The sequence below is a fragment of the Lynx canadensis genome, chromosome E3 (assembly GCF_007474595.2).
Source record: "Lynx canadensis isolate LIC74 chromosome E3, mLynCan4.pri.v2, whole genome shotgun sequence".
In the NCBI taxonomy this organism is placed as follows: Eukaryota; Metazoa; Chordata; class Mammalia; order Carnivora; family Felidae; genus Lynx; species Lynx canadensis.
Window position 1 is genome coordinate 24,459,961 of NC_044318.1, and position 68,314 is coordinate 24,528,274.

Sequence of the window (68,314 nt, forward strand, 5' to 3'; positions counted from 1 at the left end):
TGCTGGATACTTTATATAAATTATCTCATTTTCACAGTAAGTATTATATAAACCATTGTACATTATTTAAATTTCACTGAAGTTTAAATAAGTTAGCATACCCTATGTGTGACAGTGTCAGGGCAAAACTAAAGTAGTTTTGAGCAGTACATTAATTGATTACAAAACTGTTGACTAGGCTAGACTTATGAAGATGGCTCTGTTAATACTACCATATTGACTCACTGAAGGAGCTTCTGCTACAATCATGAAGTGAGGAATCAGGTGGCTGCATTTCAAGTATTAAGTTTAAAATCCACACAACAGTAACTAAGGTCACTTGTGTACAATTGTGCAGATTGTACCCTACCAAAAGATTTCTGGATGGAGGGTAAATGGAAATTGAAGTCAAGCCCATGTTCTACTCACCAGGCCATGTATCCTGATGTGGAACTGCCTCCTACTAGGGGGAAGGTGCTAGATTTTCTTTGCACAAATGCATTTTTGACTCCCTAAACAACATGCGCTCAGTGTGTGTCTTCCGAGGGAGGCACCTTTTTCTTCATATGGTGTTATATAAACTAGAGGAGACTTGGATTATAATCTAAGCTATAGCTATAGCTGCTATTGCAGCTATAGCTGAAAACCAGGGATTAAGAGGCTGCTTCGGGGTGCCTGGGTGGCTAAGTTGGTTAAGTGACTGACTTGATTTCAGCTCAGGTCTTGATCTCACAGTTGTGAGATCAAGCCCCCAGGACAGGCTTTGTGCTGACAGGGGGAACCTTCTTGGGATCCTCCCTCTCCCCTACTCCCTCCTTCTCCCCCACTCATAATCTCTATCTCTTTCTCAAAATAAACAAATAAACATTTTTTTAAAAAGGTTGCTTCATTACCTCCAACCTGCCTCTTAAAACCCAAAAGGCAGGAGATTGGATACTGCAATATTGCTACAGAAGACTCCCATGCTTACTCTCCTCTACCTTACTAGTCATCAGAAAATAGCCAATAGTAGTAAGAAAATGGCTCCTGTTTCATTTCCCCCTTCTAAATCTCATGCAAGGACATCTAGATGGAAGAACCTAATGTGCAAAGGGATGCAGGAAATGTAGTATTTAGTTTTCCAACATTTACAGTCCAAAGAGGGTCATTAGAAGGTAAGAATAGAATCTGGGTGTCAAATGTCACCCAAAGTAGTGGGAAAGACAAGATTTTTTTTTCCATTTTTTTTTTCATTTATATCCAAGTTAGTTAGCATATAGTGCAACAATGATTTCAGGGGTAGATTCCTTAAAGCCCCTTACCCATTTAGCCCACCCCCCCTATAATTCCTCCAGTAACACTCTTTGTTCTCTGAAGAGTCTCTTCTGTTTTGTCCCCCTCCCTGTTTTTATATTATTTTTACTTCCCTTCCCTTGTGTTCATCTTTTTTATGTCTTAAAGTCTTCATACAAGTGAAGCCATATGATATTTGTCTTTCTCTGACTAATTTTGCTTAGCATAATACCCTCTAGTTCCATCCATGTAGTTGCAAATGGCAAGATTTCATTCTTTTTAATTGCCGAGTAATACCAAATTGTATATACATATACCACATCTTCTTTATCCATTCATCCATTGATGGACATTTGGACTCTTTCCATACTTTGGCTATTGTTGATAGTGCTGCTATAAACATTGGAGTGCATGTGCCCCCTTCAAAACAGCATACCTATTCTGTGGAAAAATACCCAGAAGTGGAATTCCTGGGTCGTAGGGTAGTTCTATTTTTAATTTTTTGAGAAACCTCCTTACTGTTTTCCAGAGTGGCTGCACCAGTTTGCATTCCACCAGAAATACAAAAGAGATCCTCTTTCTCCACATCTTTGCCAACATCTCTTGTTGCCTGAGTTGTTAATGTTAGCCATTTTGACAGGTGTGAGGTGGTATCTCATTGTGGTTTTGGTTTGTATTTCCCTGATGATGAGTGATGTTGAGCATTTTTTCATCAGTTGGCCATCTGGATATCTTCTTTGGAAAAGTGTCTTCATGTCTTTTGCCCATTTCTTCACTGGATTATTTGTTTTTTGGGCGTTGAGTTTGACAAGTTCTTTATAGATTTTGGACAGTAACCCTTTATATGATATGTCATTTGCAAGTATCTTCCCCCATTCTGTCGGTTGCCTTTAGTTTTGCTGATTGTTTCCTTCGCTGTGCAGAAACCTTTTATTTTGATTATGTCCCAGTAGTTCATTTTTGCTTTTGTTTCCCTTGCCTCTGGAGACGTGTTGAGTGAGAAGTTGCTGTGGCCAGGGTCAAAGAGGTTTTGCCTGCTTTCTCCTCGAGGATTTTGATGGCTTCCTGTCTTACATTTAGGTCTTTCATCCATTTTAAGTTTATTTTTGTGTATGGTGTAAGAAAGTGGTCTGGATTCATTCTTCTGCATGTCGCTGTCCAGTTTTCCCAGCACCACTTGCTGAAGAGACTTTCTTTATTCCACTGAATATTCTTTTCTGCTTTGTCAAAGATTAGTTGGCCATACGTTTGTGGGTCCATTTCTGGGTTCTCCATTCTGTTCCATTGATTTGAGTGTCTATTCTTATGCCAGTACCATACTGTCTTGATGATTACAACTTTGTAATACAGCTTGAAGTTCAGGATTGTGATGCCTCCTGCTTTGGCTTTCTTTTTCAAGATTGCTTTGGCTATTCAGGGTCTTTTCTTATTCCATACAAATTTTAGGGTTGTTTGTTATAGCTCTGTGAAGAATGCTGGTGTTATTTTTATAAGGATTGCATTGAATATGTAGATTTCTTTGGGTACTATTGACATTTTAACAATATTTGTTCTTCCTATCCAGGAGCATGGAATCTTTTTCCATTTTTTTGTGTCTTCTTCAATTTCTTTAATAAGCTTTCTATAGTTTTCAGAGTATAGATTTTTCACCTCTTTGGTTAGATTTATTCCTAGGTATTTTATGGTTTTTTGTGCAACTGTAAATGGGATCGATTCCTTGATTTCTCTTTCTGTCGCTTCATTGTTGGTGTATAGGAATGCAACCGATTTCTGTGCATTGATTTTATATCCTGCAACCTTGCTGAATTCATGGATCAGTTCTAGCAGTTTTTTGGTGGAATTTTAGGGTTTTCCATATAGAATATCATGTCATCTGTGAAGAGTGAAAGTTTGACCTTCTCCTGGCTGATTTGGATGCCTTTTATTTCTTTGTGTTGTCTGATTGCTGAGGCTAAGACTTCCAATATTATGTTGGATCACAGTGGCGAGAGTGGACATCCCGGTCTTGTTCCTGACCTTAGGGGGAAAGCTCTCAGTTTTTCCCCATTGAGGATGATATTAGCTTTGGGTCATTCATATATGGCCTTTATGATCCCCAGGTATGATCCTTCTATCCCTACTTTCTTGAGGGTTATTATCAAGAAAGGATGCTGTATTTTGTTAAATGCTTTCTCTGCATCTATTCAGAGGATCATGTGGTTCTTGTCCTTTCTTTTATTGATGTAATGAATCACTTTAATTGTTTTGCGGATAATGAACCAGCCCTGAATCCCAGATATAAATCCCACTTGGTTGTGGTGAATAATTTTTTTAATGTATTGTTGAATCAGGTTGGCTAATACCTTGTTGAGGATTTTTGCATCCATGTTCATCAGGTAAAATGGTCTATAGTTCTCCTTTTTAGTGGAGTCTTTGGTTTTGGAATCAAGGTAATGCTGGCTTCATAAAAAGAGCTTGGAAGTGTTCCTTGTATTTCTATTTTTTGGAACAGCTTCAAGAGAATAGGTGTTAACTCTTCCTTAAATGTTTGGTATAATTCCCCTGGAAAACCATATGGCCCTGGACTCTTGTTTTCTGGGAGATTTTTGATTACTAATTCGATTTCTTTACTGGCTATGGGTCTGTTCAAATTTTCTATTTCTTCCTGTTTCAGTTTTGGTAGTGTATATGTTTCTAGGAATTTGTCCATTTCTTCCAGATTGCCCATTTTATTTGCATATAATTGCTCATAATATTCTCTTATTACTGTATTTCTGCTGTATTGGTTGTGATCTCTCCTCTTTCATTCTTGATTTTATTTATTTGGGTCCTTTCCTTTTTCTTTTTGATCAAACTGGCTAGTGGTTTATCAATTTTGTTAATTCTTTCAAAGAACCAGCTTCTGGTTTCACTGATCTGTTCTACTGTTTTTTGTTTGTTGGTTGGTTGATTGGTTGGTTTTGATAGCATTGATTTCTGTTCTAATCTTTATTACTTTCTGTATTCTGCTGGTTTGGGGTTATATTTGCTGTTCTTTTTCCAGCTCCTTAAGGCGTAAGGTTAGGTTGTGTATCTGAGATCTTTCTTCCGTCTTTAGGAAGGCCTAGATTGCTGTATACTTTCCTCTTATGACTGCCTATGCTGCGTCCTGGAGGTTTTGGGTTATGGTGTTATCATTTTCATTGGCCTTCATGTACTTTTTAATTTCCACTTTAACTTCTTGGTTAGCCCATTCGTTCTTTAATAGGATGTACTTTAGTCTCCAAGTATTTGTTACCTTTCCAAATTTTTTCTTGTGGTTGATTCCGAGTTTCATAGTGTTGTGGTCTGAAAATATGCACGGTATAATCTCGATCTTTTTGTACTTATTTAGGGCTGATTTGTGTCCCAGTATGTGGTCTATTCTGGAGAATGTTCCATGTGCACTGGAGAAGAATGTATATTCTGCTGCTTTAGGATGAAATGTTCTGAATATATCTGTTAAGTCCATCTGGTCCAGTGTGTCATTCAAAGCCATTGTTTCCTCATTGATTTTCAGATTAGATGATCTGTCCATTGCTGTGAGTGAGGTGTTGAAGTGCCCTACTATTATGGTATTATTATCAATGAGTTTCTTTATGTTTGTGATTCATTGATTTATATATTTGGGTACACCACATTTGGCGCATACATGTTTACAATTGTTAGGTCTTCTTGGTGGATAGAATCCTTAATTATGATATAATGCCCTTTTTCACCTCTTGTTACAGTCTTTATTTTAAAGTCTAGATTGTCTGATATAAGTATGGCTACTCCGGCTTTCTTTTGTTGACCATTAGCATGATAGATGGTTCTCTCTCCCCTTATTTTCAATCTGAGGATGTCTTTAGGTCTAAAGTGGGTGTCTTGTAAACAGCATATAGATGGATCTTGTTTTCTTATCCATTCTATTACCCTGTGTCTTTTGATTGGAGCATTGAGTCCATTGACATTTAGAGTGAGTACTGAAAGATATGAATTTATTGCCATTATGTTACTTGTAGAGTTGGAGTTTCTGGTGGTGTTCTCTGGTCCTTTATAGTCTTTGTTGCTTTTGGTATGTATGTATGTTTGTATGTATGTATTTATGTACATATTTTTTCATCTTTTCTTCCCTCAGAGAGTCCCCCTTAAAATTTCTTGCAGGGCTGGTTTAGTGGTCATGAACTCCTTTAATTTTTGTTTGTCTGGGAAACTTTTAATCTCTCCTTATATTTTGAATGACAGCCTTGCTGGATAAAGAATTCTTGGCTACATATTTTTCTGATTCAGCACATTGAGTATATCTTGCCATTCCTTTCTGGCCTGCCAAGTTTCGGTGGATAGGTCTGCTGCAAACCTGATCTGTCTTCCCTTGTAGGTTACAGACTTTTTTCCCTTGCTGCTTTTTGATTCTTTCCTTGCCTGAGTATTTTGTGAATTTGACTATCCTATGCCTTGTTGATGGTTGGTTTTTGTTGAATCTAATGGGAGTCCTCTGTGCTTCCTGGATTTTGATGTCTGTGTCTTCCCCCAGGTTATGAAACTTTTCCGCTATGATTTGCTCACATAAGTCTTCTACTTCTGTTTCTCTCTCTTCTTCTTCTGGGACCCTATGATTCTGATATTGTTCCTTTTTAATGAGTCACTGATGTCTCTAATTCTTAAATCGTGCTCTTTTGCCTTAGTTTCCCTCTTTTTTTTTTTTTTTGGCTTCATTATTCTCCATAAGTGTGTCCTCTATATCACTGATTGTCTGCTCTGCCTTATCCATCCTTGCTGCTGTGGCATCCATTCAAGATTGCAGCTCAGTTATAACATTTTTTATTTCATTCTGACCAGCTTTTACTTCTTTTATCTCCACAGAAGGGGATTCTAATCTATTTTCAACTCCAGCTAGTATTCTTATTATCGTGATTCTAAATTCTGTTCAGACATCTTGCTTGTATCTGTGTTAGTTACGTCCCTGGCTGTTGTTTCTTCCTTCTCTTTCTTTTGGGGTGAATTCCTTTGTTTCATCATTTCAAATGGAGAAAAGGAATTAATAAGATAAAAAAATTTTAATTAAAATTAAAAAAAATTAACATTAAAAAATTAAAAACAACAAACACACAAAAAATCAAATAAATGATGCTATATCCTAGGTGTGTTTTGGGCTGGGTGTTGAAATGGGCTTGATAGATTAGAGAAAAAATGGGAAAGAAAAGAAAGTAAATGATTTAAAAATTTGAAAAAATGAATACACTGAAATAGAATAAAATGAAATGATGGAAGTAAAATAGAATTTGAAAAAATTTACACAAAAGAAAAATATATAGTAGAAAAAAGTTAAAGAAAAATATTTTCAATAAAAATTGAAAATAAAAATAAAAATAAATTGTTTCTCTTTCTGTATTCAAGAAAAAGAAAAGAAATGAAAAAGAGGAAAAGAAGATAATTGAATAGATGGACCAGCAAACAGACTGAAATACGATTGAAATTACTTCATTTTCCCAAGATGTCAAACTATGAAGTGCTTTATAGTCTGTAAACCAAGCAGGCGGAGAGACTTGTGTTCCTGAAGAGCAAGTTTGGCCCATTTGGGCTGGGCTTAGCATAATGGCTTTGTTCTCCACTAGATGGTGTTGCTTAGCTTACTGTGGTGGATTGTTGTGGCACTTGTAGGTGTGTATGCTCATGCTGGGAGTGGTGAAAATGGCGTCACCCAGCTACCCATTCTCTAGTGTTGGAACTCTTCTCCCCGATCAGCAGTCACGCACCCATCCTTTGTCTTTGGCTTCCATCAGCTCCCTGCTTTTACACTGTCCGTGACCAAGCCCCAGGCAGCACCTCCCTCCTGAGTTTTACCTCAGATGCGGCTGTGTTTCCTGACCCTTTAGTTCTGAAGGACTTCAGCTTTGACCTGTTCTGACCCTCTGCAGGGGGGGGTCTCAGTGCACAATGGCTGGATGCCGGCCACACTCAGGAACATTCATGGGACTGTGCTGCTGCTGATGCCCAGAGACTGTGACTGGATTTCAGTCACAGAAAAAGTTAATGTGACTATGTGGCAGCAGTGTTTCAGGGATTATGGCAAATCACAACATGCATCTGGAACCAGGCTTCACTCCCAATGACCTTGTTCCAGGAGCAGCAAATGTGGTTGTTCTCCCAGGTCCACTGGGGCCTTTATCTTTGGGGGATCCACACAGCCTCTACCAGATGTCCTCCTAGCAGGGGAACCACCTCTCCCCATGTGGCCCAAAGACCCCCAGACTTCACTCTGCTTCACTCTTCCCACCAGAGCACTGCCGGGTATCAAGCTGTGGAGTTTCAGACTTTGTACTCCCCCTATTTATAGAGTCTTAATGGAATTTAAACCCTCTCTTTTCTCCTTTCTCTCTTTTTAGTTCAGTCCCTGTGGCTGTTTCCACTTTTCCACTTTATTTCCTGCTGCTTTTGGGGGTAGGTGCTTTTCTTATATTCTCCCCCCACCCCATCTCTGTCCTCTCTCCACAAGCAAAAACACCTCCCTGCCCTCTGCAGCTTCTCTCTCCCACAGTTCACCTTTCTGTGCCACATACCTGCTGAGTTCTGTGGTTCAGGTTGTGCAGATTGTTGTGTTAGTCCTCAAATCAGTTTTCTAGGTTTGCATGATGGGTTAGTGTTGATCTGGCTTTATTTCATGGATGTGAGACACAATGCTGCTCTGCCATCTTGGCTCCTCCTGGGAAAGCCAAGTTTAATGCAAAGAACACCTGCTTACAAGCATGCACCCTATATATAATAGAATCATTAACTCACTTCAGGATAGCTCTGGAAAGGGCCTTGAAGACCATTAAATCCTGTTGCTCATTTTGCAGATGAAGAAACTGAGGCCCAGATAGAGGAAGTGATGGGGGGTTGTTAAAAAAAAAGTGGCATAAAATGGTTGGCATGGATTGACTGAAAGAAGAATTTTCAGGAAACTTCTAGGTGTCCAAAGAGTTTCTGACTTTACAAAGATTGAATGTGTTGATTCTAATTCAGATCCAATGGGATGCTGGTCATTAATAGATGCAAGCATTTTGAACTGGGAGAAGATAAGAATAAAAAGGTCCATGTGATCCAATTCTAAGCTTTAGTATTTTTTGTTGTTGTTCTAATTTTAAGGGGGAAAATGTTGAAGCAATAGAAAAATTACATATAGGAGAATAAGTACAATGATATTTTTACTTCCAAAAAAGAAAAATGTGCACAGGGTGCTGACAAAGCTCAAAATCTCCAGGTTGCAAACACTTTCACATCTGCTTATATGTGAGAATATAGTGACTTGTGCCTAATTACTTAGAAAATGTGATCAACTGCTGAACAGAGCAGCAGTGTCATGCACAACGAAGGTGATGGAAGTAGTTCTCTGTACTTTGCCCTTGTGTCTCTATGACTTGTTCTACACCTCCATGTCCTCACCCTTGCCAAAGTCTTCCTTCCAAACCATTCGGGGTTTTTAGCGTAGAAAATTGCTACCATCAAAATTAGGGTGGGATCTAGGGAGAATGTTACATTTGACAGACAGAAACATTTTACAAGGCATGTGTGTGGTCAATGAACTCCTAGTTCAACTAGGAGTATGGAAAACGACCTTGAAGATAGGCCCAATTATTTCTACCTCCTAATACTCATGCCTTCCTATAATCCCCTCTCCTTGAATGTGGACTGGATTTAGTAGACTTCCTTTTAGCAAATAGAATGTGGCAGAAATGATGGGATGTCACTTCCAAGATTAGGTTACAAAGAGATTGGCTTCTGCTTGGGTGTCCTCTCTATCTTGGTTGCTTGGTCTCTGGAAGCCAGCTGCCATGTTGTAAGCTACCCTAAAGATTGACCCACATGTCAAAGAACTTATGTCTCTGGCTAATAGCTGTGAGAACCTGAGGCCTGTTGAGAACTTCAATAGTTATGAGAATGATCTTAGGAGTGGATACTCCTCCTGTCAAGGCTTGATATGACTGCAGTCCTGGCTGACACCTTGATGCCAAAGGCACCCAGTGAATCTGAGACAAAATTCTTGACCCACATAAATGGAGATGATAAAGATTTGTTGTTTTAACTCTCTTAGGGAAATGATACAGGAGTCATTTACTGACTACTGTTGACTGTTTTCTGATGGCCAGTAAGATAGAGACATGGGGATTTCCTATGGCAATGTTGTAGTGATAGATAATCAAAAAAGGAAGAAAATAATCTATTCATTTCTTATATGTAACTGAACCATGGTTTTCCTTCCATGTTAAGGCCGCACCAAGCTGAAGTTGGCAAGCTATCTGGAGTTGGACTAAACTGAGATTCTCAAAAGCATGTGGGCTCCTCTTGTGAAGCTAGCCTTTCCTATGCATCTCCTACCCTTTCCCTTTGATACCCAGTCCCAGTCCCTATTTCCCACCGCCATCTTTCTGACATCACCAAGACCCTTAACTCTAGCCCCTTGTTCTGCCCAATAAGCATCAATAAAAAACTATGTGCAGAAGAGTGGGTTCTGGGTTTCCAAACTCCAGCCCCCAGATTTCCACTGGGGGAATCCACTCTAGACTCTTGCAACTATGACACTGGCTCTGGGGCTCTCATTTCCAAGTATGCCCACATAGCTCAAGATGAAGTGAGTGGAAAGAGGGAATACAGAGTAATCCCACGTTAATATACTGCAACAAAAACTCAGGCGTGTTTTGGGAAACTGAATTGTTTGCAGAAAGGGTTTGCCCTTATCAGATCGAAATCTGTATGCAGTGTCATTATTTGAAATACTGATTTCCTTGTTTTCTTAAATGGAAAACAAAAAACAGAAAGAAAACAGAAAAAACAAAGCCCTAGGGCCTTTCTGGTGAAGCCCATCTCCTCTGGGAAGCCTACCTGTCTTCTGGAGCTACTCCATCCTCTGTGTTCTTAAGGCCTGAATCAAGAAGACTGTGAGTTCTTTGAGGGAAGAGATGATAACTTATTCCTCAGACTGAAAAAGCCTTGAGAACTGAGACCACATCTACTTTGTTCACTGATGTATTCTCAGAACACAGCACAGAATCTAGCACTTGGCAAGCATTCAGTAAAGGATTATGAATGAATGAATGAATGAAGTTACTTAGTATAGTGTAAAATTTTTGATGATTCTAGGCCACCATTAAGGACATCAGTTTTCTTTCAACCTTTAATACAGTGGCATTTTTTCTGGTGTAGGTCTAAGCACTCAAACTAAGTACTTCGATTATTTTCCTAAAATTCTTTTTGAAACAAAAAACTTACAAAAAAGTTGCAAATCTAGTACAAGGAACTTTTCCCCCTGAACCATTTGAGAATAAATTGATGCCTTGATGTATTATCATCTTTGAACACTTCAGCATGTATTTCTTATAAACAAGGCCATTCTCCTATATAACCACAATACAATAATCAAAATCAGGAAATTGCTATCAGGACCTCAGACACTGCTTGAGTTTTATCAGTTAACCCAAAATGTCCTTTACATCAAAAAGATCGATTTCAAAAGCATATATTGCATTTACTTGTCATGTCTCCTTAGTTTCCATTATTCTACAATAGCACTTCAGCCTTCTCTTGATGTTGATCATGTCAAAATTTTTTGTTATTGGAATGGCATTGTTCCAAGACCCTTCAGAACTAGGGAATATATTAACATATACGTGTGTATATACATGCATATACATTTATATCTATATTTATTTCTGTATCTATACGCTTGCTGAAAATCAAAGCCACTGATGCCTCCAGGTCCAACCTAGAACCAGAAGGTCTGCCTGAGTTTTCTCCCTTTCCCTATTTGTGTCTTCCTTTTCTGACACTAATATATGTAATTATTTGATCAATACCCAATTTAACCAGACTTCTGTCTCCCCTACCATTTCTTTCTCTTCCATGATGCCCTCCTAACCCTGTCAGGCTCTGACACCCCATGCTAGGCCACTGTCTCTTGTGGACACTCTCTTTACCCTGCCAGGGCTTACACACAGTACTGGCCCACTGTGTCTCACCCCACCCTCAGTAGGTGACTGTCTTTCTCTGCCCTTTAAAGGATTTAAGGCCCAATTTTTCAGGAAGGGCAGGGAAGGGAAGGGGGAGGCAGAAGGAGGAAGAGCAGATCTCTTTTGAAGAATTTTTCTTTTTCTTTTCTTTCCTCTTTTTCTTTTTGTGTGTCCTTTCATCTGCCTAATTCTAACATTCTTTTCTTTTTCTAATTTGCTATTTCTAGTAAGTCACTGGGTTAGAAACCAGATTCACTAATTCATTCACTCACTCTTTCTTTGTACAATTTTTTTATACTGCATAAACTGAGAGGCCCTAGGTTCTGAGTGTGGTCTTTCCTGGGGGTTGACTGCTTGAGCTTGGAGACATGGACTTGGAGACATTTGAACTTCCAGAGGCCCCCTTTGCTTCACTCCTGGACTTCAGCTGGATTCTGCATAGGGGAGGTTGGCAGACCTGGGAGAGGTCACACATGGATATGCTCTGTATCACTTAGGGAACACCTAGGATCTTAGAGTCTGTGGTTGGCTCAGATAGCTGACACTGGTGGAGAGAGGTAGAAGAGTTGTGTGAGTGGGACCCCTGAGGTCCAGAAGAGGAGAAATGTGGGATACTCTGGTGGCAGGTGTCCTGAGACACAGATGATAGAATTCAAATCCTGGCTTCTTCCAGTTGATCCTGGGGATAAACTGTGAGCCCTCTGGGTCCCTCTGGGTCAGAGCTTTGCTCAGAGATGGTAACAGGAGTAGGGGTTACTTCTCTTGCATAGCTCATGAAACTTCTCCATCCCCAAGTCCTTCACAGTCATGGCCCCAGATGGAGGCTCGGTCTCTCCCCTTCTCCCTTCCAACTCAGCACAACTGCAGCACAAGGGCTCAAGTAGATCTGAGTTCAGAGGAGGTGAGACACAGCATGTCCATGACCTGTAACAGTTTGTGGGGGAAGGTAGGCTCTAAGGGCATGCCCCAGGAATCAGATTCTTAAGCCATGAGCTCTTAGCCCTTAACCAGGAACTACTCAGACATTCCCAGAGATCTTCACACCACTGAGATAAAATCAGACAGGAGTAAGGTGGAGATGGGAGTGTCCTAGAGAGGGAGCTGTCATATTCCTGTACTTCTTTGTCCCTTCTCCCTCTCCCACCCTCCATGAATAACTGGGATCAGGGAATCCCTGAGCCTCTCCTTTTGCAGGTCTTGGATCTGGCTAGCTACTCCCTACAACTTTCTTCCAAATGATCCCCTAGTCTCTGCCCCTGCCCAAGGGTTCACCCACCCGCATGCCCTGAAGTTAACATCCCTAGCCACTTCAATCCTGCAGCTGGACTGGGGTATTTTCTGATCCTCCTTCCCCTCCACTCCTCTCCTCCAAACAGCAAATTGGAAATCTATATTGTGGTGTGAAATCTCCTGATTTCAATGTTGTTTCAATTGTGTAAACACACACACACACAGTGCTTATGCCAGAGATAGTAAACTTCACTGTGTGTTTTGAACTTCACTGTGTGTGTGTTCACACAACTGAGCTATGATAGTTTTATTCTTCTTGTTGTAAAAACCATTAAAAATAAAAACTAGAAAACTAAATTTTAAAAATTCCTGGGTAGAGATAAGTTGGTTGGGGTAGTAAGGGGACCCTGGGCCTGTCTCATGCTTCCAACACAGCTAGACCAACATCAAATCATTTCGAACACCTAGGAAATCAATGTGAGCATTAAAGTAACAATCTGCATATTTTGAGGGAGAGAATATAGCAGGTACAAGGTGTGGAGAGGTGAACTGGGGGAGAGGAGAGCCATGGTGCCACAGAGGGGAGGGAGCCCTTTTCATGGAGAGGACAAAGATAGAAGGGGAGAGATACCAGCACATCTGGTTCCTGCAAAAAAAGCACTCCCTCTGAAAGTAGCTAGAGACATAGAGAAAGAGTAAAAACAGGTGCAGGGACTGCACAAAAAAACTGGTCCCCTAAACAATTGATGGGCACAAAGGAGAGTTTCAACACTGCCAGGTTTTTTTTTTTTAAGTTTATTTATTTTGGAGAGAGAGAGAGAGAGAGAGAGCACACAAGTCGGGGAGAGGCAGAGAAAGAGAGGGAGAGAGAAAGGGAGAAAGAGAAAGAGAATCCCAAGCAGGCTCCATGCTGTCAGCATGGACCCCAACATAGGGCTCCAACTCACAAGCCAAGAGATCATAACCTAAGCCAAATTTGACTACTTATCCGACTGAGCCACCCAGGTGCCCCAACTGCCAGTTTTTTATAAGCAGTGAAGTTCTGAGTCTGAAGTTTATGAGCTCAGCACCTGGAGGTGCTCCAGTGAGGAAGCAGGACAAAACCCTTGGAGCTGGCAGCAGGGTCTGAGGATCCCCTGGGTTGCATGGGGAGAAGCAGTTTCCCTGCTTGGAGCAGGATAAGGCCTCTCCGCAGGCAAGAAAGAAAAACAAAAAACAAAAAACAAAATAACAAAAAACAAAAAACAAAAAACAAACAAAAACCACCATAGGTGTCACAAAACTACCCCTTTCACAGGTATAGGAACTCCTGCTGAGAGCAGCAAAACCTAGTGCCAGCTGTGTGTTGCTGTTTACCATAGACTCCAAGCCACTGCCACTATGCAGTCACTCGACCATTTTCTGGAACAAGCCAGTACTGGCCACAGCATGGCAAGACCCTCCCCCAAAGGATCAGCACAGGTCCCAGCCACGTGGTGTTCTGAGAAAAAACATAGGAGGGTAGTGCCGCCTGCAGACAGACAGCTCAGAAACAGACAGGGTGAAGGCGAGGAGCTTACAGAACCAGGGGCACAAAAGGGGTGATTGAACTTTCCATTCTGGAGATTAGAGAGCATGGTGAAGCCACTTTCACAGCCCACCAGCACTGATCAACCTCAGTGAGCTAAACAGTGCCACCAAGTGGAGAATGGAGCCATTATACCAAGCCCTGCCCTCTGTGCCTTCCAGGCACATCTCCACTAGGGCAATCACCCTGAGAATCAGAACAGCAGGATCCTCCCCCAGAAGACCAGCACAAATCCCTTCTATGCACTAAGTCTACTGATCATAGAGCTCTGCAAGGTTTCAGCTCCACAGGAAACTAGATCTAGCTTCATTTAGGTTGTTTGTTTGTTTGTTTGTTTGTTTGTGTTGCTTCTATTTTTTTTTCCCCTTGGATACAGAAAGCCAATTTTTATTTTATTTTTTGTTTTATTATTTTTTAATTTTTATGTTTTTTCTTCTCTTTTTTTCTTTTTCCTGTAAAGTTTCTCTTAACAAGCAGACAAAAAGACACCTAGAATCTAGCTTCATTTATTTGATTTAAAATTTTTAAATTTTATTATTATTATTTCCCCCCAAATGACAAGATGGAGGAATTCACCCCAAAAGAAAGACCAGGAAAACATGATGGCCAGGGATTTAATCAATGCAGATATAAGTAAGATGTCTGAATTAGAATTTAAAAAAAAACAATTATAAGTACTCTATCTAGCTGGGCTTGAAAAAGCATAGAAGACATTAGAGAATCCATATTGCTGAGATAAAAAATAAAAGCTAAAATCTAGTCAGGCCAAAATTAAAAATGCTATAACCAAGATGCAATCTCGAATGGATGCCATGAATGCAACGATGAATGAAGCAGAGCAGCAAATCAGAAATATAGAAGATAAAATTATGGAAAATAATGAAGCTGATAAGAAGAGGGATACAACACTTAGAGAACTCAGTGATTTATTAAAGAGGAATAACATCTGAGTCATAGGAGTTCCAGAAGATGAAGAGAGAGAAAAACAGACAGAAGGCTTATGTGAGCAAATTATAGCTGAAAACTTTCCTAATCTGGGGATGGGCACAGACATCAAAATCCAAAAAGCACAGAGAACTCCCATTAAATTAAACAAAATTAACCATCACCAAGGCATATCAGTCAAATTCACAAAATACACAGACAATGAAAGAATCCTGGAAGCAGCAAGGGGGAAAAAGTCCTTACACTACAGGGAACACTTTGAAAAATTAAATATTACCTAAAGGAGAGAAGAAGATATTTATGAGCAGCACATAACAATTTTAGAGAAGATGGAGGCCATGGATACTTGCCTTAATCTGAGAAATTAACCTGCAGTTCTCTGAAGGGATTTTGCAAATCAGTCTTGTCCCATGCCCAACTCTACCACATACCTAATATTCATATAAAGTTATAGATTTTATAGATTACAAAATGGCTCTGAGGAAGGTGAATCCCAACACAGGTAAGCAGTATAAACAGGACCCGATCATAACAACTATTTACTGAGTGCCAACCATGTGCACACTGGGTTCAGGCCTCCAATTCAGACCCTAGCTTGTGCTCTTTGAAGTGCCACTGATGGGAAACATGGCAAGAATCCTTCCCTTCATCACTAACCCCAGGCCAGGAGCATTTGTTGCTCCCAGTTTGAGAAGTGAAGTAGTATTAATCAGATGTCACCTCATTGAAGCCTCTCAGACTTGGTTCAGGTTAGGCTCTTTCTCCACCACCAGGATTTTGCACTCTGTGCTGTTACTGGTCCTGAGTCCATCTCCTTCATGACACCAAGCTACCCCAGGACAGAGGCTGTCTTGCTCATTTCTGTAACTTTAGGGAGGAGCTAGCACATCAGCTGGCATAATACTTATTGAATGACACCACCAGAGAAAGGGCTCTAGACTTTTAAGGAGATAGGAGAACTGAGGTTTAGAGTCAGTCCCTTGACCCAGGTGTTTCATGTAGGTGATCCCATGGAATCCTCAATAGTACTTAGTGAGGTAGCCATCATCATTTCTGTTTTACAGATAAAGAAACTGAAGATCAGAAGAGGTAGACCTGTCCAAGATCACATAGCTAGGAGGAGATAGGCCTGGACATGCTGCTAGAAACTGAGACAGTGATTTCTTCACATTCCTTCCTTTTACCCCTATTCTCTATGAGTACAACTCTATACATAGCAAGCCTGATAAAAGAAGGCAAAATTTGGGGACAGGGTGTTACATGCATGGGGCTAATGATGGAAAGATGGTCCCACAGATGTGGGCATTAAATCTCCTCTGACCTCAAAAAGACTAGCCTGTGTCTCTCCGAGGAACACAGACAGCTATGGGAAGGGCTTGGGCACAGATTATGTAGGGCTTTGGGAAGCCTCCTTCTAACTTCTGTAATAGAAGTGCATTTATTTGGGCAGCTCTGTCCATGCCTAGGCAAAAGGGCCATGTTCAGTCCTCAGTGTCCAGGCACAAGTGAATCTTTACCATTTTTTCCTCTGTTGATGGATTGGACAAAGGATTTGGGGAACCTGCAAGGGAAGGGGTGAAAGAAGGGCAAGGGGCCTATGACAAACCTTGGGCCTTTTGCTCCTGCCTAGAAATGTCACAAAGCACAAACTCAACAGATAGGGCTCCTGGTCCTTTGCTTTGGCCCTGGGCCCCACCAGCCCTAGCTTCACTCTGTAAAGACAATTATCTTTCACAGGGGTCATATATCCCAGAGCTCACATAATGGTCCCAAGTACAATTTTTCTGGTCTTTCTGTTAGAATACAGCCCTCCTTATGGTCCCCTTTGGAGGTTAAGTCCCCCCCACCAATTATGTTCCTCAAGGGGTGCCTGGAATCTTGTCCCATTCCTCTGGGATGAGGCAGTTGTTGCTCTTGAAATGATTAATCCCATCATTCCCTAGGCCCATGAAGGGATCAGCAGCTGCCAAGGATGTCCTACATCTAGAAGTAGCTGCGCCAGTACTGGATAGCTCCTACCAGCCAAAAACTCTCCCTCCAGCTGGCATTTTGTCTCTGAGGCCTCAAAAAACAGGGCTAAGCTTTCTTTTCTTGGAAGGCTCTTTGAAAACAGTAATCCCAGCTCTACTGGTTATAATTCTTCCAGCCTGGGGTTCTCTGATTGAGTCCATGAATCAACAGCCCTAGAGGAGCAGAAAGGAGGTTTGGTTAGAGATGCTGGTCCGCTCAGGCTCCTTGAGGACTGGAGCAAAGTTAGAACTGAAGTTTGGGCTGAAACTGAACCCAGGGATATTGGCAGGGGCTGCCACCCTGGTGCATCTGTTGGTGTTGGCCTAGGTTGGGGCTGTGGGCAAGTGCCTTGCCACACTACAGGCAGACATAGGGCTTTTCACCCTCTGGGCCACCTGATGGATGAGCAGGTAGGAGCTCTGGGTGAAGCTGTTGCCACACTCACTTGCAAGTGTAAGGCTTCTGACCTGAGTATGTTGGTGCTGCAGCAAACTTGAACTGTCTACAAAACTCTTGCTGCAACTGGAGTACTTATAGGGCTTCTTGCCTATATGGTAGCATTGGTGTTTAAGGAGCTTGGGGCTGTGGGAGAAGATTTTGTCACATTCTGAACAGGCAAAGGGTCATTCACCCAAGCGGATGTGCTGGTGTTCAGTGCATTGGATGCACTCACTAAAGCCACAGCCACACTCAGAGCACTTGAAGGATCATTCTTCATTATGTGTGTATGTTTGTGTCATAGGCAGTCCAAACTGTCTGTGAAGTTCTTGCCACACTCACAGCAATTATAAGGCTTCTCCCCAGTGTGTGAACATTGGGGCTTGAGCAGATAAGAGCTGTGCCCAAAGCTGTCACTGCACCAGGCAAAGCAGTAAGAGCTTCACACCCGTGTAAGCGCTGGTACTGTAACAGGTTGGAGCTAAAGCTGAAGCTCTTCCTGCAGTCCCCACAACAGTAGGGTTTCTTGCCTGTGTGGGCGCTCTGGCGCTGGATTAGATTGGAACTAACGCCGAGTCTTAGTACATTCAGCATTTACAGGACTTCTCACTGGTATGCTGCCGTTGGTGTTTAACCAAGTCAGATCTGCGGCCAAAAGCCTCCCCACACTCTGGGAATCTGTGGGGCCAGAACCCTGAGTGGGAAACTACGGTGTGGCAAGAGACTGGAGCTAGACTGAAGCAACAGCCACACGCATGGCAGAGGCATGGTTTCTCGCCAGTGTGTATCTGGTAGTGCTTAACTAAATCTAAGCCACGTTGGAAGCTTTTGACACACTCCGAACAACAGCACAGGGATTGCCACCCACATGGCTGCTTTGGTGGTGAAGAAGGTCAGGGAGGTACGCTGCGATCAGTCCACACGCCCGGCACCCGAAGGCTTTGGGGAGTGCAGGACAGTTTGTCCTGTCAGAAGCTTCTTCCCTGGGCCAGAGCTCGACCTACATAGGCATTCCAAGTCCAGCAGCATTTCCCAGGCGGCCGGCTATCGCAGCCACACCAGGGAGGGCAGCTCTGGTGGAACAACTCCGCCAAAGAGGGTGAATCTCGGGGTTTCCTTGGGATCCTGTTGTCCAGTTCCCTGCCGCTCCGCCCCGTCTTAGTTCTCCCTTGCCACTTCTGGCGACGTTGACTGCATCGCCGTGAATAAAGCCCCGTTTCCTAAAAACCACCCATTCAGTTCACAAGCACAGCGGCAAGACATTCGGGACCCAGGGAATCCAGCACCGGAAGCGGAAATGCCCAATAGCCCGTGCCGCTCTAGGAAGTGGCAGGGAACGGTCTCGGTAGGTTTAACCCTCTCATTCACTTGACTGAGCAAGAGCTCCCAATCTGCGGCCACTAACAGCAACTTGACCCTTTTGGCCTTGCTCGCGGTCCTGAGTCCGTCAGCACGGACTTCGGTGCCCTGGCCATCACTGTGGGCAGCGAAGCGAGCCGGAAGGAAAAGGGAGGGTCGCTGTGGTGGACACGCGGGGGACGGAATAGCCACGTCACTTGGGGCAGCACGGTACTGAGACTCCATGGTCGGATGTCTGGGTTCTCCAAAAGAACCAGCCCACTGCGAGCCGCCTGAGAGTTTCCTCTCGGTCCTATAACCTAAGCGTGCTAAGCAAGGCGCGGACTACATATCCCAACATGCACCGCACACGATTCTTGGGTTCGCACGATTAGATAACCATTACTCTACGTGCCTTCAGCGACTGTCCAGAGGGCCGGGATCGAGAACTACAACTTCCAACTTGCAAAATAACTGCGGCGGCGCTACTTAAAAAGCGTCAGAGAGGAGGTGCGTGGCCACGCCCCTCCTCCAGTTCCGCTCCCTTGGACGGACGGCGAGGCGGGGGGCGGAGCCTTAGGCCTGAGCCAAGATGGCGGCTGCGAAACCGACTCTCACGGACTCGCTCTCGTTCTGCCTCGCGCAGCTCACAGCGGCGGCCGGGGAGGGTCTAGGTGGGGGAAAGGACACAGCTACCAACGAGACACCCTTGGGCCGTGCGCTCTTAGCCCTCCGCACACGCCACGTCAAGGCAGCAGGGGGAATCGAGCGCTTCCGGGCGCGCGGCGGGCTCCGCCCCCTTCTCGCGCTGCTGCGGCGAGCGGCGGCAGCGGGTCCCGCCCCGTCCCAGGCTGGCTCAGGCTCCGCCCCCTCGTCGGTCGAGTCAGCGATTTATGATGGCCCCGCCCCCTCGTCGGGCCCTGCCCCCTCCTCTGCGTCGTCGTCGTCGCCCTCGCCGCCAGCGCGCCTGCGCAAGACCCTGGACTTGGCTCTCAGCATCCTAGCCAACTGCTGTACGGAAGGGGCGTGCCGGGCTGAAGTGCGCAGGCTCGGAGGCATTCTCTCTTTGGGTAAGTGCTCCGCCCTCATTTCCTAGAAGGATTCCACTCACAAATCCTTCCTTCTCTGGGCTTGGGCGGAGTCTTGAGTTCTTTGTGTTGTATCCTGGAAGAACACGCCTTTAGACCGTGTAACCTCCCCCCCCCCCCACCTCAAACCTTCAAGCCTTCCTTATAGATGATACCCAATCCTGACCAGATCAGATAATTACAGCCATTACCTGCGTGTTGGTTGTTGGGCACATCCCTCGAATCCGAGCTACTGGAGACCAAAGGATTATTTGGTGACGTTTGGGTAATTCTTACCCTCCATTTATGAGGTTTATAGCAGACACTACATGCCTACTGAGTGGCCCTGTGCAGAGCTCCCATTTGGTGAACTTTAGGTCAGAAGTTGTGGTTTTCTGCAGTGAGCTAGACCGAGAGAACCGAGGCTAGAATTCCTTGTTGTAAAATTGAATAATAATAGCTACCTTACAAAATTGAAGTAGTGAGAAGCCGAGTACAAACATTGAACGCAGATATTCTAAGACCGGGTACTTTCAGGTATTAAAAACCAGCACAATAAGAACAAATACTAACAAAAGATCGCAAGCGTTTGTTTACCAGCTAAGTTGGCGCCACCTTGTGGCAATGTGAACACAGTTTACAGAGTGCCTACCGGTTATGAAATTATGCCAGCTTTTTTTTTTAATGTTTATTTATTTTTGACAGAGAGAGAGAGAGAGAGACAGAGCATGAGTGGGGGAGGAGCAGAGAGAGGGAGACACAGAATCCAAAGCAAGTTCCAGGCTCTGAGCTGTCAGCACAGAACCTGACACAGGGCTTGAACCCATGGACCGTGAGATCATGACCTGAGCTGAAGTCAGACACCCAACCGACTGAGCCACCCAGGCGCCCCTGAAATTATGCCAGTTTTGATGAAATCTTAATTTTTTTTGTACAAAACGAAAATTTAACATATTTTTAAATTGTATAAAATGCATCTGGACCATAACGTGTTTGACAAGAGGCCTGCCACATTAATAAGTCCTCAATAAATTATAGATCTTGTTATTAGCATATAACTCTCATCATTCAATCACTATTCTGTATTAAAAATTTTTTTTTAACATTTATCTATTTTTGAGACACAGAGTATGAGTGGGGAGAGAGCAGAGAGAGAGGGAGACACAGAATCTGAAGCAGGCTCCAGGCTCTGAGCTGTCAGCACAGAGCCCGACGCAGGGCTCGAACCCATGAACTGTGAGATCATGACCTGAGCCAAGGTCAGACGCTTAACCGACTGAGCCACCCAGGCGCCCCTTTTCTGCATTTTAAATAACTCCTATGTCCGTCCACATTTATTCCTTCTTCTTTCATGTGCCCAGAGACTGGTGCCCATGTGCTGGGCTGTGGTAGTAGCTGACTTGCTTTAAGCCACTGCCTTTCTCACCTTAACAAGAGTCTCCTTGCCTCTCTCCCTGTCTTACTCTTTTTCCCTATAATCCATTTTCCCCATGGCTACCAGATTGTATCACTTCACTTCTATTCTTAAAACCCTTTGTGGTTCCCAGTGCCCTCATATTCAAGTCCTGCCTGATCCCTTGGGCTGGCATTTGAGGCCCTTCATGAGGGCATAGCACAGACATTGGATCTCACTTCTGGGCCTTTGCAAAGGCTGCTTCCAAACTTGAAATGCCCTGTAGCACCCCCATCCACTATCTTTCTAACAAATACCTACCTGTTTAACCTTTCAGATCCAGTAAGTGTCAGCCTCTTCTGGAGGCCTTCCCTGACCCTCTCAGGCCACATTCTTAAAGTCATTAATGAGAGAGACAAGAAGGGGCAGGACCCTCAAGAGACCAAATTATCTTGCAGTGACTATTCTTCAGTGTGTGAAGACAGACAGCATCCAGAACAGAACAGCCCGTGCTCTGGGGAATTTAGCCATGGAACCTGAGAGCTGTGGGGACATCCATTCTGCTGGTGAGAAAGCTATTAGTGTGGAGTTAGCTAGGGCTTGGCGTGGGAGAAGGAGCGTAGGTATCTCCTTGCTCACTCTTTGTACTCCTTTTCCCTCTCCAGGTGCTGTTCCCTTGCTGGTTGAGAGCCTGACAGCCTGCCAGGACTCCCAGTGCCTGCAGAGTGTGGTGCGTGCCCTCCGCAACCTGGCCGACTCACCCCAGCACCGCCTGGCCCTGGCACAGCAGGGAGCAGTACGCCCTCTGGCTGAGCTTCTGGCCGCTGCCCCAGACCCTGCACTGACCTTGGCCCTAGTCCGTGCCCTCTTAGAGCTGAGTCGAGGCTGCTCCCGGGCCTGTGCTGAGCAGCTAAGTCTGGGTGGAGGATTAGGCCCACTGGTCAGTTTGGCCTCCCACCCCAAAAAGGCAGTACGGGAGGCAACTATCTTGATCCTTGCCAACCTGTGTGCCCAGGGCCTTGTGCGGCCTGCATTGGGCAATGCTGGTGGTGTGGAAGTACTACTGGGTGAACTCCGGCGGCGCAGGGGACCTAATGGGGCTGGCCCAGCCTCTCAGCAGCCCCTGGTACGAGCCGTGTGCCTGCTGTGCCGGGAGGCCATCAACCGGGCCCGGCTGCGGGATGCTGGTGGTTTGGAGCTGTTGATGGGCCTGCTACGGGACCCTCGTGCCAGTGCCTGGCACCTTCGTGTCGTGGCTGCCCTCGTGGGCTTCCTGTATGATACTGGAGCCCTGGGCCGGCTACAGGCTCTGGGACTTGTACCTCTCTTGGCTGGGCAGCTGTGTGGTGATGCTGGTGATGAGGAAGAAGAGGGAAGAGAAGCTGCTTCCTGGGACTTTCCTGAGGAGCGGACCCCTGAGCGGGCAGAAGCTGGAAGCTTCCGAAGCCTAAGGTGAATCCCCACCTGATTGCTGTGGGTTGAGGACTCTGGCTGTCTTCACTACCCCATTCTATCTCAGTCAACTCTTGTTGACTCTGATTCCTGATTCCTCATTCTCCCCAGACATGACCACTTTCTAGTCATCATTAAACATTCTTTTTCCTGGGGCGCCTGGGTGGCGCAGTCGGTTAAGCGTCCGACTTCAGCCAGGTCACGATCTCGCGGTCAGTGAGTTCGAGCCCCGCGTCGGGCTCTGGGCTGACAGCTCGGAGCCTGGAGCCTATTTCCGATTCTGTGTCTCCCTCTCTCTCTGACCCTCCCCCGTTCATGCTCTGTCTCTCTCTGTCCCAAAAATAAATAAACGTTGAAAAAAAAAAAAACATTCTTTTTCCTGAGTCCATCTTTGGCCTTGGCTCTACGCCAGCACCTCTGAACTTTGGGACCCAGACAGGTTCACTGGACCATTTTTACTTTGTTGTCTGTTCACCCCTTAATAGAATATAAACTCTGGTAGGATGGGGACTTTAGTTTTCTTACTGTTCATGCCCGGTACCTAATACTGGACTTCGTACATAATAGGTATCAGTAATTGCTGACTGAGTTGGGGTATTTTTCCCCATTTCCCTTTCTCTCCTATCCCCCCTGGCCTCATTTCCTCTCCCTGGCTTCAGTCACTTAGTTTTACATGACAGCTCTTTGGCTCTGCTCCTTTGTTGTGGTTCTGGGTTCAGTCTCCCCATTTTCCCCTCTACAGGTCATGGCTGATCTCTGAAGGCTACGCCGCAGGCCCGGGAGACATCTCTCCTGACTGGTCCCCTGAGCGATGTCCCCCACCTCCACCGCCGCCAGAGCCAGCTGAGCCAACCAGCCCCACCCTGGGCCCAACTTCACTGCGGACGCCTCGCACACTGCGCACACCTGGCCGCAGCCCTGCCGCCACCTCTGAGGAGCCTTGGGGCCGTGAGGGGCCAGCGCTGCTGCTGCTGTCGCGCTTCTCCCAGGCTCCCGACCCAAGTGGGGCATTGGTGACCAGCCCAGCCCTATGTGGCCTGCTGGCCTATGTGACGGGCTCACCGGGTCCACCGAGCCCACGTGCACTGCGCATCCTGGCACGCCTTACCTGCAACCCTGCCTGTCTCGAGGCCTTTGTGCGCAGCTATGGTGCTGCACTGCTGCGTGCCTGGCTTGTGTTAGGTGTTGCCCCGGAAGATTGGCCCACACTGCGTGCCCGCCCAGTTCGACGCCAGCACCGGGAGCTGGGTGTGTCCCCCATAAGAGGCCCCATCCCCCTCTGGTTCTGGACTGAGAACCTCACTCTGCTGTTCATACCTTTCTCACTGCCCTGCCCAGCCCACCATTCCAACCTCAGTCACCAGGTGGGAAGAGGGAGGGACTCCCAGCATGCAAAGTTCCGCTCCATCCTCTGCCCAAGTCTTGGGGCCTGTGTACCCCAACACCAGGCTTGGTCCTAACAACTTAGAATCATGTTTGTCTGTATTTCATTACCCAATATGCTCTTGGTTCTGCACTATCCTGATTGCCTTCCCACTGGGCACACTGAGTTAGAAAACTCTGGCTCAGGCACCATATCCTCCTAGGCCCCCCACCAATCCCAACACTGCCAGGGACTTCCCTGTCTTCTGTGTCCTGACTGCAGGTTCTGAGTCCTTTAGAACCCAGATGTATGCCCTGACTATCACACTTTGTTCTTGCCCTTGATCTTCAGTTCCTAGCATCTGGACCCTTTCCCTCTAGGGCCTGCAGTCCTACCCCCTTCCATGCCGTGAGATTTTAGCCTCATTCCTTTGAAGGACCCAGAGTTGGGACATCAACTCCCAACCTGACTTGCTCTGCCCATCTCTGCAGGTGAGATGCTGCTGCAGAACCTGACTGTGCAGGCTGAATCACCCTTTGGAGTGGGCGCCCTCACTCATCTGCTGCTCTCTGGAAGCCCTGAGGACCGCGTGGCCTGTGCACTGACCCTGCCCTTCATCTGTCGGTGAGGGGGATGTGGGTACCTCACAGGGATCAGGGGAGCAAGGTTGCTATTCCCTAATGCCACCGTTTTTCACCTTCTGAAAGATTCCCTTTCTTCCCAAAGGAAGCCCTCTCTGTGGCGCCGGCTACTTCTGGACCAGGGCGGCCTCCGGCTCCTCCTCTCAGCACTAACTCGGCCAGCTCCACATCCACTCTTCCTCTTCTTTGCTGCGGACTCCCTTTCCTGCCTCCAAGGCCTGGTGTCTCCCACTGTGAGCCCAGCCCTCCCACCTACAATCCCTTTGGATCTAGATGCCCCCTCCCCTTGCCTTTATGAACGTCTGCTGGGCCCAGCCCCCATCCCAGCCCCTGACCTGCATTTCCTACTGGACTCAGGCCTACGGCTCCCTGCCCAGCGAGCTGCCTCAGCTACTGCCTCCCCTTTCTTCCGGGCCCTGCTAGCTGGCAGCTTTGCCGAAGCCCAGATGGACCTGGTGCCACTTCGAGGCCTGTCACCCAGTGCAGCCTGGCCTATCCTGCATCACTTGCATGGCTGCCGGGGCTGTGGCGCTGCACTGGGGCCTGTTCCCCCACCAGGCCAGCCCCTGCTGGGCTCAGAGGCTGAGGAGGCACTGGAGGCTGCTGGCCGTTTTTTGCTCCCTGGGCTGGAAGAGGAGCTGGAAGAGGCTGTGAGCCACATCCACCTGGGACCCCATGGTGGCCCAGAGTCAGTGGGTGAAGTATTCCGCCTGGGCCGGCCCCGACTGGTTGCGCATTGTGCCCGCTGGGCTCTGGGGCCAGGGCAGTGCCCTCGGAAACGGGCCTTGGCCTTAGTGGGGCTTGTGGAGGCAGCAGGCGAGGAGACAGGGCCCCTGACTGAGGCTTTACTGGCTGTGGTAATGGGGGTTGAATTCGGGGGCAAGGGTTCCAGCTTAGACTGTTGATGTCCCCTGGGAGGGGATCCAAGGATGAGTTGGCTATGAAGGAGGACTCCCTCAGAGCAGCATAAGAGGAAGCTGAGCAGAAGTCACCATTGAGGACCGATGAGAGAATGGAACTGTACCCCAGGATGATGGTCTGAAGACGCCAGGGTCCGAGTGTGGGACCCACAGATGAAGAACAGCCCAGGGCTCCAGGCACCTGGCCTGGGCCAGCCTTCCAGAGTTGAGATTAAAAACTTTGGAATTGGATACCCCTATTGTGTGGTGTCTCTGCTTACTTTCCAGTGGGAGTCCCCCCACTCCCTTCACCCATCAAACAGGGTCTTGTCCAAGTTGATGTGTCTCAACACAGGCCACCCTTGGCATGTAGGAGTTTAATAAGTAATTATGCAGTGGTTCCTGGAGTCCTGGGATAGAGTAGAGTACTGGGAGAAGCCTGCTTTCTGCTTATGCAACTTCATTGCTCAGGTATCCAGCTAGACACACAGACTTTGGTTAGTGTCTTTTGAAGGGGCTGGGCTGAGGAAATGTGAGTGTGGGGATGTATTGTCCAAGGCCTTGGCATTACCGTTTCCCGAGTGACCTTTGCTCATCTTGGGTCTTCAGTCTCTGCGTCTGTCTTCATCTCTTGGACGAAGTGTCCTTCTGCTATTAGCCTGAAGGAAGACCTCTATGTTCCTAGAGTCCCCAAAGCCCTGTCTTAGTTTTGCTCAGAGAGGGCCAGAACTCCAGGTTGTATTCAGCTTATGTTGCGCTGTGTATGATCTCTCAAGGCAGGATCTATATCACCAGGATCCCAGATCACTAAACCACTCAGGTGGCAGCCTGACTTCAAGGAGGGTGCCTGGACTGGCTGCCAGTTAGCTTCTGGGGAGCTAAGGTTGACACTTGCTATCTCTGTGTTTCTGTGAGTGTCCAGGTCTCTGTTCTTGGGCTGTGCATTAGAACTACCCAGAGAGCTTTTTAAAAATACTGATGCCTAGGCTCTTTCTCATTGAATTGGACTGAGGGGAGGATGCTCTGGGCATCAGTATTTTTAAAAAGCTTCCCAGGTTGTTTTAATTTGCTGCTGGGTTGAGACTCACAGTCCAGGGACTGCAACACTGTCGTGTCTGTCCAAACTCCGCTCTAAGTGTTCACTTCCACCTTGATTACCGGGGGTCTCAGTCCAGGGAAGGCCCCTTGTTCCTTTGTGGATGGGGTCTGTGTCTTCTCTGTGTTCACCAGTATCTTGGGAAAGGGCTCTTTCCCAAGGGTCGCCTCAGTGTTGGGGAAAGGCTTTGTCTTGAAGGCTGGCTATGGTCTGGTTGCCTGAAAGTGTTTTCCCTGAGTCTGCATGGGGCTTGGGCCTGGGTTCAGTTTACCTGTGTCTATATGTTTGGTTCCAATTTTTGGAGAGAAGGTCCTGGCTTAGAGGATGGGAGAGTTCGTTGTGTCTATCCGTCTCCATTTCTGAGAGATTTGTGTCTAGTATATGTGCCATTTGGGATCTGTTCATGTCATTGCTATCAGGGTCTCTAAGGGAATGTCCCTGAACCTGCTGTCTAACTGATCCTTAGAACGATCACTTCTGCCCCCAACCCAACAATTCTGTCTGGGGCAAGTCTCTCTGGAATGGCCTGAGTGGACAGGGGCTCTATCAAGGACTCAGGGTGCTAGCCTTGGTGGGGGATGTCTGCTTGGGGGCCTCAGTCTGGTCTAAGAGTCTCATTGAGCAGAGGATCTCCAGCTTGGTCTGGGAGAGCCTCTTCTCTGACTTTGGCTCAGGCAGCCTGGGGCTCCCTGTAGCTGAGGCCAAGGCTGGGGTGTGGCTGCCTCCGCGGCAGACAGGCGGGCTGGGCCTGGGTGGGCCTCGGCCCTCCTTCCTTTACACGCCCCCATCCTGGGTTCTCCCGTTCTTTGCACCCTCGCTACCCAACCCCCCCCCCCGCCCCCCCCCCCCGCCCCCCACCAGCTCCATCCCAGCGGGTCCCGGCTTCCTTACATGGTCACGGCCGGGCCTCCAACTCCCGGACGTCCCCCACCCCCCGCCCCCACCGGACACAGCCCCCGCCCTGCTCGCCCCGCGCGGTGCGCCCGTGCCCCGCCATGGAGGACCTGGGTGAGTGGGGCTTGGGTCCCCTTATCCCCAGCTCCTCACCACCATCTAGACCCGCTTCCTCATCCTGGAGCCCCCTTGCACTCCCCAAATCGCCCCATCCCTGCCTTCTGTCTTCTTGATTCTGGTCTTTGCCCGCGCCTCCTTTCCGACACCACGTCCCCCTTCCTGCCTCTCCCTTCCTGCCTTTCCCGGACTGGCCGCTCCCTCCCTTCTTCCCTCGCTCAGCTCCCTCCCTTCTTCCCTCGCTCAGCTCCCTCCATCACAGGCTGCTGACGGATGGGCAGGGAGGTGCAGCGCCTGCCAGTGGGCGCCTGGGCTCAGGGGCTCTGGGAAGGGAAGGGTTAAAGGGGTCTTGGGGTCCAGGCCTGGGAAAGTAGATGGGAAGGGAGAATATGAAATCGAATTCTCGAGAAGAAAATGGGCCTGCCTCAGAGTTTAGGAGAAGAAAAGAGTTAAGGGACCCTAAGTATGGTAGGGGTCGGGTCTTTCCGCCTAGAAAGAGAACAGATGAGTGCCAAGATGCCAGGAAGAGGTTAAGGGTTCCACTGTGGTACTCAGAGATGAATAAAGGAGTAGGGACTTCTAGGTTCTGGAAAGGAAAGGATTCAAAGGATCTAGATCTGAGGATGGGTGGGGGTGGGGGGTTGTCTTGGAGGAAGAAGGAGGACCGGCATCTCCTCCTCCTGGTCTGTTGGAAAGGCTGTACTCTCCATGGGAGAGAAGGGGTTCAGGCACCCTTCAGTAGGGGGTGCTGCTCAGTAGGGGCAACCGGCTTGTATGGAAAATAAGCCAATCAGGAAGCAGGTCCCAGGAGACCTGCCAATGAGGAGCATAGGGTGGGACCCAGTACTTGGAGTTGTGCCACAGCTGGGCGAGTCTGTTTAGGTGGGGGAGGGGAGCAGGAATTACTGGGCAGAAAGAGCATCCAACCAGAAAACTGGGTGCCAGGCATACAGCCAACTGAGCAATTTGGGGTGAAGCCAAATTTGGCTTGCGTAAATCGTCAATTTTGACTGCATCAGGGAAGATGCAGAAAATAAAAGAATCAGGTGGTTTTTGTGCATGACTCCCAAGATGAGCCATTTGGGATGTTTTTGGTCATAAATATTCCCTGCTGCACTTCTACTTCTCTGCCTTGGTCTGGTCTGTGTTTCCATCTGATTCTTAACTTCTGCTCTTAATACTGGCTTCTGTCCTCAACTACTGCCTACTTGGAACTCTTATCTTCTAAACTCTTAAGTCCCTGTCTCTGCTCTAACCTTAACCTCTCAACTTCTCATCCTGACGGACTCTCCCCTGCAGATGCCCTGCTGTCTGACCTGGAGACCACCACCTCACACATGCCAAGGTCAGGGGCTCCAAAAGAGAGGTCTCCGGAGCCTTTCACATCTCCCCTGCCCTATGGCCACCAGTCACAGGTGAGATCAAATGTTGGGGACTGGGGTGACACTAGGGCCAAGTTTGCCCAGGGCTAGGAGAATCTGAGCTTGAGTGGGGCAAAGTATAGATCTATCATCCCACACATGCATCTTTCTCTCTGTAGACAGGATCTGGGGAGTCTTCAGGAGCTTCTGGGGACAAGGACCATCTGTACAGGTGAGGGTTCTGGGAACTGCGGGAGGTGGAAGCCAATTAAGACTCAGGTGAAGAGGCTTGGATTCCCCACCCCTGAACCCAGGCTTCCACCCTGTTTTCCAGTACGGTGTGCAAGCCTCGGTCCCCAAAACCTGCAGCTCCTGCGGCCCCTCCATTCTCCTCTTCCAGCGGTGTCTTGGGCACAGGCCTCTGTGAACTAGACCGATTGCTTCAGGAACTTAATGCTACCCAGTTCAACATCACAGGTACCAGGTCACAGAGATAGGCCTTGATGGGATGGGGACACGGTGGAGAAGGGAAAAGACTGAGGGGTATACTCTTTCAGAGTAGCAGCTAACGGGACACAAGTCTTAACTGGAAGGGGATAGAGTATGACCCCATATCCAGTGCCCTTCTCTCCTCTCTGCAGATGAAATAATGTCTCAGTTCCCATCTAGCAAGGAGACTGCAGGGGAACAGAAGGAGGACCAATCTGAGGACAAGAAAAGGCCCAGCCTGTGAGTTTGACATGGCTGGTAGAGCTGGGAGAGAGGTGATAGATGCCTAAATTACTGGAGGATAGCATTCATTATTCTGGGGGGCTCTGAGCTAACACAAGTTGTGTTCTTCACAGCCCTCCCAGCCCATCCCCTGTTCTCCCAAAGCCTTCAGCAACCTCGGCCACCCTGGAATTGGATAGGCTGATGGCTTCACTGTCTGACTTCCGTGTCCAGAACCACGTGAGTCAGGTAGGAGGTGGGCCAGTGTGGATTTGTGGCTCCCCAACCCCTTTTAGAACCATCCACTTCTTCTGCCTTGTTGACTCAACTCTGATGTCCTTCTTGCTGCAGCTTCCAACCTCTGGGTCAACTCAGCCACCAGTGCCAAGCTCTGTGAATGAGGGCTCCCCATCCTCACCAGGGCCAACTAGCAAGGGCAGCCTAGACACCATGTTGGGACTGCTGCAGTCTGATCTCAGCCGCCGTGGTGTTCCCACCCAGACCAAGGGTCTCTGTGGCTCCTGCAATAAACCTATTGCTGGGCAGGTAAGTGGAGAACTGTGAGTAGGGAGATAGAGCCCCATGGACCCATCCTGAGAGCCAGATTTTGTGTTGTTTTCTTTTAGTAAATGACTCTGGGAAGTGGGTATTACCGTTGTTCATATTTTACAGATGAGGAAACTAAAGCTCCGAGTCACATTGCACGTAAGTGGTAGGATGAGAATGAGAATTCCAACTCAGTTACCATTTATTGTGGTTCTACTTTGTGCAGGCACTATTCTAGCTCTCTTACAAACCTCCATCTCTTAGTCTTCACAAAAGTCTTATTGGAGCCACCTACCATTTCTCAGTCATCCACAAAAGATGTTTCTGTTCCACCAGCATCCGGTGTGTGAACTCTGGTTCTTGGCTAATTGACTGAGTAAATGTTGTTGACAACAGCTGTGCCCAGTGGTTGACCTAGATCCTCTTGCTAGATTTAGTGCCCTGCTTCCATCCCAGAATTTTCAATCTTAGCAAAGCAGGGTGGCATTGTGACTTTTTTGGGCCCTAGTCACTTTCACCTTCATGGGTCCCTCCCTCCATTAAATTAAAAATTAAAATTGTGTTTTATGACTGCGTTGGTATGAAGAAGAATTTCTTAATATTATATATTAAATCATTTTCTTCCAGCTCATTTTTTTCTTCTGATTTTTAAAGTAATTACAACATTTTCATGAGCTTCACAGTCCTAAGTACTGTGCTGGAAGACCTGGGTTGAATCTCTGTCACTTACAGACTGACTTGAACATTAGGTTCTTCATCCTAATCTCTTAGGGTGAGTGGAGAGAAATGAGTGAAGGGAGTCAAATGGTAAAAAGAAAAAAAAAAAAGAAAAGAAAACTTGAAATGTGCCATGTAAATCTTAGCTCATTGGGTGCATGGCAGCTCAAGGACCACTCTGATCCAGGCCTCACCCTCAACTCACAGGTGGTGACTGCGCTGGGCCGTACTTGGCACCCTGAGCACTTCATTTGCGGTGGCTGTTCCATGTCCCTGGGAGGCAGCAGCTTCTTCGAGAAGGATGGAGCCCCCTTCTGCCCTGAGTGCTACTTTGAGCGCTTCTCCCCACGTTGTGGCCTCTGCAATCAACCCATCCGACATGTGAGCTGCACCTGTCCCACAAACCCCACCTCACCCAGGGTCCCTGTGGGGTGGGCCCCATTCAAATCACAGCCCCCCGCCCACCCATGCTAAGCCCCTTGGCCGTGTCCAAGGCCCTTTGGACTCCACCCACTCTCTTTGACTTCCAAGTTCCTTGTTAGGTCTCTTGTGCCTCAAACTGCTACTTAAACCCAATTGCATAGGTTCAGGGTGGGAGAGGAAGGGAAGAAGGGATGTAAGGCCATACTGAGTGTCCTTGTTCATGCCCCACAGAAGATGGTCACTGCCTTGGGCACCCATTGGCACCCAGAGCATTTCTGCTGCGTCAGTTGTGGGGAGCCCTTCGGAGATGAGGGTGAGAGCTTGGCTCCAGTCTTGAAAGCCACCGGTCTGCTCAACATCCCGCCTAACCCACTTTGGTCCAGCCTGCTAAGACCTTCCAAGTCTTCTGGCCCCACCCTCTCCCACTTGCGAGTCCCCATCCTATCTCCTCCCACTAGGCCCCCACTCTAGACCCCATCCCTCCCTCTCTGCTGCTCAATCTGACCACCCCTCATCTGGCCTTCCAGTCTCAGATCTTGCAAGTCTTGGGTGCAGCCTGCACCCTTTTCTTTCCGCCCTGCTCCTGCCTCTAGGTTTTCATGAGCGTGAGGGCCGCCCCTACTGTCGCCGGGACTTCCTGCAGCTGTTCGCCCCGCGCTGCCAGGGCTGTCAAGGCCCCATTCTGGATAACTACATATCCGCGCTCAGCGCCCTCTGGCACCCGGACTGTTTCGTCTGCAGGGTGGGCTCCTAGGGGGGGAGGTGTTGGGGGGGGTGGTGGGGAGTGGTGGATGGGGAGCTGGGCCAAAAGGGGAGCCCAACTAGGAGCCTAGGCCCAAGACAGGGTGTGTCACATCTGGGGTGGGGCTGTGGAGGGTGGGGTTGTCACAGTGGGTTATTAAGCTCCTAAAGTGAGTTATCTGGTCAGGGGATTGTTGGCTGACCCATCCTTTCACGGCCACCCTCCCCCAGGAATGCTTCGCGCCCTTCTCGGGAGGCAGCTTTTTCGAGCACGAGGGACGCCCTCTGTGTGAGAACCACTTCCACGCGCGGCGTGGTTCATTGTGCGCTACGTGTGGCCTCCCGGTGACCGGCCGCTGTGTGTCAGCCCTGGGCCGCCGCTTCCACCCAGACCACTTCACCTGCACCTTCTGCCTGCGCCCTCTCACCAAGGGCTCCTTTCAAGAGCGTGCAGGCAAGCCCTACTGCCAGCCCTGCTTCATCAAGCTCTTCGGCTAATGGCTTGTGGGGCTCTCCACCCACCCCTGATGCCCCCACCCAGGAGACCAAGGCCCCAGAGACCCCCACTCTTCCCCAAAAGACGTGCTCTCCTGACCCAAAGGCCTTGCTCTTTGAGCTTGAGGCTCTCCCCACCCCATCCTGTGAGGCCCCACCCGCTAGAGAGACCCTCCCACCCCCAAGGTGCTGTACTCTTAAGTTCTCTGTGGTCAATTCAGAAAAGATCTGGCCAGTTTCAAAGCCACACTGCCCCAAAGTGGGTCTCACAAGTAGAGCCACCCTGCGTGAACTCTTCACTTTATCCCCAACCTTGAGGGAGCCCCCTTATGGGGCAATTCCTAATAATCAGAGGACAGGACAAGACATCCCTGCTCCCTGCTCCCTCACTATTCTGAGCACTTTTTTTTCTACCTGCATAAAAACATGTTCCACATCACACTGGTGCTGTGTCTCTGACTGCCCTGGGGTGGGGGCGCGAAGTGGGGAAGCCTTGCATGGTGAAGCCCTGCCTCTGGTGTCTCTGGCTGCAGCAGGTTCTAGGTCATCACCCTGTGGCCGCAGTGGACCTACAGCCTCAGCCGTTGCATGTTGTCCTTCACATATCAAATGAGCCTGCGCAGGATTGTACAGATAGTGGCAAGCCAGGACAGGAGCTCAAGCTGGGCCCCGTGGAACCTTCCCACCCTCATTCCCCACTTCTTTAGCTCCATGTATTCTTGAAATAAGCAATTAATCTGTCTCCACCCTCACCACCTTGTCTAATTTCCAGATTTTTAAGACCCTCAGAGAGGGGTTCCATCCAGAAGTGACAGTTTATGCCCACCCTTTGGATCTGGGCACTAAGGCACAGCTTCCCTCTTATTTATATTGACTCATTACATCTCCCCTAGGCAGAGAATGACATGTGGGATGGTCAGGACAGTGACTGAAGGAAGCACTAGGGGCTGTAGGAGCCAGAAGAAGGCTTTTAACTCAGATCAGGGGTCAAGGAGCTAAGCCACAGCAGAAAGGGGTGGGGCCAGGGATTTTTAGGTGTGGAGTTTAGGCTCTGATTCCCCAAATCCCTTTCTGAGCCCCTGAACCTTCACTTTGAACTCTGCAATTCCCTAGTGAGGGGGCCTGGATTCCTGGATCTAAACTATAAATCTAGATCTAAACAATAGCCTTTGAGGCTGAAAATGATGGATTGATTCTCAGAGGTCCTTCCTACTTAAGGAAGACCTGGTAGCCAAGGAGAGCATGTGTGGGTAAGAGACAAAGGTGAGATGTTCTCTGTCCTTGCTTCGAGCTCACCACCCCCATATCCTTTCCTAGGTCTTCCCAGGCCTCCTGCTCTTCTCTTTCCATATATTCTCCCTGGGGAATGCTGTCTATTTCCTGGATGCTAACTACCTCTCTGTCTTGAGAATGCTCAAATTGGCCAGCTCTTGTCTCAATTCATTCATTCATCAAGTGTTCTTTGAGTACGTACTGTGGCAGGTTCTATACCAAGTGCAAGGAGACCATAGGGAACCAAGCAAACATGCTTCTTGACCTCTTGGAGCTGAAGTCTAGTAGAGGAGACAGATAACAAACAAGTACACAAGTAACATGTGTAATGAACTAATGGAGACTTTCCTGATGGTTTAAGTAAAGTTCACTCTTCCCCCTTGTTTCCATCCGCAGCACCTCCCTAGTCCCTCATAGTGCTTATCTAATGCAAATAGGTGTTTATTTGTTGCTTGTTTATGTCTGTTTCTGAAACTTGAATACAAGCTCCTGAGAGCTATCTGTCAGATTACACATTTGTTTTGCTTACCATTGTCTCTCCAGTTTCTAGAATGCTATCTAGCATGTGGTAGGTGCTTAATAAATGTTTGTTAATGAAGGAAAGAATGAGGAAGAAAGGAAAGGAGGGAAGGTGAAAAGGGGGAAAAAACAGAACTAAGTTGGGGAAGGGATTACTTTAACCAGATAGTCCCTGTGAATATGTAATGTGTAAGTTGAGACTTGGAAGGTTGACAAAAGAAAACGGTCAGGCAAAGAGCTTAAGGAGAGCATTTAGGGCAGAGGAAACAGTAAGACCAGGAGATAGGAAAGAGTTTGGCATATTGAAAGAAAGGAAAGAAGGCCATATGGCTGGATTAGAGAGAGGAAGGGGGAGAGTAGTAGAAGGTGAGATCAAATAGGAAATAGGAACCATATCATGAAGGGTCTTGTGGGCCACAGGACAGCAGATAGATTTTAAGTGCCTATAATCCCAATATGCCCAACACTTGCACCTGGATTTCTCTCAGGCACTTCAAATTCATCACCCCTTGAGGCAGACACTGTGGATGCCCTGCCCATATCCACTTGGACCACTATGTACACAGTTCCCAGACACCTAGTCTCCCCAGCTGCTCCCTGAGTTTCTCTCTGAGGGTGCTCTCTGGGATAACAAGTGGCTCCTGCACCCAGCAGGCCTGAAGTAGGAGGGGGAGGTTCTGTAAACTTAGAGACAGGAATTGATAAATACTCTAGCTCCCTGGCTCTGAGGAGTCAGTTCTGAGGTGTGTTCTCCACAGTATCTCAAAGAGTCCTCATTGGGATTGTTCACAGTGGTAGCCTTTTAGTCATCATTCCCTTTATTGGTTTTTCTTTTTCTTTGTCTCACTTCCCTACTCCTTCATAGTCCTTCCTGGGGTCACCTCCTCAGGAAAACCCTTGCCCTAAATTCTCATCTTAGGGTCTGCTTTTGAAGGCACCTAAACTAAAGCATTCCTTAAATATAACTCATATCCCCCTAAAATATTGTTTTCTGTTCTCTATCTCAGGCATGAACCCAACTGTCATAATCAGACATCCAAATCTGGTCAATTCTTCTAGAAAGGTAGAGATACTGATATTTATCAACATCCTCCCTTCTTATAGTCAGCCCTGTGCTGAGCAATGGGACTCTAGGGATGAATCTGATCATTTCCTGCTTGTGAGTAGTCTCTAGTCTGCTGGGAAGACAGACCTGGACCCATATGAGGACAACACAATGTGCTCAGAACTGTATCAGAAAAGTTAGAGAATTCTTTCCTGAAGAGTTGACATGGGCTGGGTACTGAAGGCTACCACTTGAGAGTTAGGAGTGAGCCATTTGGGAGGCAAGAAGGCACTCTAAGCAAAAGCACAGCTTAGGCAAAAGTTTGGGTGTGTGAAAATACATGGGCTGGGCAGGGCAAGAGAGGTGGAGGGAAATATGATTTCACTCTATGTTTGGTATAGAGGACCAAGGGGAGGGGTGGGCAGGAGTCAGGGTGTGGCAGGCCTTGAACATCAGGCTAAAGAGTTCCTACTTCCTTCCTAGTATGATGGGGAACTGGGAAGGGTTTCTAAGGAGGGGAGTGACACTGTCAGATTTGGGTTTGAAAGTGATCCCTCTGGATTAGTCAGAATCAGGAGATTGGCTCAGCCCTACTCCCTAGATCAAGGCTGAAGGGTGAGCAATTTTAGGGGATGAAAGGAGAGATTTTGAGTCTGGGGCACTGGGGCAGGGATAGGAGCTAAGGCCCAGGAAAGAGTGCCCCTGAACTTGAAAGTGACCAACTCCACTAGATGAGCTTTCGGCCTTGATGTGACCTGACTCAGCTAAATGAAGCTGGGGAGGGGAGAAAAGACCTGGGGGAGTTGTCGGCTCACTGCTCCTGAGGTAACCATTAATCCCTCTCCTGGGGAAATCCAGGGGCTGGTCCCTAGAGGGACAGATCCTAGGCAGAATGGAGGAACACATGGAGGCAGGCTCCGCACCAGGACTGGGAAACCAGAGGGTCCTAATTAACAACCTTGCTGACATCCTGGTCATTGCTGCTTATTTCCTGCTGGTCATTGGTGTCGGCTTGTGGGTGAGAAATTAGGGTGCTTCTGGGGGTCAGGATTCTGGGCCTGGGGGAAAAGTCTCAGGCAGACCCTATGTTCAGCAGGGGCAGGATGCCTGGATCTTTGAGGGAGACACCTGGGGCTGAGGGGCAAGCAAGTCTTTTGATAGCCTCAGGAAGGCGCAGCCAACACTCATTCCTTGTCTTCCCACCTTTGGATTGGGCTATTTGAAGGGGTCAGTGGATTTCCATCAGGGACAGCATTCTAAATGAGGTCTCTGTTCCCCTGTCTACATATCTGACCAGAAGCCTATTCATGACTCAAGGTCTCAGGAAAAGTCAGGTCAAATCCAGCCACACTTAAATGTGGGTGTTTGGGCACTAGGTTGGGGCCTGGGTTACTCTGGGTGCCTTGGAGGAGGTTGGGGCAGGGGGTTGGGTGGGAACCATCAAAAGAGCCCAGGACTGGTTAATCTTCAGCCTGAAACAAGGCTGAGGAATGTGTTGAGAAGGCTAATGAGGTCCAAAGATGTGCCCTGAACCCAAGTCTCCTCCCACTCCTGTCCCTCAGTCCATGTGCAGAACCAACAGAGGCACCGTTGGCGGCTACTTCCTCGCGGGACGAAGCATGGTGTGGTGGCCGGTGAGAGAGGCTGTGCCATGGAGTGGGAGGAGGCCTAGAGAAGCAGCCTAGTTCACCCCCACCTCTGGCCATCTAGGTCGGGGCCTCTCTCTTTGCCAGCAACATCGGCAGTGGCCACTTTGTGGGCCTCGCAGGGACCGGTGCTGCAAGCGGCTTGGCTGTGGCTGGATTTGAGTGGAATGTGAGACCCCCCCCTTTTTTTTGCCAATAACCCCCACCCCAGTGGGAGCCCCTGGAACTGTCACATCTGCTCCAAGCAGGGGGCATATAAGACTGGATGTGGGACTTCCCAGTAGTGGGGTGTGGTTGGGCTTTGAGTGAGGGTCGCACATCTTGCTTGGAGGCAGGGGAATGTTGGAGATGACCACTTTCAGGGCAGGGGTAGGTCTTGCTCCTGACTTGCTGTCTAAGCCTCGACCAGCTACTACCCTCTGTGGCCTTGAGTTACTCCTCTCTGAAGTGGGGTGAAGAGCCTTAAAGATAGTGAAGTCCTTACTCTGATGCTCTCTTGAATCTGTGGCCTGTGAGGATCTCTGGACCAAATTAAAGCCCCCTGCAGAAGTGGGAAGGAGACAAAGCTCTGGGACTGAGGCTTGTCTTTGAGGGTTGGGGAGACCAGGGCTTCCTGGAGGAGGAGGCCTCTAAGCAGAGTCTTGAGGGACAGAAAGTTTGGGTGGGTGAAGAGAAGAGGGGAAGTCGCCCTTCCTGGCAGAGGCTGAGATCAGGCTGAGGAGTCTATGGTTGGATTCATGTGCTGGGGGGTGGGGGGATAGGACCCATCTTAGGAAGAACCGGCCTGGGAGGATTGGCAGGGCTCTAGTTAAAGGCCCAAGAAGGTGTCAAGACCCTGTCCCTTAATGTCCAGGGCCCAGGGCCCAGGGACATCCTCTGCAGTTGTATCCTCTGAGCCCCCATTTGGACCTTTCCTTGGTGTAGCACATTCAGGAAGAGGTCTCTTAGACTCTAAGGGGAGGGCTAACTCAAGGAAGGATCTCAGTCATTCTCAGCTGTCATGCTGTGCCCGCAGGCGCTGTTCGTGGTGCTATTGCTCGGCTGGCTCTTCGCGCCCGTGTACCTGACTGCGGGTGTTATTACCATGCCACAGTACCTGCGCAAGCGCTTCGGAGGCCATCGTATTCGCCTCTACCTGTCAGTGCTCTCGCTTTTTCTGTACATCTTCACCAAGATTTCGGTGCGCACTCATGGAGGGGCCCTGGAAGGGCGGGATTCACGGAGTGGAGGTCTCTAGAAAGCCCTGGAAGGGGTGGGACCAAGGAAAAATCGCTGTAAGAACCATGATGGAGGTAGGGTCTGGAAGGAGTAGGCTTTGGGGCTGGGGCCACAATAGGTGGAACCTGGGAGGCCAGACCTTCGAAAAATGAGAGAACCTCTGAAGCGTGGCCACATAGGGTCATGGTCTAGAAAGGAGATAGACCTGGGTCCCTTGCCCTGGTTCCCGGGTCCTGACCTGTGCAATCACTCCTTCCCCCAAGGTGGACATGTTCTCCGGGGCAGTATTCATTCAACAGGCTCTGGGCTGGAACATCTATGCCTCCGTCATTGCCCTTCTGGGCATCACCATGATCTACACTGTGACAGGTTGCTGTGGCAGGGGCTTAGGGAAGGAATGGGCTGGGGAGATGTGCTGGGAGTGTCACTGAAGCACATTCGGCTCACTAAGCCCTGCCTCCTGATGCCCGGGTACATGAGCCTGAAGAATGGCTATTTCTTTGAAATTTGCTCTCCAGGAAGGGGCACAGTTTTCAAATTTGCACAAAGACACCATATGTACACGGGGTAGCCTATTTGGGCTGTCTCCACTAACCCAGACCCTTTGCAGGAGGGCTGGCAGCGCTGATGTACACGGATACTCTGCAGACTTTCGTCATTCTTGGCGGGGCCTTCGTCCTCATGGGTTACGGTACGGAGCTCAACCAGTTGGGGAGGGGCACGGAGGTTGCAAGTTGCAGAGTTCTCCACCTGGGAGCAGAGGCAGCCCATGTCTCCAGCATGTGGGTCCTAGGGAGGGCCTTGGCGTGGGCCCCAGATCCCCTGACAGCCTTGCCCTCACAGCCTTCCACGAGGTGGGCGGGTATTCGGGGCTTTTCGACAAATACTTGGGGGCAATGACGTCGCTGACGGTTTCTGAGGATCCGGCTGTGGGCAACATCTCAAGTTCCTGCTATCGACCCCGGCCCGACTCCTACCACCTGCTCCGGGACGCTGTGACAGGGGACTTGCCGTGGCCTGCACTGCTCCTGGGTCTTACCATCGTCTCAGGCTGGTACTGGTGCAGCGACCAGGTGCGGGGTCAGGGCTTTAGCCGGGAGCTAGGCCGGGGCAGAACCAGAACCGCTATGAGCAGGGCTGAGATGGGTGGAGCCAGAACACATCTGTGGGAGCCCCACTGCATGGTCTGAGGGGTCGGGAACTTGGCCAGGATGGAGTTAAACCAGTGCCACTGGGATCCAAAGAATTTGGGTCTGTAAGTGAAAGCGAATTGCCAGCAAGTGAATTGCTGAGCCAGAGGCAGGCCTGAATTAGGGCAACCAGTTAAGGCAAAGCCTGAGGGGCAGGGAATCCAGGACTGGTCACAGATTGTTGAACGGACCTTGCCCCAGGTCATTGTGCAGCGCTGTCTGGCCGGGAAGAACCTGACTCACATCAAGGCGGGCTGCATACTGTGCGGCTACTTGAAGCTGATGCCCATGTTCCTCATGGTCATGCCAGGCATGATCAGCCGCATTCTTTATCCGGGTAACGTCTGCAACCCCACCCCCATCAAGTGTCCTGTGCCCCATCCAGCCCCTTTCTTGTTGCATGCATTCAAGTGCCTGTTTTCCATTTCTGTTACTGTCCTTTGATTTGGGAATCCAGTCACCCAGTCCCACCTCCCACGAGGGGTCCCATCTCTCTTCCACTAGGATCTCCCATCCCCACTTCAGGGATCCGAGTTCCCAGACAAGGTCCCGTTCTAGCCATGTCACGCTCTCTTGCCTGCAGATGAGGTGGCGTGCGTGGTGCCCGAGGTGTGTAAGCGTGTGTGCGGTACTGAGGTGGGCTGCTCCAACATTGCCTACCCGCGGCTGGTCGTGAAACTCATGCCCAATGGTGAGGGCAGGCGCACTGCGGAGATTGCCACTGGGAGGAGTGACCCCTTGCCAAGCCTGCACCCTCCTGGGGACACGTTGGTGGCCCTGGACTCACAGTTACAATCGGCCTGCAGGTTTGCGTGGACTCATGCTGGCGGTCATGCTGGCTGCGCTCATGTCCTCACTGGCCTCCATCTTTAACAGCAGCAGCACGCTTTTCACCATGGATATCTACATGCGCCTGCGGCCCCAGGCAGGGGACCGTGAGCTGCTGCTAGTAGGACGGTGCGGCCTGGGTTTCCCCCAGGTCCTGCCCCACAAATCAGCCTTGGGGTGGGGGCAGAGAACACTCGGAGGATTGGGGGAGATGGGGGTCCTGGGTGTAATCTGCTGATGGCCACCCACTGCAGGCTCTGGGTGGTGTTTATTGTGGCTGTGTCAGTGGCCTGGCTACCCGTGGTGCAGGCAGCGCAGGGAGGGCAGCTCTTTGATTACATCCAGGCAGTGTCCAGCTACCTGGCGCCACCTGTGTCTGCTGTCTTTGTGCTGGCGCTCTTTGTGCCCCGTGTCAATGAGAAGGTAAGCCTATGTGTAGGTTGTTAGCTTGGGTCAGAACTGGGGACACCTGGAAGAGGCTGACATTCTCTCCCCTGGCAGGGTGCCTTCTGGGGACTGATTGGGGGCCTGTTTATGGGTCTGGCACGCCTTATTCCCGAGTTCTCCTTTGGCTCGGGCAGCTGTGTACGACCCTCCACATGCCCAGCACTCTTCTGCCGTGTGCACTACCTCTACTTTGCCATTGTGCTCTTCGTCTGCTCTGGCCTCCTCATCCTTGTAGTATCACTGTGCACAGCACCTATCCCACGCAAGCATGTAAGTGCCAGCTTCTGGATGGGTACCAAACACGCACCGTGTGTGAGTGTAGCCCTCTCTACCCCTAGTCTGCCAGTCCACTTCCAGGAATGCCCCGTGGGGAAGACCTGAATTTCTATGCTGAGGGTTCATTAAGGGTAGGCTGGGAGTCCAGTTGGAAGTTGCATTTGTAAAGCAAGAACAATGTTTTATTTAAATGACATTTATTTGAGGTGGTCTGGGGGGAGGTGGCTTGAAGACTGTCCCACAAAGTCCCTGGCATGGCCTGTGGAACTCAAAACACAGGATCTGACTGGTGGCTGAGAGGGGCAGAGTACCATTTTGAAGGCCCACAAAGAGTTTGGTCTTATGCTGTTGCAGGGCAGATGCCCCAGGGTAGGGTTGATTGGGGGCCAGGACAAAAGAGCTGGGCAGAAGGATAGGCCGGTAGAGAAGGGGGAAAGGCAGCAGGAGGAAACTATGTGGACAAATATCCACAGGAAGGTACACTGTTAGCAGGACTAGAAGACCAGGGTCTAAAGTACTACAATTTGAATGTAGAGAGGGACCTGGGTTGATGAAGCAGGGGGTGAGCAGGGCCAAGAACTTTAAACACACAGTTGAAAGGCCTAGGTTTAGTATGAGGGCAAAGGGCAGCCATGGAAAGTTGGGTTTGAGTGAACGGAGTCTGGATTAAGTATACAGGCTAGACCGAGGGTGCTAAGGGGGTACCAGGTGGACAAGAGACTTCAGGGTCTGGGGTGGGGGAACAGCACTTTCACTTGGTCCCCACTCCCTTCCCCAGCTCCACCGCCTGGTTTTCAGTCTACGGCACAGCAAGGAGCAGCGGGAGGACCTGGATGCCGATGAGCTAGAAGGTTCAACTTCACCCCCTGTACAGAATGGGTGTCCTGAACATGCAGTGGAGATGGAGGGTAAGGCACTGCTTCAGGAGGCGGGGCTAAGGACTAGGGGAGCCAGGTTTCCTCAAACTAACTGTAGGGTGTCAATTTTCCCTAGAGCCCCAGTCCCCAACACCGGGCATGTTCCGCCGGTGCCTGCTCTGGTTCTGTGGAATGAGCAGGAGTGGGGCAGGTAGTCCCCCAGCCCCTACCCAGGAGGAAGTGGCTGCAGCAGCCAGGCGGCTGGAGGACATCAGTGAGGACTCGAGTTGGGCCCGTGTGGTCAACTTCAATGCCCTGCTAATGATGGCTGTGGCCACGTTCCTCTGGGGCTTTTATGCCTGAGGCCAACCGTGTTGGACACCATGAGCCACTGCCAGGGCAGGGCTCAGCTTCACAATGAATGGGAGTGGGGAGCCTGCAGTGGTGAGAAGGGAGTAGGGCAGGGAGAGGGAGGGGGAAGGCCCTGGTTCCCTTTCTCTCCACTGCCAGGGGCCCAGTCTACCTGACTGGCAGTCATAGCCCATGAGGCCTTGGCCAAACTGCCACAGCAGTTCCCCTAAGCAAAAATAAAGCTGCTGTTCCCACATTGTGCTGTGGCCAAAGTGTGCTTGCTTCAGGCTCCTGTCCTGAGACCTGGGTGGGCCTCCACCTCACAAGACCTTCTTTTCTGGAGACAGAAGCCATGTGGCTCTCCACTCATCCACCTCTAGCTGGTGCTTCTCAGTCTTCCAGCCTGCATCCTGCAGTCCTGGGGAGAGGTCATAAGGGTGCTGCTGGGACTGCTGGAGAGAAGACTCCAGGCTGACCCGGGGGTAAGGAGTGGCACAAGCCAGGTACATGCTCTGTGCACTGCCCAGGCTCTACCAGCCTCTGCAGGGTAGTTTCTCGCACAAAACGGGGCTAAAACCTCATCTGGCTGCAGCATGAAGTCACTGAGTTAGTATATGGAAAAATGCTGGAATGGAGTAGGTGCTAAATGAAAGATCATCATCATTTGTGAGCCTCCCCCCAGTTCTTCAATGCCAATTGGGATTACACAAATTGCTAACATGACACAGCCTCTGGGACCATTCTACCTCCCTATCCTATTGACAGGGAAATGAGGTCCAGACTTAAGATCACAGAGAGAATCCAGGTCCTCCACCTCAAAGCTAGAGGTGTGGGGATAGCGTTAGGCAGAGCCTCTGGGGAGGAGGCCTCAGAAGCCAAGGAGTCATGGGGCTTAAAAATGTTACCTTTCAAGAACTTTGGGAATAGCTTGTCCAACACTTGGTGTGTGTCCCTGACGATGACCCAGTTGTCTTTCTCAGGACCTGGAGGGGGGTGCAGACCCAGAAGTTCTCAGGTCTCCAAGTGGAAGAGTCCTTCCTCTCTCTATGCCTCTTTGAGCCATCAACAGTCTACACTGTGAGGTGCTTACCTGCCCATACTTGGTTCCTCAGTTCCTCCAGCCCTCTTGGGAGGGGCCCATCTCCCTGCAGGGCTTCAAGCACCAGCCCGTGTGTAGCAGCCCTTAGGATGGTTTCAGGGCCTGCCATCTGGCTCAAAACGACTTGCACCTGGTCTGGAGAAACCCAAGACAGACTGGTGCTAGGGGAGGGCCACCTCCCAAAACATTCTCAAACTAACCACCTTGCTTCATCCTTGTCTGCCCTGAGGCCTTGGCCTGCATGGATGGAGGCTATCTTTCACCCTTTTCTCTTCCAACTTCTCTCCTGTTGTTCCCAATGTCTGGCCAAACTGAAATGCCCAATTTCCAAATACAACTTTATAGCAGCTCACGAGATGGGTTTATTTTGCATGTCCAACAAGAAGAAGCATCTTTTAGCACACAACCAGCTGACCAGTAAACTCCAATACTTGTTTCCTCAACAGGTGACTCCGGATGGGAGAGAATAGTTCTCCAGGGGTAACCAAAGGTCATAATCTTATTTGAGTATGTTGCAATCTACAAAGTGCTTTACTTACTTGCCTTTCTCATAAAAACACACAGGCAAGTAAGGCAAGTACACAGGGACAAAGTGCATTTCATTGAGGCTTGCAGCTATAGTTTGAATTCACTAAGTTTTAGTCTAGAGCTCCCTCCAGGATACCAGGCAGCCTCTAAACTGTTCAGGGCTTGAGGCTCTGGAGCTGGTGGAATGAGAAGTTGACCTCAGAAGGGTGAATCTAATTCAGGAAGAGCACGGCACACTTACTTTGTGACAGGTCCCAGCGAAGGAGGTAGGGCTCTTGGTGTCCCTCAACCAGCTGTTGCAGGTCAAAAACACTGAGGGAAAGAAGAGAGTGAAGGGTGGGAGGAGGAGAAAGAAAAGCAGGAGTAACCATCCAGTCAACTGAACTGTCCTTACCTCATCCGTCCTTCACCTACTTCCCATCTCTCAGCCGTTACCCACGTACCCCATATCTATCTTTTTCTTCCTGCATCTAACAAATATATCCCTTGTATTTGCTGTTACAACCCTGCTCCCCTCAAGCATCCATGCTGACCCCAAGTCTGCTCAGTAGAAATAAAGAAACTAGAATAGAGAGGTGAGGCCCAATCAGGGGACGCCAGAGTGTAACTGTAATAAAGAGCATGTGCGGGGAGGGTGGGAGGGAAGTACTGATGGGTGGGAGACACTGAGCCACTTACCTGGAGGTCAAGCGGTGTAGGGGGACCCCCAGGGATAGAGACTGAGATGGCCAAAAACCTGTGGGAAGCTGGATGTCAGGAGTCAGGATGCCCAGACGGGGAGAGACTGGGAGACAGTACTTGAGACTAAGGGGGTGGATCACCTGTCCACAGTGGCTCCATCTGATTAGCTGAAGTGGGGCCAAGTACCTCTCCCCTCTGAAGGAAGTGCTTCAGGACCAGCCGGAGTCGGCCTTCATTCAAGGTCTCTATGACAAGGGCTCGGACTGCCCGGTAATTGGCGTAGATGTGAAGGGCAGTGAGGAAGAAGAAACAACCAAGGCTGAAGCTGGGGTGAGAGAGTGAGGTGGTCAACAGGGGCAGAGACCCAGCTGGGCACCTCTTCCCTGCCCTTGATCCCGGCTTACCCAGGGCAATCTGACACGAGGGGAAGCATCAAGAGACTGACCAGGAGCCCTGCCAGGTTTACCAGTGTCTCCTAGAAAAAGGCAGAGGGGTTGGAAATTAGAGGTCTTCCTTCCAGGCCAGGCTGCATATCCTTGAGTGCCTTTCATCACATTCCTCCCTGCTCCAGAACATCCCAGGGCTCCCTACACTGATGAGGGTGCCTTAGTAAGTTTTTAATGTTTTTGTTGAGTGGGTTGTCATTTAAGATACGAGATGCTTCTCTGTCCAGGTACATACAATATCCTTGGAACATGTCTTCTTTGTTTTGCAAGAGTCACCAGAGTAGTCCTACGCTTAGGCAACTGAATGTCCACAGAATAGGGAAGTACTTTTATTTGGTGGCTTAAAAAGATTGATCCCCCTCAGACCCTTGGTATGCAAAAACTGGGAGGCACATCTGCAAAAGGGTCAAGGAACCATCCAGGAAGGCTCAAGATCCAAACCTCTTCTCTTGAGAATCAATATTACTAGAACCCTCTGCTGGCTTGAGATAGTCTGACTGAGCTCACCCAAGGGTGACAAACATCTGCCCTTAAGTCATCATGAGGGAGGAAGAGTCTGGTTTGGTGGCCCTGACTAGTGGGGTCCAAGGGAGAGTTGGTCTTGAAGCTGAGAGAGCTCTTCTTACCCAGGTCTCCTGGCAAGGGGGCAGGCTGTGGAAATAAGGCAGTGGTTGTCATGGTAAATAAGAGATGAGACCTTGGTTGCACAGGAGCAGGAAGACCTCTTCTCCATCAGGTGGGAACAGTCATTTCCAGTGGCCACATCAAGTGGCAATAAAGCAACATCAGCAGAAAGCAGGGGCCTGCTACAGGGCTGAGCACATGTCCTGAGTTGCCCCTGAGATGTGTTCCTGCCTCTGCAGACTGAGGAAGCCCTGGGACTTGGAAAATACAGCTTGGGGACATGGGGAGAGCTGGGGGTTAGAAAGAGAGCAGGTAAGAGACAGCAGACATGAAGCTGGGAGATCCTAAAGTGCAGGACACGGGTTATACTTATTTCTCTCTTCCTAACAACCTATGGAAGAGACAGCAGGGAAGAATTGGTTCAACCATTTCCTGAGAGAAGGGATGTGCCCAAAGGTACCCAGGGTCACTGAACCTCTGACTTATTTCCTCTTTAGAAGCCAATGAGTACCTCCTGTATGAGGCCACCGTAAGTATTTAATGAGTTCATATAAATGACATACTTGGCACATGGTTAGTGCTTAATAAATATTAGCTTGTGTTAATATTTTTAGTTGTGTTAATATTATTGAAAGGAGTTAGTTTTAAATTTAAAAATTTTCTATTTAGAAACTGAGCAAAACAATTTAAGAGAAGGACAGAAAGTAGTACTGGACAGAGATTTCTAAATTGCTTCACTGTCAAAGAAAACTGTGTCACACTTCTAACCTGGGCCTCACTTTCCTCTTCTGTAAAACAGAGATAATAATAGTATCTGCCTCATGGGGTTGTGTGAGAATTAAACAGTGCAATGCACATAAGCACTTAGCACAGGGGTTTGGGGGGATCCAATACCTGTTGAATTCAGCCTTAGGGGTGTCCCCACCTCTACTTGAGGGTGCTCTGGTCTGATGAGGGGCTGGACCAGAAAGGCCTACAATACTGTCAAGTGGAGACCCCTGGCCAATGACCCCAGCCATCTCATATGCTGAGCACTTTTTGACTTGCCAAGTGCTTTAACATATGGGACACATGACCAGACATCCTCCTCTCAGTTTGGGACTATGGCCTAGAGAGGGTGAAGGTCAGGGCAAGGGCCCACTCTTGGCCACACAGGGAGAAAGGAGGGGCTGAGATGATCAGCTTGGGCTTTTTGCCACTAGAACTCATGCCATCAATTTGAGTCAAGAGCAGGGACTTCTTCCTGTGTCTCCCCTATCTACCCTCAGGAGCGCTTAGGTACATCTCTCCATATTCCCAAATAATGGCCTAACCTGCCTCCCCGCTCCAACTCCCCCCAACCCCAATTCCAGCTGCTCACCTGACTGCTATCCTTGGCTGACACATCAGCCATGTTGTTTCTCCGGGCCTGGTGCATGGTCAGGGCAGCCCGAGTGGCCCCACCAGCCACACTCACAATGCACTAGGTGGGAAAAGGGAGAGTGAAGGTCAGAATGGCCATGTGTTATGGCAACATAGGCACCTCTATGGCTGAGCTGAGTAAATGACCCAAACCAGTTTGAGAAAACCAGGCACCAGGTGACCAAACAGCAAAATTCTGAATGCTGTCCTTAGTGTCTTGTTCTCATCCCCATACTTCCACTAGGTCCCCCTCCCCTCTTATTCCTGGAGAAAACTAAAGCTCTGCCTGCCATATCTCCCTATGACCCAGTCCCAAGGAACTCCATTTCGTTCCCCAAGGTGGAGGCCCACAGACTCTTCTTAGCTCAGAACTTCCTCAGCCTGCAACTCCTACTTTGGCTGCACCCACCCCTCTGCTAAGCTCCCAGGCCCAGTCTGGTTTCCAACTTTGTGCTTACATTCTGCCTATAACAAATTCCTCTCCTCCTGTCCCAGAGGAGGACTAGTCAAGTCTTCCAGGCCAGTTCAAAACCCACAACGATGGTCCTGACCTCCCAGTGTACCTGGACCTCAATCCCTGAGATCTAAGATGGTAGAACTCATCAATGAGGGTCACTGATCACTGTCATCCATCTCATTATTTATCAAATCTCTTTTAGATGCCAGACACAGATTTAGTGCTGTGACATAACTTAGATATAACCCTTGTTCTCATGAAATCTACAAATCAATAGACAATAAATAAACAAGTTGTCGTGCAGGCAGAAGAAATGTTCAAAGGTAAGAGGAATGTGGTACAAATTGAGGCTGGAGTGACCTGATCACGTGGAATCTTGCAAACCTTGTTAAAGTCTTTATCCTAGGACCCACCAGTCAGGGAAGTGAACTTATTGGATTTCCATTCTTAAAAGGATTATGGGCTGCTCTGAGAAGTAACTGAAGAGAGGCAGAATGGAAGCAGGGAGACTACCTAGGAAGCAACCATGCTTTTCCAGCAATAAGGAACCACCAGGTGATGCACAGGTGGAGTGAATGGGTTAGAGAGATTTAGGAAGGAAAAAGAACTAAATAGAGGTTTAGCTGAGGGGGATAGTGGGCCAGGAAGACAGGCATGGATGACAACCAGCCTTCTGGATGGTGTACCTGCGGGACAGAGGTATTAGTCACGGAGACCAGAACTCTAGAAAGGGTGGGGGTGGTCAGGGAAAGTTCATGGCCCTATTCTACTCCTTTATTTGACAGATGAAGAGACTGAGGCCCTATGGGCAGAATATAATACCTAACTTGAAACAGATGGCAGAGCTTGCAATCGTTGGTTCACAGCTGCAAGCAATGGTTTTCTCTGGTGTTTCCTGTTCTGGGGTTGGAGGGGGTGCTCAGGGCAGCATGCCTAGGCCAGTTACTGGTACCTGGGCTAAATGTACTCCACACAAAGAACTGTTGTATCTGAAATGTCACCACGGAGAAGCACTGCTCTAAAGTGATTGTGAACAGATAGGTACGCCTTTGAGATGGATCTTAACATGTCTTCTTGAGTCACTGCTCTGTGCCAGGTACTTAACCTTTGGTGAAGACAGGCTAAGCTCTTACTGAACTTTGCTATGCTCCAGTTTTCTCATTTGGATGCAGCCAACCTGAAGGAATTGTAAGGGTGAGCAGCTTGGCAGAGGAAGAGCTCACATTCACCCCATGTCACCCTCCAGCCTTACCATTCACTTTGTGTTTTGTCTTGCCACTGAACCATGACCCACACTATTCCTTCTGCTCAAAAACATCCACTGTTTACCTTAAACCCATTCTTCAGGACCCAGGCCCAGGAAAGGTCTTCCTGCATCTCTTGACTAGGCCAGAACTTCTGCTCAACCCTCTTGCAGCCCCCTACACTTCTCATCTGGAATACCTGTAGCTATAATTCTATAAATAGTTGTTTAATTATGTGCAGCTTTCTTCAAAGAAGATATGGGAGGGCCCTGGGGCGCCAGGGTGGCTCAGTCAGTTAAGCGTCTGACTTCGGCTCAGGTCATGATCTTGCAGTTTGTGAGTTCAAGCCCCAGGTTGGGCTCTGTGCTGACAGCGCGGAGCCTGGAGTCTGCTTTCCCTCCCCTGTTCGGGCTGTCTCTCTCAAAAATAAATAAAAATTAAAAAAAAAAGGGGGGGGTCCTATATTCCATGCCAAACATGCAGTACATACTCAATAAATATTTTACTGAAAGAATGAAAGAGCCTGGGAGCTGATCCCAAGATGTTGACACTGGACCACACTTTCTATCTTTCAGCTCAGAGCTCCCTCACCAATCCTGTGACTTCAGACGCTGTCTTAGAATATGTGAGGCACTAGAAGCTACCTGGCTGGAGTATCAGAAAATGTGGTTGAGTCCGAGTAGAAAACTCTGAACTTTTCCACTTTTCCACAAGTGTTTTGAACACAGGGCCCAGGCTGGGCTCACCTGTGGGCCCACAGTAAGCCCACACATCACCACCAAGGGAGGTATACGGGTGCCCCAGAGGTGGGTACCTTGGCCAGGTTGCTGGTACAGATGGTAATGGTGAAAAAGATTGGATAAATGGGAGCCATAATCTCGAGGAACATAGCTACATCGTTGAGGATATCAGCAAAAAGCCTGGGGGGAAGGGATCAGAGGTTAGAGATCAGAGGTAAGAGACCTTCACAATAGAAGACTTCCCTCCCTTTGGTCTCAGCCCCTCCTTACCTCCATTGCTTGGCATTGCAGTCCAGTTTACTCCTGTTGGGGAGGAGAGGTTGGTTTGCAATTTGGATATAAGGAGAAAACACATCCTGTGGGCAATGCAGGCCATCCTTAGTCTGAGGTAAGGTCTGAAGGCTCAGCAAAATCCATACCCCAGGCAGACATCTATCCCAACACCCTATCACTGCTGCCTGAAATACCATTAGCTGGGACAACCTTCAGTGGTCACTTAGTGTTGCCCCTTTACTAACACATGATACATCTAGGAAAAAAAACTGATTTGTCTTGTGGTTGCTCCTCACCCTCTGCCCCTCCTGTAAGAGGTCATCCCTGGGTCCCTCTTCCATCTCCCCGCCCCCCACTCCACCCTGCCCCATCTTCTTCCCACATGGTCAAGGGTACGCAGCAAGAAGTCCACATAGTTTGGACTGGTAAACAACTACATTTAGTGTAACTCCTGCTCAGAGAAGGGACATGACTTCCCTCAGATCACATGGAAAGCGGGATCCAAGAGAAAAAAAAAAAAAAAAAGAAAAAGGCCAAGAGAAAGAGGCAGGCTCTGACATCCAGGCCTAGGACATTTCTATCACATGAGAGGATGGATACCTCTTCTGCCAGGCAGAGGGACTCCTGGCCTGTGCACAAACACTCTTCTCCAAGAGTCCAGTGGCAGGGGATGTTGCAGCCCTCAGACCAGCTCAGAATTTAGCCCTGTTCTTACTTTGAAATCTGGAAGGAAAGGGAACACTCCTAGGTGGGGTATGGGACACACAAGAGGAACTCCTGACGGAATAAATGACAAAGGCAGGACTAAAACCGTGGGCCTGGTCTATGGCTCTGCCCAACAAAGCAGCTTGATGCTATTAGTTATAAGCTGTGCGACTTGGGCAAGTGACTTCCCTTTTTAGGTCTGCTTTGCATCTGTAAAATGTACATATTCAATCCTCTCTACAAAGCTGTTCTAAGGACTAGAGATGATATATACAGAGCTTGTGAGGCATGGAGCTGTTAACAGCAGCTAGTGTTTTCTGAGCACTTACTATGTGCCACAATATGGTATGCACTTTGCATAAGTTATCTCACTGAATAAATTGTAGGTATTGTCTGCCTATGATTATTGGCAGATAATAAATCACTCCTAAGGTTGCCCAATACTGGCTTGAGGAGGAAGCAGGCAGCATAAGATCCTTAAACTCTTCTAGATAAATGGGAAGTCTGACTCGATGTGGGACAAGGATCTTGATTACTTGCCCAAGTCCACTCCCTACCAGGCTCAACAAAATCCAATCAGGTATCTGAGCCACCAAAGTAGCTTCTGGAGTAAAATCATTCCTTTTGAATTAAGCACTATCCTGTTCAGGCTTCTCTTTCAACAAGCAGAGGACATTTAGAGCCTTGTGGCTGTATTTTTCCATGATGGGCAGCAGAGTGGCATATCAGTGCTCATGAAGGCAGATCTGATCATAGCAACGGCTCTGTGGCTTCACTGCTAGGGTGATTCCCCTGGACTGGATACTCATGAAGGACTCCTTTGCTCTGATAAAGTAATTCCTAAATCTCCCCTCCCCTTGAGACTGGCAGGAGAAAGGCGGAGCTGAAAATACAGCCAGGGATGAGACAGACATGACCCCTGCCTGGGGAGAGTGGCCAGACCAGGAAGACAAACTCACCCTTTCCACCAGGCAAAGATGATGCGGCCCAACATGCCAGTTGAATCTGGGGGAGAGAAGCACTGGTAAGGAACAAGGGAGAGCCTTGGGGGCTGTTGAGCCTGGCAGACCCTGGCACTGAAACAGATGATTCACCTTGGGTCACTGCTCTAGGAGCTCAGTTTGGTACAATAAATATTGGATAGACAGAGCTGTATGATGGGGTCAGAAGTGTCTAGACTTAGTATGTCTAGTCTAGTGTCTAGACTTCCTGAGTATGTACCCAAGAGAACTATGCACCCATGCATGCCAAGACACGGACCAGAAACATTCTTTGCATAAATGGCAAAAAACTGGGAATAACACAAATGCTCACTGACAGCAGAATACACAGATTCTAGTACATTCCCTCAGTGGCACAGTAGACAGCAGGGAAAATCTAATGCACAACTACTCATATCAAAATGGAGGAATCCTAGTAATATAATCTTGAATGAAAAAGTAAGCCATGAAAACTACATAGAACAGGGGCGCCTGGGTGGCGCAGTCGGTTAAGCGTCCGACTTCAGCCAGGTCACGATCTCGCGGTCCAGGAGTTCGAGCCCCGCGTCGGGCTCTGGGCTGATGGCTCAGAGCCTGGAGCCTATTTCCGATTCTGTGTCTCCCTCTCTCTCTGCTCCTCCCCCGTTCATGCTCTGTCTCTCTCTGTCCCAAAAATAAATAAACGTTGAAAAAAAAAATTAAAAAAAAAAAAAAAAAGAAAACTACATAGAACAAAATACACTTTTCATAAGGCTTTAAAACTGAGCAATACAGTATTTTGGTATATATATCTATATGGAACACCTATTAAAAAAAAAAAAGGAAAAGCAAGAAATCCTGTGTGGAAAGTTGAGAGGTTATTGTTGATATTCTAGTTCTTAGGTTGGACAATAGGTTCACAGGTGAGTTTTAATTTAAATTTTAATTGATACTCATTAGAGTATAAATTTTAAAAAAGGGACTTGAACTGCAGGTTGATGACAAAGAGCTGGGGGCATGGGGTAGAGGGAGAGGCTTCCTCAGGCTAAAGAGAGTCAGAGAAGTCTCTAGAATCAGCCAGACCTTCATTTGAACAATAAATGCTTACTGGCTACTTACTTGCTGCCAGACACTATGTGAGGTAAGGGGAATACCAGTGACTCAGAAGGTCATGGTTCTGGACTCAAAATCCAGTGTAAAAGGAAAACAATCGGTATGAAAAACATTGATTTAGACCAAGGATCAGTTAACTGTGGTCTGTAGTCTTCTACTCCCTGTTTTATAAATAAAGTTTTATTGGAACATAGCTGTGACCACTCATTTACAGACCGTCTATGGCTGTTTTTGTGACATGTAGCAGAATTATTTGCTGTGACTGAAACTATAGAGCTTACAATGTGTAAAATATTTATCATCGCATCCTTTACAGCATTTGCCAACCCCTGATTTACACCCTTTATACTGAGAGTAGCACTCAGTAAGTTCAGGAGGGGGATCACAAAGGACTATTTTAGAACCAAACAATTGGGAAGGCCTCATACAGTGGACAGAGGACTCTTACCTTGTTTGAAATTGAAGGCATGGACCCTTAAGTGGCAAATGCAAGGAGAAGAGAAACTAAGCTGTGAGGAGGGTTGGAAGTCTCCTACAACATATAAAGGTGGGGACCATAAGGTGGCCTTCCCCATTCTCCACTGGAAAAGACGTACTCACCTCTTGCCACAACCTCTATCCTTCGGCAGTGAGGCCTTCTATCTAGACATCTTTATCCAACCCTGGGCTTGAGGAACACCACTAAACACTCTGGTGGGCACCTGAAATCCCTACTGCTTTCAACCTTCACAACAATCCTATGAGCTTCCAAGAGAGCACTCCCTTTCACAGATGAAGCAACTGAAGCTCCAGGAAGATAGTCAATAAAAATGGGACATTTTACAAGAAAATCTGCATTTCCTGCTTTTTTTGGAAGAACCTGAAGACATGGCAGTACTGAGCCTGCCTTTCCTTACTACTGCAACTGGCTGGCGCTAAGCAGTAGCTACCTCAGAGGAGGCATGTGTACAACACATTTCTCATCAGGCCTGCTCTGCTCCTACATTTCTGTCCCCTGTGTGTCCCTGGAAATAATACCCACCAGGTGGCTTTACAGGCTTCCTCCCTCTATCACTTATCTTACCCTCTTCCTTTCAAGTATATTTTATTCTCCACAAAATTTTTATTGTTCTACTTAAGATTCTTGTATTGGATCAACTTAGTGACTTTGAACATGCTCAGATTATTTTTACTTGTTGAGGGAGCTCACTGGGCCAGACTCTCTTTTTCTTCCTTCTGACTGCACACTCACATCCCAATAAGGTGTATGTCCTGCATACAAGGGCCACTAGGTAGAAAGGGGGCGTATTCTACCTTTCATCAACAGTCTGCAAGGCCCTTGTCAGAATCTGGAAGTTGGCACTAGGATGTAATAATGACACATACCTTCCTATTATCTCAAAGTCAACACTGTCCACTAGACTAGGAAACTTAATTCCTACTTGCCTCAGTTACAATTAGTTGAGCTGTATGATCTAGAAATTTTTGAGCAGCAGTAAGGGATCTGCTGTCTACAAATTGTACAAGGCTCCACTCTCAATCCCACTGGCAAAAGTCAGTGGTAGTTAAGAGTGGGACACAGGAGTCCATTGGTGTGGGTCCAAATCCTGGCCCTACATTAACTTAGGCCAAGTGGCTAAACCTCTCTGTGCTTCAGTTTAATGAAAGCTTGTTTTGATACCAACAGCAGGCTTTAAAAAGTGGATATTTCTGCATATCTTAAAGTGATCTCTTTTTTTTTTTTTAGTAACTTTAAGACATACATAGGCAACATGTTGGCGAAAAGAGTAGGGTACTTAGAAATGACATGAAAACATCAACTACTGAATTCCAAACACCCAGCCTATAGCAGAGCAACAGAAAAGGTCCAAATTAAGGACACACTCTGGTTCAAATCCACGTCCTATAAGTTACTGGCTGTGACCCTAGCCAAGTTACTTTTTTCGTGCCTTAGTTTATCTGTAAAATGGGGATAATGACAATACCTATCTCAGAGCTACTGCAAAGTCAGTACACTTAATGACTGGCAAATAATAAACACTGTGTCAACTATTATTATTAAAAGAAGAGGTAGCTACAACAAGCCACAGATCACCACTTCTCCACTATCAGAGAAAGGGCTTCTTTCAAGAGGTGACTCACATTTGGCCAGTTTGCTCAGTCTTAATGGTAAGGATGCAAGCATGGGCTTCCTGATCCTCTAAAAGATCCATGGAGGCTCACCAGAGATGTGGCCAGGCTCATGCTGAAAAAGGGCCTTCCCTTGGGTCTGATTTAAGTTCCCACTGGGAATAGTAATAAAAGACAAGGGACAGTGGAGACAGCCACAAATCCTTTTCTTCTCTACTTCACTCTCTAGGTGGCATGGTACCAAACCATATGCTTTACTTTTCATTAATGGTTTTTAAAAATGCTGTACACATCCAACAGATAGTTATAATAATTATACCATCATCTAGTATTCCAAGAGTTTCCAAAATGCCTTTCATTCTTCCCATAACCTCCTCTTTCCTACTCAGGACTATTACAAAATTGGTTTTTTTCCTAGAACAAATTTCCCACACTTCTGGGAGCTGTTGGTTTTATTCAATAACCATAGTCTTATGCAGCTCTACACAAAGACTAGGGGTAAAGGAGGGGAAAAATTAATTTAGCGATTCAAGCTCCAGGTGATTTACGGACTCTGAACAGTATGTATAGGGAACTGAGTGTGGCTGCAAAGCTGGTGCTCAGGATGAGGGCATTCTGGTGGTGGGTGACTAATTATCGTTGAATAAAGCAATAAAAATATTTATAATTAACCCAGCTGAATTTTGTTTTTTAACAGGGCACAAGGCACTGTTCTAGGAACCGGGGAGAGTTGGCTCCCAGATCCAATCAGGCACGAGTCCGGAAACATACACATCACAGCCCAGCACTAGAGGCCAGACCACTGGGATGGGGGAAGGGAGGGGCTGGGCTTCCCAGTCAGGGCAAAAAGAGGCCAGAGAGGTGGCAAGGCTGACAGCAGTGACAGGCGAGGCCCCAGGGGCCCAGCTCACCTTTCACCAACCAGGTGGCAGTGGCAGCTGAAACAGAAGCTTTTGCGTTCCCCACCCCTATGCCCAGCAAGACTGCGTGGGTGGCGAGGGAGCCTGAGAGGCTGGAAGCAAAGGCCTGGAGAAGAAAAAAAGGTGCGGTGAGGAGTGTGCGCAGGAGCACGATGGCCTAAATTCTATTTATCATCAGCTCTTCCAGATGTGTGAACTGGAACTTGTCACAGTCCCGCTCTCGGCCTCAGTCTCCAATCTCTAAATGGGGAGACAGAGGTGGCCCGCATTGCCTCCCTCACCCGTGGATATACGCTCCCCCCGACCCCAGTCGGCCGGGCTGACCTGCACGGAATCCCATAACTGGTAGGGCAGATAGTCCGGGCTGACGCTATCGGGGAAGCCCTGCGGCAGGAACACGGCTATGAGGCTGGAGAGAGGTGGTGAAGCAGTGCCGAGAGCACCCCCTGCGCCGCCAGCCAGTCTTTGGGGTTTCACTGTAAAGGCCCCGGAGAAATCCCACCAGCGCCACCCCCAAGCTTCCCACTGCAGACTCCCGTCGGCGGCGGCGAAACAGCCCCGCGCGGCCCCGGAACCGAACTGTTCACAGCACAGTGGGCGATTAAGAGTCGAGGCGTCAGCCATCTCGCAGCTCTTCCTTCAGGCCCGCTAGACAGGAAACGTGGCGGGACTACATTTCCGGCTTGGCTACGGCGGCTGTAGAGGTGCAATCTTTCCTCGCCAAAAGGTCGCGGGCATTCGCGTCCTGCTTTGTGCAGCGTGGGAACCCACATTTCCTCTCTTACCTCCTGGCTTCTCTGAGGACACCCCAGGGCTGGTCCCCGCCCTTTTGTAGCTGGGCCGCCCGAACAGTGGGAACGGTTTAGCCTGCCAAGTCCTGGAGATACCTGCTTTCCTGTAACCCGCAACTCTCAGTTTTGGGGAGAAGGAAAGAGGGCATCCCTGGGGAACCGTTGTGTTTGAGAACCAGTGCGGCCACAGAATTTTTAGTTGTGTGATTTTGGGAAAGTCAGTGTCCCTCTCTGGGCTTCAGGTACTTTTGTTGTTGTTGTTGTGAAGGCAGGGACTATATATTACTCCTTATTTTATCCCCAGAACCTAACACACAGTAGGTGCTTAAAAGATACTATGAATGCATGCATGGATGAAAGAATGAACTAATGCATGAGAAGTTGGAGCAAATGATCCCTGAGATCCTGGGCCTTACTCATGACTGGAAGAGTATTATTTCTGAAAGGATCTTTAGGACATCCGAGGAATGAGAAAATCAAGGGGTTCTAATTAATAGTCTCAGAAAATGAGAAATAGGCAAGAAGTTCTTGTGTGTTTACTGGGGTGTTTATTGTGTGTTTATTGTGCTTATCCATGAAATTGAGGGGAGAGTCTAAAGACAGTGTTTCTGTCTCCCAACTCACCCCTTTTTCTCTTTCCCTCTCTCCCTTTCTCCTTCCATCTAGTGCAATGTACTGATTCCAAAGTTGAAATTTGCTAAAAGTGCCCCCTCTGTCTCTTTTTTTTTTGAAAGCAGAAAATAAAACATCTGGGTTTCTTAGTCTGGCATTCTTGGACTCCCATAGTCTGACTCCCTGGCTGAAACTTCTGATTTTTCCGAACTGATAAGGAAGCATAAGGCAAGTGAGGGCAAAGCACAAGCCAGCAACCCGCTACACCCACCCCAGGTGGGATATATGTGACCTTCCTCAGGCACTCACAGTTGCCCAAGAACAAAGGAAAGGGGAAAACCAATGGATAATTGATACAGAGCACAGTCATTCAGGACATGAGTCTCCATAAGTTTATAAATGTCTTAGTAAATTATAAGAAAAAGGCCATCTTATCAATAGCCTAACCTCCAGAAACCCATAGACTCAATTTCCTGGAGCCCTAACACTACCCTCCCCTCCATGGTGATGTGGAGAATAAAGGCAAGATGAAAATACAAATAAAATTAAATTTATAACCTGCAGCCCATTGACAAATATTTGAGATAGGCAGAGTAAAACATTCCTCCAATAAACTCCCAACTGTCTTGTCATAATGTTAATATCTTACTAGAGGGAAAACAACTTTAACTTGACAATAGCAATGCCTCCAGTATGGTAGGAGTCCTCTTTAGCATATGAAAGTCTTTTGGAGGTCTCCCTTTTGCCTTTACCTCCCCCAAATCCATAGTATATAATTGGTCACTCATCACAGCCCTAGTGCAGCTCTTTCTGCTCACAGGTCCTGTCCCTATGCTTTAATAAAATCACCTTTTTGCACCAAAGATGTCTCAAGAATTCTTTCTTGGCCATTAGTTTGGACCCACCACCACTCCAAAACCACATCAGACTATCCTCTTGGACCTCAACCTGGAAGCCCTTCTACCCTGCTTCACCTTATCTGAGACCTACACAGAGTCTCCTTGCTGCTAAGATAGACCTGGGGCACTTCATTATTATCATTATTTTTTTTTAATTTTAGTTTCTTGGTAGAGTGAAAAATTGAAGGGTTACAAACATATAATATTTTACATATGTATGTATGTATGTATGTATTTATGTTTTTATTTTAATTCCAGTTAGTTAACAAAGTGTCATATTGGTTTCAGGTGTACAATTTGGTGATTCAACACTTCCATACAATACCCGGTGCTCATCACAAGTGTTCTGCTTAATGCCCATCACCTATTTAACCCATCTCTCCACCCACCTCCACTCTGGTAACCATCAGTTTGTTCTCTATAGTTGGGTCCATTTTGTTGGTTTGCCTTTCTCTCTCTTTTTTCCTCTATGCTCATTTGTTTTGTTTCTGACATTCCACGAGTGACATCGTATGGTATTTGTCTTTCTCTGGCTGATTTATTTTGCTTAGCCTAATCCTCTCTAGCTCCATTCGTGTCATTGCAGATGGCAAAATTTCATTCTTTTTAATGGTTGAGTAATATTCCATTGTGTGTGTGTGTGTGTGTGTGTGTGTGTGTGTAATATCTTCTTTATCCATTCATCAGTCAATGGACACTTGGGCTGTTTCCACAGTGTGGATGTTATAAACTACTATATATATTGCTGCTATAAACATTGGGGTGCACGCATCCCTTTGAATTAGTATTTTTGTATTCTTTGGGTAAATACCTAGTAGTGCAATTGCTGGATCATAGGGTAGTTCTATTTTTAACTTTTTGAGGAACCTCCACACTGACAAATGTGTAATATTTTAAGTGTTAGCCTCTGTCAGTGCACTGAACTCTGAAGCCAACTGCTATGAGTGAATTCCCTCAGAGGGCCTTAGTTTGAGTCTAGGTTCTGTAACTTAGTATCTATGAGATCTTGGGCAAGTTTCTTAACTCACTGTTTTTCAGTTTCTTCATCTGTAAAATGGGAATACTACTAATAAGACAATAGGGTTGGGATGAATATCAAATGCGTTATATATGTAAAGCTTTTCAAACTATGTTTGGCACACAGAATATGCTATTTACGTGTTGACCATTATTTGGAGTTAATGTCAACTATTCAAATGTAGGGCTTTTTCCTCCATATGAGGCAGTTCAAATGGCCCTCATGATTAGCATCACCATATAATTCATTATCCAAATCAGAATTTTTGAGAGTGTCATTAAAGGAGGCACTATTAATAATTGCATTTATTAATTGGGAAAACAGACTGGAGTTGTTCTGGGCAAATTGCTATATAGTATCACAGTAATTATGGGCCTCTCAGCTTTACTGACCGCTATTGTCCACATTAACCTCCCCCTGCTCAGATACCATGGCAGCCCTTATTTAACTGTAGCACTTATTTAACTCTCAGCATGTGCTTTCTGGAGCCAGTTTGTGTTTGCATTTGTTAGGTATCTATGTCTTGTCTTTCCAAATGGACTGTAAGTGTCTGAAGACAAGGACTCATCATACACTTCTTTGAGAAGTGTCCCGATCAGTGACTTAACAAAGAGTTGAGTGATTGTTCCCCTTTTCCTACCCCATGAAACCTCTTGGCAGCCTGCATTCAACAGTATACCAAACACTGAGCAGAATATTACAAACTGCTTATCTCCTTGACTTTACCCTCATTGATCCCCACACTTCCACTGCTGCCTCCTTACAGTCCACTGTCCACGAAGTTTAAAGTTCCTCTGCTTAAAACCTTAGTGACTTCCAATTACTTTTATGGAAGAAACACTCTCCTTCAAATCTTTCAGTGGTTTTTCTTCACACTTGGAAATAAAAACACAAACTTCTTGTCTTGACCCACAAAGCTCTGTAGATTGGGTCCTGCCCTATTTCTCAAATGTTTTCCTTATAATTAATTCATCCTCTATTCATGCCACTAGAACATAAACTCCAGGAGGACAGGAACTTTGTCTTTGGCACTGAATATATATCCAGTGCCTGGCACAAGGTGGGTGGGTGCCAAATACCAAATAGTAGAATGAATAAATTTATTCTCTCAGTAGCCCTTGTAAAGTAGTTATTATTTTATTCCTTCTTTACAAACAAGGAAACTAAGATATATGTGGAGTGACTTCACTGAGGTTACAGAGCTGAAAAGTGACAAAATCATTCATTTATTCATTTAACAAATATTTAGTGAGCAGCTGCTACTCTTCTAGGCACTGAGGCAGGACTCATATTTGAGGCTAATGATTTTAGAAATACACCATCTTTTTAATTTTGTATTTTTTGTGAGAATTAAAAAAATAATAGAAGGATGCATTCTTTCTGTGAAATAATTCAAACAATAATATAAATAGATAAGATCAAGTTCTCCCTCGACATTTATCTCTTTTCCCATTTCCCAACAAATATTAGTCAATCCCCAGAAGTAAACATTGTGTACTATTCTACACAAACACGCATGAATGCGCGCATTTGTGTAGAATAGTACACAATGTTTACCACACACACACACACACACACACACACAGAAGTATATAGTTTTACATTTAATCCTTACTCCCATACTCCCATACTTGCAGCCTGGGGTAGCCTGCTCTAATTATGATTCATTTAACATTATAATAGAGATCTTTTCATATCAGCACATATATATCGACTTCATTTATTTTAATAGCTGCATGTCATTCCATACTATGAATGTGCCATAATTTCTTTAATAATTCCTCATAGTAATGGGCATTTGGGTTTGTCTACCTTTTCATTATTACAAATAATTTCATTCTTTTCTTTATTTATTTTTTTTTTTAAATTTTTTTTTCAACGTTTATTTATTTTTGGGACAGAGAGAGACAGAGCATGAACGGGGGAGGGGCAGAGAGAGAGGGAGACACAGAATCGGAAACAGGCTCCAGGCTCTGAGCAGTCAGCCCAGAGCCTGACGCGGGGCTCGAACTCACGGACCGCGAGATCGTGACCTGGCTGAAGTCGGACGCTTAACCGACTGCGCCACCCAGGCGCCCCTCATTCTTTTCTTTAAAATAGAGTTCAAGGCAGAATCATTGGGTTGAATCGTATGTGTATTTTAACTGAAACAAGTTTTGTCAAGTTAACCCTTTAAAAAGCTTTACCAATTTTTATTCCTACTAACAGTGCATGAAAATGCTTGTCATAATCAATCTATATATATTTCTATTGTCCAAAAAATTTCCCTTGGGCAGCTTTGCATTTTAATCTCCACTCTTGTGTTCTTTTTTTAATTAAAAAAATATATTTATTTATTTATTTTGAGAGAGAGAGACAGAGAAAGAGAGAGAGTGAGCAGGAAAGGGGAAAAGAGAGGGGAACAGAGGCTCTGAAGCAGGCTCTGTGCTCACAGCAGAGAGTCCAATGTGGGGTTCAAACTCACAAACCGCAAGACCATGACCTGAGCTGAATGAAGTTGGACACTTAAGCAGTTGAGCCACCCAGGTGCCCCTCTACTCTTGTGTTCTGATCCGCTTTTTTCACTATAGATCATTTTTACCTATTTGAGAATCTCATAGATATGGAATTATACTGTATATAATCTTTTATGTCTGGCTTCTTTAGCTCAGCAGAATTATTCTCAGATTCATCCATGTTGTCATGAGTACCATTAATCTGTTACTTTTCATTGCTGAGTAGTATTTAATTGTGTGAATATACCACAATTTGTATATCTGTTCAGTGGTTATTGGACTTTTGGGTTGTTTCCTTTTTTTTTTTTTTCATGACTAAAGCTGCTGTGAACATTTGCATTTGCATGTAAGTGTTTTTGTAGACATGTATGTTCATTTCTCATGAACTCCACCTAGGAGTGAAATTGCTGGGTCATGTGGTAAGTGTATGTTGAACTTTATAAGAAATTGCCAAATTGTTTTCCAAAGTGGTTGTAACATTTATACTCCCACTAGCAATGTATGACAATTCTAGTCATCCCATATCCTCACCAACACTTAATCTGGCTTTTAAATTTTTAGTCATTATAGTGGGCATGCAGTGGTATCACTTTGTAGCACTAATTTGTATTTCCCTGCTGAGTAATAATGTTGAATGTCCTTTCATGTGCTTATTGGCTATTTGTGTATCTTCTTTGTGAAATATCTGTTCTAGTCTTTTGGCAACTTAAAAAACCAGACTGGTTCATTATCAAACTATAAGAGTTTGTCATAAATTCTGTATACGTGTTCCTTGCCAGGTTGTATTGCAATCATTTCCCTCAGTGGTAACAAATATTTTTTTACCCTAGATAAATGAAAACATGTTCACACAAAAATCCATATAAAAATATTTATAGCAGCTCTATTCATACTTGCCCCAAATGCAAATAATCCACATGTCCTTCAGTGGGTAAATGAATAAACAAACTATAGTGCATCCATGTGATGCATACCCAGCAATGAGAAGGAACAACTTATTGCTACTTGCAACAATTTGCCTGAATGCTAAAGGCATTATTCTGGGTGAAAGAAGCCACACTCAAAGGTTACATACTGTGGAATTCCATTATAAGACATCCTCACAAACACCAAATTGTTGGGATGGAGAACAGATCGGTGGTCGGCAAGGTTTAGGGAGGGGAGTGGGGGTGACTACAAAGGGGTAGCATGAAGGAGCTTTATGTGGTGATGGAAATGTTCTGTGTCCTGATTGTGAGAGTATGAATCTATGTAATAAAAGTCATAAATTGTACACCAAAGGGAAATCAATTTTGCTGTCTGTTAATTAAGAACATACTATAAACAAAAAAGTAAATCAACAAAGCCTTTATGAATATATATGTACCTATAAATGTTGGTTTTTGAATGAAGAAAGATGTGACAGGAAATAAATACATCTTTAATGCTGGTTACTTTGTTGGGGGGAGGAAACAAAACTACCAACTTTTTCAGTGTACATTTTTTTATTGTTTCAAAATACTTCAGTTAGCATGTGCTGATTTTGAAATTTGAAAAACATCTACTGAAAATGGAAAACATTAGGAAAATATTTAAAAAGAAGAAAAGCATTTCTGCTTTGTTGAATACTTGATGATATGGTTGAGAACAAGACAGATGTGTCTCCATTCTTATGGAGCACGGCCCTGTAGAGTACAATTCCCCACATCTTACAGGTGGTTCATCTGCAAAATGTGACTACTATTAGTCCCTGTCTAATAGGATGTTTTATAAGGAGAAATACCTCAATACATGCTTGAAACCATTTCTGACACAAATGATTAATGTAGCTGCTATTAATATATCATCAATGAATTGGAGAATAATTACCATCACATTGTTGTGATGATTTAAAAGTATCTCATTATCCCCAAAATAGAAAAACACTAATTCAAAGGGATACATGCACCCCTATTTTTATAGCAGCATTATTTATAATTGCCAAATTATGGAAGCAGCCCAAGTGTCCATCGATAGATGGATGTGGCATATATATATATATATATATATATACACACACACACACACACATATATGTATATGCCTATGTATATATATGTATATACCTATGTATATGTATATATATATATATATATATATATACATAGTATATAAATATTAGAATCTTATTCAGCTATAGAAAAGAATACAATCTTCCCATTTGTGACAACATGGATGGAGCTTGAGAATATAAGTGGAACTAAGCAAAGTAAGTCAGGCAGAGAAAGACAAACACTGCATGATTTTGCTTATAAGAGGAATTTAAGAAACAAAACAAACAAGCAAGGAAGAGAGAGAGAGAGAGAGAGAGAGAGAGAGAGAGACAGAGAGAAAAGTTACCAGAGGGGAAGTGGATGGGGACATGGGTAAAATGGGTGATAGGGATTAAGGAATGCATTTGTCATGATGAGCACAGGGTGATGTATGGAATTGTTGAATCACTGTATCATAGGTCTGAAACCAATATAACACTGTATGTTAACTATACTGGAATTAAAATAAAATGAAAAAAAGGTGTCTGTCATGTTAACAGGGAGTCAATTAATATTAGTTTTGTTGGCCTAAATTTTAATTTTGGAGCATGGATACCAAGATGTGGGGCAGATGACAAGGACCTGTCCTCATTTGGTTTTCTAGGTCTCTTCACTTATCTGCTTTTCTTGGCCTTGCTATCTTTTAACTTCAGGGAAACCTCTCCCCACCTTCCCATCTCCTGATTGACCTATCACCCTCCTTCAGAACCTAGATGCAGGGCGTTTCCCTCTTAGGCTGACACTTGACTCCTTGTCTACATTTAGCTTAGAGAGGGACATACATACCCTGGAAAGTGTGGGTGAGACGTACATAGCACTGTTGGACCTGAAGGTGAGCCAACCTGGGACAAATGTGATCTCAGAGCAGGGCAGACTTGAAAAGTGTTGGAGAAGTGGTCCTGCAAGGCACCAGATATCTTTAAGGGGGATGAGAGAATTCGGGGAAATACCCAGGAATGAGGAAAAAGCATACTTAAATTCAGTCTCTTTCTCTAACCCAGGCAGATGGCCCTTCTTCAAGCCAATAAGGATCTCATTTCCAAAGGAATGAAGGAATTTAATATTCTGCTGGATCAGCAGGTAAGCCCAGGTACTGTTTCAAAAGAACAGGCCTGACTCTTTGTGGGTGGGTGTGGGCAGACAAAGGAGGTTAATTTGGAGCTGGGAGAGTAATGGTGCAGTTAATGGGAACAATTAGAAACAGGGGATGCAATTCAGAGACAGGAAGATGTCAGAGTTTGTGAGTTATTCCTGAATTGCACTGGTGAACACAGTCTCCCTTGCCACCCCCTCATCCTGCAGATCTTTCCTAATCCTTCTATCCCTGAAGAAGCCATGGTGACTATAGTGGATGACTGGGTGAACTTCTACATCAACTATTACAGAACACAGGTGGTGGGGGAGCAGCAAGAGCAGGAAAGGGCTCTACAGGAACTTCGGCAAGAGCTAAATACTCTGTCTGCCCCTTTCCTGGCCAAATATAGGGCCTTCCTGAAGTCCTTGTGAACATCTGAATCACCCACTGCCTTCTCTCTAGCCTGGAAACCCAGGCCTACATCCATAAGAAGCCCTTAAATCCTTCCTCTGTGTTCTTCAAGTGCTCAGGCTCTGACATTTCATGGTGTTACCCTACCCTGACACTTTAATAAAGACTAAATTGGTTTGCTGGTCTTCCTGACTATTCTGTTCTTTTCAGTTGTCCGTCCCTGATTTGTGTAAGCAGTTGGTTCCTTTTCCTTTAGCTCTGCTTTCTAGATATGATCCTGGATACTTAATTCCTTAGAGCAGAGGATAGTAGCCTTAAGTAACCACTGGGTAGTACTAAAATAGCCTGAAGAAAGGCCAGGCAGGCAGAGACTAAAGAAAAAGTTGCAGGGGGAAAGGGTCGTCAAAAAAAAAAAAAAAAAAAAAAAAAAAGAAAAGAAAAGAAAAAGTAAAGAAAAAGCTCTCCAGAAATGTGGTCCTGTGGCATTCTTGTTGAAAGACACGTTGTTGGAAGACAATTTATTCATTTAAAAAATTGTTTTAAATATTTATTTTTGTGAGAGAGAGAGAGCATGAGCAGGGGGAGGGGCAGAGAGAGAGGGAGACAGAATCCAAAGCAGGCTCCAGGCTCTGAGCTATCAGCACAGAGCCTGAAACAGGGCTCAAACTCACAAACAGCAAGATCATGACCTGAAGTGGGAAGCTTAACTAACTGAGCCACCCAGGTGCTCCATGACTTATTCATCTCAGGCTCAGTGGAATCAAGAGGCCACCCATCTTAATTTTCCAATTCCTTGCCCATAGCGCCTTAGCTTGAAAAAGTTCTAGGATCTCATGACTTTAATACCACAGAATACCTCCCTGTAGTATTTAGAGTTCAAGGGGATCATGGGAAACATTCAACACATCCCTTATTTTTCAGATAGGAAAACCGTTGGCTCCATAATTCCTCAGACTCAAATCCCAGGATTGGGAAGCAGAGATCTTGCCTGCCTCTGCTGTGCCAACCTTCTTCTGTCATTCCCCGGACTAGTCTCCTTTCTCTTCAGCCTTTAAACCCTATAAGCATCATCATTTTAGGGTTCTAGGGTGGAATCATGGCAGGGCCAGGTTCACTGGGTTTAAAAATCGAAATGAAAATGTTAGCAAGGAGTGTTCTGCAAAACTTTCAGTATCCAATAACCAGGAAAATCTCTGATGGGCTCAACAGGAGTGATCCCCGGATGGAGGATGTAGGTGGGGGAGGGGCAGGAAGCACAGGCCTAAGGGGCAGGACACACCAATCAGAGGTGGACACGGGGGGGGGGGGGGGTGGGGGGGCTGTTTTCTCTTCAGCCAGGAAGGTTTGGGGGTGAGATTGTTATCTCATTCCGGCCTTCAGCAAGTCTTAGCTTTGGTTCTATGCACTCAAACCTCTGGCTTTTGGTTTTGGAGCCTTGGTAGTCTAGTTCAGGGTCCAAAGGGAAGGCACTCAGAACCCCCAGCCATCCTTCCAAACTTAGGGTGTGAGGATGTCAGGACTCATCAAGAGAGTGACAGCCTCCCAGAGAATCAGGCAGTGAATACTTTCAAGTGTGGATCGTGGCCCAGGTGGAGGCCACTGTCTTCCTACTGTGCCCCTCAGGAAATTTCAGCCCATTAATGGGAACCTAGGGCCTGCTCAGATGGGATTGTTGCATCCACACGACTCCTGAAACAGAATGCTATGGGCACCAGTGACAGTCACAACAAAGTTGATTGCAATGAGAGGCAAGGCCAACCGATCAGGACCAACACTCTTGAGCAGAGTGCGGTCTCGAACAGCCAGGGTACAGAGTTTTTATAGCGGACCACATCGTCTTATCATCACCTAGGAACAGAACAAAGGAATAGTTCCCAGATGGGGGTTGAAACAGTTTAGACATACCCTTGCCCCAATCCAATCAAACACAATCCATCCCTTGATTGATAGGATAAGACTGTTATCTCCTAACCTATAGGGTGAAAACAAAGCTGTTATTTCTTAAGGCTACAGGTTAGCCCTACACTACAATTTAACCCTTACAGGATAGTTGTTAATTGCCTCACCTTTGCAAAAAGACTTGCACTACTGTGCATAGGAGGAAGAGAGAGACTGAAAAGCCATATGAAAGAAAGACTAGATTTACTCTGTTGCTGTATGAAGCTGAAAAGAATGGTCAAAAGCTATTTTGGCTCAATTAATGAAGACAAACTTTCCATAAATTTGGAACTATCTAGCCTTGGGAGCGCCTAACCATTTCTCAAATGCTGAAAGGAAGATGACCAATTATCAGGTAAATTGTAGTGGGAAATTCAACATCTAAATTTTATTTCAATTATTCTGTAAACTATGAAATTTAGAAGTTGCAAAACATTTTTTTTAAGGACAGAAATCTATTAAAACTATACTGCATGTTCTTGCACTTCTATCACCCAGGCATCTGGCTATAAATCTACAAAGGAGTAAAACTTAGAATATTTTGATTTTTCAGAGGTATGAATTATCAGGATCTGATGGTCCCTAATAATACAATTAAAATTACTGGGCCAATTGTTGGAGAAATGAATAAAGTACTGCGCCAAAGATGGCTGATGGGACTAAAACCAGCTCTGGTCTCTAGCTTAGAGACCCCTCTTGGGGGGGTGGGGGGAGGTTTCTTCTTGCCCTGTTTGCTGCCGCGTGAAAATCCCCACAGATATGGAATCTGACAACTATAAATTACCCTTTCCACTTGCATTCGGGGCTCAGATCTTTGGAGAAACGGTCTCCTCTGAGCCCGCTGGTGTTAAATAAATAAGTCTCCAATCCTCCAAGATCTCTGAGTGCTGCTTGTTTTTTCCGCCACCGTTCCAGCCTGGTTCTGTAACACAATGAGTACTCCAAATCCATTACCATTCCTGCAGAAAAATAAAACCAAAATTAGCAGAAAGAATAATGTTTCTTTTGTTTTGATAGCAGTACCTGAATTAATGCTAGAAGCAAGATTATAAACAAAAGAATGAAATATTACAGCAATAACCCTGCTCTGATCCTGACCCTAACATTGACCTTGATCTGAGTATGATAGGAAAGATAGGATAAAACAGGCACAGAGGGAAAGATCAGGACTTGAGGTCCCTGGGTGGGGAAAAAACACATATTTTGGAACAATGCTGGGAGTGGCTGACCACAGCAAAGCCCCCAGGGCTTCAGGTTCCTCTTAAGAAAGTAATGGACACCACCTACTGTCCCTCAGGTTTCCCTTAGGAATTTCACAAAAGAGCTAACTAAAAATAAGTAGTAGACCATAAAATGTATGACCCACAAGGAACAGTATGGTCACAGACCATCTCTCATACAATAGAAACGAGCCAA

The 68,314-nt window shown here is 46.9% G+C and overlaps 5 protein-coding genes across 17 annotated transcripts; 4 read left to right on the forward strand and 1 right to left on the reverse strand.

Annotated features, from left to right (window-relative positions):
* Nucleotides 1-19,314: 19,314 nt before the first annotated feature.
* On the forward strand, nt 19,315-25,816 carry ARMC5 (armadillo repeat containing 5). The gene is made up of 6 exons (XM_030301295.1): nt 19,315-19,814; nt 21,663-21,770; nt 21,870-22,656; nt 23,399-23,904; nt 24,511-24,643; nt 24,746-25,816. The coding sequence occupies exons 1-6, from the start codon at nt 19,337-19,339 to the stop codon at nt 25,563-25,565; spliced, it is 2,832 nt and encodes a 943-aa protein (XP_030157155.1). The 5' UTR covers nt 19,315-19,336; the 3' UTR covers nt 25,566-25,816.
* Nucleotides 25,817-27,590: 1,774 nt separating this feature from the next.
* Nucleotides 27,591-33,099, forward strand: TGFB1I1 (transforming growth factor beta 1 induced transcript 1). 6 transcript variants are annotated; one of them, XM_030301254.1, is made up of 11 exons: nt 27,591-27,663; nt 28,966-29,081; nt 29,207-29,259; nt 29,362-29,504; nt 29,669-29,756; nt 29,873-29,987; nt 30,090-30,284; nt 31,209-31,382; nt 31,656-31,737; nt 32,018-32,166; nt 32,397-33,099. In XM_030301254.1, the coding sequence occupies exons 1-11, from the start codon at nt 27,651-27,653 to the stop codon at nt 32,661-32,663; spliced, it is 1,395 nt and encodes a 464-aa protein (XP_030157114.1). In that variant the 5' UTR covers nt 27,591-27,650; the 3' UTR covers nt 32,664-33,099. The 6 variants fall into 6 exon arrangements, with proteins under 6 accessions (XP_030157114.1, XP_030157115.1, XP_030157116.1 ...); XM_030301255.1 differs by having other exon boundaries at nt 29,873-29,978; XM_030301256.1 differs by lacking the exon at nt 27,591-27,663 and adding an exon at nt 27,933-27,951.
* Nucleotides 33,100-35,182: 2,083 nt separating this feature from the next.
* Nucleotides 35,183-42,323, forward strand: SLC5A2 (solute carrier family 5 member 2). Of its 4 annotated transcripts, none has more exons than XM_030300621.1 (14): nt 35,183-35,514; nt 37,059-37,130; nt 37,207-37,311; nt 38,158-38,322; nt 38,624-38,729; nt 38,971-39,051; nt 39,204-39,433; nt 39,752-39,887; nt 40,134-40,241; nt 40,357-40,507; nt 40,633-40,801; nt 40,880-41,095; nt 41,880-42,009; nt 42,095-42,323. In XM_030300621.1, the coding sequence occupies exons 1-14, from the start codon at nt 35,461-35,463 to the stop codon at nt 42,319-42,321; spliced, it is 1,950 nt and encodes a 649-aa protein (XP_030156481.1). In that variant the 5' UTR covers nt 35,183-35,460; the 3' UTR covers nt 42,322-42,323. The 4 variants fall into 4 exon arrangements, with proteins under 4 accessions (XP_030156481.1, XP_030156483.1, XP_030156482.1 ...); XM_030300622.1 differs by lacking the exon at nt 35,183-35,514 and adding an exon at nt 35,875-36,514 and having other exon boundaries at nt 40,724-40,801; nt 40,960-41,095; XM_030300620.1 differs by lacking the exon at nt 35,183-35,514 and adding an exon at nt 35,876-36,514.
* On the reverse strand, nt 41,282-56,335 carry RUSF1 (RUS family member 1). 4 transcript variants are annotated; one of them, XM_030300624.1, is made up of 13 exons: nt 55,933-56,323; nt 55,600-55,714; nt 51,467-51,512; nt 49,800-49,832; nt 49,604-49,709; nt 47,048-47,149; nt 45,022-45,092; nt 44,758-44,942; nt 44,615-44,672; nt 44,178-44,248; nt 43,400-43,543; nt 43,215-43,292; nt 41,282-42,727 (listed from the first exon to the last, which is right to left on the reverse strand). In XM_030300624.1, exons 1-13 carry the CDS (start codon nt 56,230-56,232, stop codon nt 42,630-42,632), a joined length of 1,407 nt encoding a protein of 468 aa, XP_030156484.1. In that variant the 5' UTR covers nt 56,233-56,323; the 3' UTR covers nt 41,282-42,629. The 4 variants fall into 4 exon arrangements, with proteins under 4 accessions (XP_030156484.1, XP_030156486.1, XP_030156485.1 ...); XM_030300626.2 differs by having other exon boundaries at nt 49,800-49,885; nt 55,933-56,258; XM_030300625.1 differs by lacking the exon at nt 47,048-47,149 and having other exon boundaries at nt 55,933-56,333.
* Nucleotides 56,336-64,226: 7,891 nt separating this feature from the next.
* Nucleotides 64,227-65,145, forward strand: LOC115504017 (alpha hemoglobin stabilizing protein). 2 transcript variants are annotated; one of them, XM_030300628.1, is made up of 3 exons: nt 64,227-64,306; nt 64,476-64,554; nt 64,777-65,145. In XM_030300628.1, exons 2-3 carry the CDS (start codon nt 64,480-64,482, stop codon nt 64,978-64,980), a joined length of 279 nt encoding a protein of 92 aa, XP_030156488.1. In that variant the 5' UTR covers nt 64,227-64,306; nt 64,476-64,479; the 3' UTR covers nt 64,981-65,145. The 2 variants fall into 2 exon arrangements, with proteins under 2 accessions (XP_030156488.1, XP_030156489.1); XM_030300629.1 differs by having other exon boundaries at nt 64,240-64,306; nt 64,480-64,554.
* Nucleotides 65,146-68,314: the final 3,169 nt, after the last annotated feature.

Coding starts and splice junctions, on each gene's coding strand:
- ARMC5 (XM_030301295.1), top strand. CDS start 19,337: ATGGCGGCTGCGAAACCGACTCTCACGGACTCGCTCTCGTTCTGCCTC. Junction 21,771..21,869: donor TGGGGACATCCATTCTGCTG/GTGAGAAAGCTA, acceptor TTCCCTCTCCAG/GTGCTGTTCCCTTGCTGGTT. Junction 24,644..24,745: donor ACCCTGCCCTTCATCTGTCG/GTGAGGGGGATG, acceptor TTCTTCCCAAAG/GAAGCCCTCTCTGTGGCGCC.
- TGFB1I1 (XM_030301250.1), top strand. CDS start 28,041: ATGGGAAGGGAGAATATGAAATCGAATTCTCGAGAAGAAAATGGGCCT. Junction 29,260..29,361: donor GACAAGGACCATCTGTACAG/GTGAGGGTTCTG, acceptor CCTGTTTTCCAG/TACGGTGTGCAAGCCTCGGT. Junction 32,167..32,396: donor CGGACTGTTTCGTCTGCAGG/GTGGGCTCCTAG, acceptor ACCCTCCCCCAG/GAATGCTTCGCGCCCTTCTC.
- SLC5A2 (XM_030300620.1), top strand. CDS start 36,389: ATGGAGGAACACATGGAGGCAGGCTCCGCACCAGGACTGGGAAACCAG. Junction 36,515..37,058: donor TCATTGGTGTCGGCTTGTGG/GTGAGAAATTAG, acceptor CCTGTCCCTCAG/TCCATGTGCAGAACCAACAG. Junction 41,096..41,879: donor CACCTATCCCACGCAAGCAT/GTAAGTGCCAGC, acceptor TCCCTTCCCCAG/CTCCACCGCCTGGTTTTCAG.
- RUSF1 (XM_030300624.1), bottom strand. CDS start 56,232: ATGGCTGACGCCTCGACTCTTAATCGCCCACTGTGCTGTGAACAGTTC. Junction 49,833..51,466: donor ATCTTTGCCTGGTGGAAAGG/GTGAGTTTGTCT, acceptor CCTCCCCAACAG/GAGTAAACTGGACTGCAATG. Junction 45,093..47,047: donor CAGCCAAGGATAGCAGTCAG/GTGAGCAGCTGG, acceptor GCCTTTTTCTAG/GAGACACTGGTAAACCTGGC.
- LOC115504017 (XM_030300628.1), top strand. CDS start 64,480: ATGGCCCTTCTTCAAGCCAATAAGGATCTCATTTCCAAAGGAATGAAG. Junction 64,555..64,776: donor ATATTCTGCTGGATCAGCAG/GTAAGCCCAGGT, acceptor CTCATCCTGCAG/ATCTTTCCTAATCCTTCTAT.